The 60894-nt window shown below is 39.8% G+C and overlaps 3 protein-coding genes across 3 annotated transcripts; all 3 read right to left on the minus strand.

Annotated features, from left to right (window-relative positions):
• Positions 1–2930: 2930 nt before the first annotated feature.
• On the minus strand, positions 2931–4489 carry LOC143879661 (zinc finger protein CONSTANS-LIKE 3-like). The gene is made up of 2 exons (XM_077382156.1): positions 3658–4489; positions 2931–3556 (listed from the first exon to the last, which is right to left on the minus strand). Exons 1-2 carry the CDS (start codon positions 4426–4428, stop codon positions 3170–3172), a joined length of 1158 nt encoding a protein of 385 aa, XP_077238271.1. The 5' UTR covers positions 4429–4489; the 3' UTR covers positions 2931–3169.
• Positions 4490–7478: 2989 nt separating this feature from the next.
• On the minus strand, positions 7479–38290 carry LOC143879662 (ADP-ribosylation factor 1). Its single transcript, XM_077382157.1, has 8 exons — positions 37896–38290; positions 37763–37801; positions 37591–37653; positions 28182–28200; positions 24842–24953; positions 22914–22961; positions 22082–22212; positions 7479–7849 (listed from the first exon to the last, which is right to left on the minus strand). Exons 1-8 carry the CDS (start codon positions 37996–37998, stop codon positions 7819–7821), a joined length of 546 nt encoding a protein of 181 aa, XP_077238272.1. The 5' UTR covers positions 37999–38290; the 3' UTR covers positions 7479–7818.
• A 1771-nt stretch (positions 38291–40061) lies between these two features.
• Positions 40062–57209, minus strand: LOC143879663 (D-3-phosphoglycerate dehydrogenase 1, chloroplastic-like). The gene is made up of 5 exons (XM_077382158.1): positions 56297–57209; positions 49287–49663; positions 41431–41541; positions 41206–41301; positions 40062–41129 (listed from the first exon to the last, which is right to left on the minus strand). Exons 1-5 carry the CDS (start codon positions 56910–56912, stop codon positions 40458–40460), a joined length of 1872 nt encoding a protein of 623 aa, XP_077238273.1. The 5' UTR covers positions 56913–57209; the 3' UTR covers positions 40062–40457.
• Positions 57210–60894: the final 3685 nt, after the last annotated feature.

The raw sequence follows: 60894 nt of genomic DNA on the forward strand, positions 1-60894 counted from the left end.
GAGATCTTAACCCCATCCAATCGTTGGATCCCACATATTCTAACAAATGTCGTCTTCAGGAAAGTGACTACAATATCACGCCTTGAAGCATTTTTTCTCTTTATTTCTCACAAAATATTCCCTGTCCCTTACTCTCTTTTGGTCAACTGCTTTTAGAAGATAAAATGATTATTCTAAAAAGCAAGAGTGCCATTATTTTCTTAAATGACACACATAATAATAATAATAATAATAGGGGTGTCATTGAACCCGAAGAGTCCAATGGATCCAAAAGTTCCGAATATACCTAGTACTTGGGCATAGCGGTCGGACATGATTCACATCAATGTCTTGAAATTGTTCTAAATCAAGAATATGCCGAAGAGTATTTGATCCAACTAATAGAGTTTTGAGTCTCTCTCTCTCCCCTAATCCTAAGCACTAACCAATGAAGCCTTAAACTAACTATATGCTTGTATGAAGTTTAGATTCATTTCATTGTTTATGTTACTTATATTCAAAAGTTTATATCAGTCACTGATAATGAATATTCGGCTGAACTTAGGCTACTTTTGGGCTAATAATCGGTCGGGGCCGCCATCAATTGTCACAATCAGACAGCACCTTGGAATACAAATACTAAGACATAGCATTTTAAAAGTTTTTTCAAAATTCTTACTGTGTAAAAAGTAGGTAACTAAGACAGGACACTAATAGACCTCTAATTCGAAATGGGTTGCAACGCAATCCAAATAGGATTCAGCGGACCCTGACTCAGCCATAGCTGGATCCGGTTTGAATAAAATCTGTCGACATCCATAGACATAGCGAATCAAAAGCCTCGTGAGTAGTGGTCATGCCTTGTCCGCTTGCAAGTCCATGCTGAGTAGGGAAAAATAATAGTTCAATGGCTATGATTGCGAGATGGGATGAGATATCTGCGGCATGTTCCACACCACATGATGAATGGTCATGATTTCCTAAGAAATTTGGTGGGTGGAAATGCCTAAATTTATGGATTGCTGTTTCAGACATGACCTTTTACTGGTGATGAAAGTTGAAAGCACGGGCAGGGATGAATAAGATAATCTCGTTGATTGTACATGATCGAAAATAGTACCGATTATCTGCTGGGCACAGGTTCATGAAAAGAGAATCGAAGCTATAGTCCAAAAACCAGATTTTGGTGTTCTTCACTTTTTCCTATATAAAATCTTCCCTTTCCATATAGACATTATACATTTAGGCCCTTCTGGTTTTGGATTTTGAGGTCCAATAATCACTTTTTAACTCAAAAGCTATTATCAAATTAAAAAATAAACGGGGCCTTAATTGAGTTAACCTGTCTTAATTTTTTATTGTGTTTCAGATTCATACATTTCAATTTTTAATCCAATCCACCCTCCTTACAGTAGAAAAGATTTTTTTATTTTTATTTTTTTCCAAAAGAAGGGTGTATTGGTCAAAGAAACATGAGGAAGAAGTTTTTAAATAAACTATAGAGGGCTGTCCCAAATAGAAAAAAGGGGTGAATATAGCAGAGCCCTTTTTGTAATCATTCATCTTTACAAATGGGTCGCTTGTTCTTGGTAGGACCAAGGGTCCAAGACCATGTGGGTGGTCTCATGATATTCTACAAGATAAGCCTTTTTTATTTCAGATACTACCTCTATGTCCCCACTATGTCCTCATTAGATCCCAAAAAATAGCCTTCCACCTTTGATGGTAAAAGTGACTTTATGGTTTTCACTTACTATTGACCCCTTTTTAATTAAAAGCCCCAAACTTCCAAGAATCAATGGACGGGTGTGCCAGTAATGTCTATGAAAACTAGAAGTATTTTTATAAAATTACTCTACCTATAGTTCATGTTGGAAAAGGTGCCTTGTTTCCCAGAGTGGGTGAAAACTAAAATAGAAACAACTTCTTTGTAGGTTTTGGGAAACCTACTATGTAAAAGGCCTCTTTGCCCAACCAAGATAATGGCAGCAAGAGAGAGAGAGAGAGGAGGAGGGTGTCTCTTCAATGGGCTTCTCTCTTGGGTTTTCTTGGGTACGGTCTTGGTTGAGAGAACGGGGAAAGTGTTGCCGAGTTGCGAGTTTTGTGTGTGTGTGTGTGAGAGAGAGAGTAAACCCATTGTAATCCTTGTATTTTGATTTCTCACAAGTGAAGATCGTGTTCTCACCTGTGGATGTAGGCATCTTGGCCGAACCACGTAAATCTCGGTGTTCATCTTGTGGCTTGTATTTACTTTTGCTTCTCAGTTTACTCGTGCGCGGTTCAGATTTGAGCTACGGATTTTCTCAACAGATCAAAAATGGCTGAAATCTTTCAATCATAGAGGCGTAAAAGGATCTAATCTATGTTTGGGTCACAATCCATTTAGATCCCTCATCAGTCAGATTCTATCCCGAGTGTTCTTTGAATCCGACTCATGATTCATTTCAGACCAGACCAGCCATCAGAGTGTCCTATGTCCTCAAACATACGCACATTGTAAACAGATTCCTCTTTTAAAAGAAAATAGATTTGCTTTGTTCACTATTAGTGTTTAACCACGTAATTTATTCAGTAAAAGAAATACCCTACTGTGTTTAATCAATCATGCTTGCAAACTGAAGTGCATTGGACCATCTAGTATCTAAGGTAAGGTTAATATTTACTCTGTTACTGCCTATGGTAGAAGAGCCAAAAGGGAGTAGAAAAAAGCGAGAGAGAACTTGAGGGGATTTGTCTTCAGCTCAACGCAAGGGAAAAGGATTTTATTAAGAATTTTATATGAGGAAAGAATCTTATCTTTTAAAATAGTAAAATACTCTTTCATTATGTTTACTATTTGACTCCAATCGGATCTAGCACAGATACTATTTTTAATCTCTAATAAGAAATAAACTAAAAGCAGGATCCCAGCAATGGCGGAAAAGAAGCCAATCACGCTTTAGAAACAGATCTCCTTAAAAATAAAAGATCTCTTCCATAAAGATAGAAAAAATAGAAAGAGAAGAAAAAAAGTAGCATGCAGAGGCCTTTTAAAACACATCAAACTATTCCTCCAAATTCACGGTTAGTGGAAGACAACATTATAAACAACACTAATAACATCAACAAGAAAAAACAAATACAGCATCAACAACAAACAAAGAAAAAGAAAAGCCTTTTAAAACTCCTAATCGGATCCTTACAGGGTCCGTCAAAAGGAAGGAACGATCCCATACCCTGTCTCGGCCATCAAGGCCGATGATGCCGAGGAGTACATCCGATCCACCTCCGATTCGATATCAGTCCTCTTCGCGAACCTTCCTTTGATCCTCGGCCGAGTTTCGGCATAAGCTTTTCTCGAAGCGTATCGGATCGTCTTCTCAAACTTACGATTCTTCCTCTTCTCTCTATATCTCAGCACTCGAGCTTCCCGATCTAGTCCCGATAGCTGAGTCGAACCTGGATTTACAGTTCCCGTACCGGTACCGGAGAGATCGATCTCCGATTTCATGTTCAGAACGAACTGATTTGAGATCTCAGCCGTGGCGTTACTGCTTCCGTCTGGAACGACTCCGACATCCAACGAAGAAGAAGAAACCTGTAATAAAAAAGAGATAATTAGGAAAAAAAATACCAAAAAAAAAAAAAAAAACATTTCATTTTTTTTTTTTCTAGTTTCATCTTCGGATCTGGAATTACGCTATGGCTATAGCTGTAAGAAGGCTTCGGACAGGAGAAATCCATGTCGAGATAGTTCTGATCTGAGGAAGAACTGAGAAGAGGAGGAGGATAGGGTTTGTTCTGTACTGGAACAACACTATCAGAACCAGATCCGTTCTGCTGCTGAAATCTCACATCCATGGATGAAGCATAGTCCAGATCTAGATAAGGATCTACATCAGAGAAGATATAATCTCCTGATTTGAGCTCAGGAGCCTCCATCAACTTAGGGTTAGGGTTAGAAAGTAACCAAGACTCAGCCTCAGCTTCTTCACAGCAAGTATCATCACCATCTTCTAAATCATCGTTATTTTTGTAATCATCATCGGCGAGATCTTCACCGTCCGATGGTTTTAAAAATCCGTCCGGGACGAGGAGGCTAACGGTGTTAGATTTAACGGCGGAGGAAGCCGGTTCGTAGAAAGGGACGACGGGGAAACGCTCGTGGCGGCGAGCGAGTGGGTTGGCTGAGTGGATATCGGCGTCGCAAGTGACGCAGAGAGCCGCGGCATCGGCTTTGCACGTGACGCTGGCTGGAGCGTGCTCGCAGACCTCACACATCCAGACTCGCTCGTGTCGAGACGCGAGCTTATTGGCGCCATGGACTTTGGTGTCGCAACCCATGCAGAGGAAGGCTGAGTCGGCTCGGCAGAAGAGCAGAGCCGAAGCCGATTTACACGAGTCGCATGGCTTCGCCGATAGGCTCCATCCCCGTAAGAAAACTTTCCCTACTTCCTCATCTCTCGCCATTTTAATCTCTCGCGATGTCTCTCTCTCTCTCACTATTTCTCTCTTTCTTTCTGATCTGGAATAGTTTTTTGCCCGGCCTATCTTCTGAAACGCAATCGGGTTGTTGACGAGTCATAATGCGACACGTGTACCCTCCTTAGCCACTTATAATTTTTTAAGCATAAATGAGATCTACGACGCGTAGCTGTCATCCTTGTGCGGATGCGGGACCCACATGATGGGTATTTTAACAAGGGAAGTGATCTATTTGCTCCCTTTTCTTACCCGGTCACCCCTTCCGTGTATTTATTAGTTATGAGCCTATGACTGCTCTTTTTAGTTTTTCCTAGGGCTGCAGCACGGGTCGGGCGGGTCGGGTTTAGATTCATATCCTAATCCCACCCAAGATAGTTTGTCGGGTCGATCAGTTCAGGTCAGGTTTTTATTGTCTAGAGTAGGATAGTGAGTAATTTCAAAGATTATAGAAGATGACGGATTTTCACATCAAAATTTTCTAAATTTATATTATCAAGTGCTTAAATTTAAGAAGAAAACTGGTTTTTAAGATCACAAACATTAAATTTAAGAAGAAAACTGGTTTTTAAGATCACAAACATGAACAACCTAATGAAAACAATTAGGGCCCGTTTGGATACCTCAGATTTTGTATTTGGATTTGGAATTGAGTTTTCAGTATAAAATGAATAGATCTTGCAGCTCATGTTGAGGGAGACAAAGAGGGAAGGGGGTAATTCCTACTGCAGGGGAGAGGCTGAAGAGCAAAAATGGTGAAGGAAACTTCCAGATCTATGAATTTCCAATTTCTTATTTCCACAGCTTATTAGGAAATCTGATTTTTTTCACTGTCAGTTGCTGAATTGAAAATTCAAGGATTTGATCGGGATCCAAATGTCAATGCAAAAAGGGCTTCAAATGTGAGAATTCCAAATCAAAAGCTTCTCGGCATCCAAACGGTCCCTTACATTAATGTGTCAGAAAATAATTTACCATGTTAATCAAGAGATATTTAAGAAAGTTACCTATAAGAGTCGAGGGTTTTCTTTCTTTAAACCCGACCAGAGCCATGATTGAGTTGGGTTTTCAAACTAAAACCCTACTCAACCCAAGACCCATGATTTCTAAACCCGTCCCAGGTTATTTTTATCTCGGGTGGATGCGGGTCGGACCCAAGTTGCAACCCTAGTTTTTACACTTAGAAGGGGTGGCCCAGGTAAGAATCTGGGGCGAATATATAATTGACCTTCTAATAATACAAGTAGTTGGTGGGTCCGAGTCGGTCCTGATGCTTGAGGAATCTCTCTCCTCCATGTAGATAGATACAAAGAAGACGGGATCCAACAATTTAACGTTGAGAATAGTTTCCTTTTGTGTACGGAAACTTTTTTTCCTTTTCTTAGTAGGTTAGCAGGTAAGCAAGCTGGGATTGAAACCTACGACCTTAAAGTAGAAATACAAAAAGTCTCTTCCTAATGACCAAATGGCCCAACTACTAATTTATTGAAAGAAGGAAAGTAAATCGAAAAAGCGAGATTTTGGGAACTACGCGTTTGATGTGTAATGACTAAAATACCCTACTATGATTGGCCCAGGTAAAAAAAAAAAGATGTGGTAAACTTTCTCTTATTTTTCTGTAAATCATATCTTTTCACATAGATTCCATTATTCCAGCAATGGGACAGGCAGAGGAGGTACGAGCTTCTGGTAACTTTACGGATACGATGGGCATTTTGGTAACTTTGATGAAAAGCGGCAAACTTGGTGAGTACGAAAGATTTACCGCTTCTGGTAACTTTACGGATACGATGGGCATTTTGGTAACTTCGATGAAAAGCGGCAAACTTGGGTGTCTTTACCAATAAACCAAGTGAATGATTGGACCTTTTCGAAAGCGCTGCTTCATTAACTTCCAGTCTGACGTAGATAGTTGTAGTCCGCGTGTTTGAATGCATGGAAAATTATTTTTCCAGCGCTTGGTAAACTCATTTTCCATGGAAAATTATATTACGATTGTATAACGAGGGATTCTAAACTCACCGGCGCCCTTGCAAATTTGAGCTCAAATTTACTGCTCTTTTACTTTTACCTGCCATTAATGCATGCACAGTGAGTTTAGAATCCCTCAAATTTGTTTTTAAGGCATTATTGTAATTATGTTATGATACACCTTTTCAAGAGAGGAGATGATTTTTTCACCCCCGTAGGATTATGCCCCCCCCCCCGATACACCTTTTCAAGAAGAGAAGATGATTTTTTCACCCCTGTAGGATTATGCCCCCCTGCATTACGTGCACACCCCACTTATAACCTGATTTGACGTGAAAAGTGGGCAACTTTATGTCAAATCACATTATAAGGGAGTGTGCAAGTACTGCAGGGGGTGAAAATATCATCACCCAATTTATTTTATGTCTATTTGCGGAAATTTTTTTCTGGGAAAATTTTCATTGCAATAATTTAGAGGAAGTGATATGGTCATGACTTCTTTAGAGAGATATCATTAAAAATTGAAGGTCGGGGTAAATAAATCTCGAACTACAATAATTAAGTCACTTTTGCCATGTAATCAAACAATGGAACAATAGTAAATTCTGAATAACCTTCTCTTAAACTTTTTCATAAAAATCCTGCAATCCAATCAGGGCCTAAGAGTATTTTGAGACTTCTTGGGCCCTGTATAGCAACCATTAAATATTTGTTTTTATCGAACATTAGCTTACCAAATGCTGAGAGAAGGATTGGGAGTGGGAGTGGGAGTGGGAGTGGGAGATGGAGAGAATTGAGGTGGGGGGGGGAAGGAGTGATGAGATGATGTGGACTTTTTCTTTTCCCTGTTTTCCAGACACTTCTCACCCTCTCGCCCACACTCATGCCGTCTCTCCCTCTCCCACCACTTGATAAACTAATATTCCATGGGAGAAAAAAATTAGAAACGAGTATCACATATAAAAGTCATCTACTACTGAGTCACAAAAAAAGGACTGAAGTCACCAACCCACACGATTTGCTAGAGGTATTGGCCACCAAGACCGCAATTTCACCACACACTGTGATAGTGAGAAGCCACAATCCTTGATTTTATGATCAAAATTTTCTTTTCGACCATGAAAAAAAAAAGTAATCTTCCACAGTGACTCAGTGAGTTTGATTTTTTGGGTAGCCCAAATGGACGGTTGACGGTTCCACAATAACAAATGTTACATGTAAATGAGTATATGAGAGATACATTCAACATTTTCACTCAAAAAACCATTAAAAGGTCCTCTGTGTGATTTACCCCCAACCCAATAAAATGTCCCTCTGCTGCAACCATAACAAAACCAATTATCCTGTCTGCTGGTAGGGTTAGGGTCGGAAAGCAGTATGTGGCTTTTTTATTCTTTCTCCAAAATGTTAGCCACCAGATTTGAGAGTGTTACTCAGCCTGCATCAATAGTCTTATATTAAGTTTCTGCAATCTGTTATTCAGCACTAAAATGAAATGCATGTGTCTGCAGATTTACAGATTAATTATATTGATTACAGTTGATGGGAAGGAAATGAAACTTAAAAGAGAAATTCAGAATTGCTGAATCCAACCCATATGAATGATGATCAGAGTCGAGAACGATCAGAACCCAACTACCATATCAAAAGAGAGAATTAACAAGCACCAACCAGTAACATACAAATGTGACAAACATGTTAAGCATTATTAAAGGAAAAAGGGTGTTTCGCTACAACTAAGTTTTCATGGCACCAGTTGCGTTCGTGTTTTCTCCGAAGTGTTGTTCTAGACTTCTAGTCATATAGAGGATTCACAAGGAAGCACCCACAAGTCATATACAATTACAACGGACACGTTAAGTGTCAAATATCAAAGGGAAAAAAGAGGGTTCAACGGTATTGCTAGCGCCAGGAGGGGCGGGGTGTAATAGGATCCTGTCTCTGCCGGCGGATGGGAATCTCATTGATGATAAAGCCTCGATCTTGATCTTGATGGTGGTTGTGTCCTTTTATGAACATTTGTTTCATTGGCTCGGCTTCAGTGAGGAGGAAGTGAAAAAAGCTCTATTTTCCCTTTTATGAACATTGTTATTCATAGGCTCGCCTTCAGTGAAGAGGAAGTGAAAAAAGCTCTATTTTCCTTGGAAGGAGATAGAGCCCCTGGGTCTGATGGTTTTTGTGTGGTGTTCTTCCACAAGTTTTAGGAAATCATCCCATAGCAGTTTTCAATGACTTTTTCAATGGTTTGAATCTGGATAAAGGGACAAGAGCAACCTTCATTTCTCTCATTCCTAATATGGATGGAGCAGAGTGTTTGATTGGCAATACGCCTATCAGTTTAGTAGGAAGTGTTACAGAATTTTGGACAGGGTTCTTGGAGAAAGAATAAGGAGTGTGATGGGGGCATCATATCCATATCCCAAAGTGCATTCATTAAGGGTAAACAAATTATGGATAATCTGATGGCCAATAAATAATTAATGTGTGGATTTCTATCATCACAGCAAGTGTGGATTTATCTATAAACTTGACATAGGAAAAGCTAATGAGAGAGTTGAATAGATTTGTATTTGACTATTTGATGGGAATTAGGGTGAGGTGAAGATCTTGGATTACGAATTGTGTTACCTTGACTTGGCGCTTAATTTTGATCAATGATTCCCCACGCGGTTTATTTTTCGAAACGTCTATAGGTCTTCGTCAAGGTGACCCCCTATTTCCTTTTCTTTTTGCTATTATGACTAAAGCCAGAGTAGAATGAATGATAAGGCTCGTTCCTATCATTTGATTGAAGGTTTTAAGATTGGCCAGTCTAAAGTGAAAATTACTCATCAATACACAGATGACACTCTAATTTTTAGTTGTGATGATGAGTGATTAATTAGGAACTTGAAAGTTGAGTTGAGAAAGTTGTCTAGTGCTGCTAAGAGGCAATTTCAGGCCAAAATACCAACTTTGCTAAATCTACAGTGATGGGTGTTGGTTTGAAAGAGGGGGAGAGGATGCGAGGTTTTCCAGGATTCTTGCATGCTGAAACAATAACTTTCCTACTTATTTGGGATTTTCGTTGTGCGTGGGAGGACCCTGCAAAGGGCTTTGAAGCCCAATCATTGAGAGTGAAGAGGGAATTTTCTATTTGGAAAAAGGGCTTGCTTTCTTTTAGGGGTAGAATTAAGCTTGTGAAATCTTTCATATCCAATCACTCACTTTATTACGGATCATGTTTTCGTTGCTCGTGCAGTGTGAGCGACCACATTGAACAGCTTCAAAGAAATCTTCTTTAGAAAGATAAGGAAGATTGTGCAAAATATCATCTTGTAAGTTAGGATGAAGATTGTTCCAAAGAGGAAGGTGGTCTTGGTAACAAGAGATTGAGGACGATGAATAAAGGGGTCCTTTGGCACAGTATCATTTTTCAAGAAGTATGGGGCTAGTTTCGAGGGTTGGTATGCTGGGATATGTACAGATTTCAATGCACTAATATTTGGAACGATATTGTTCGGTTGGAGGGCTGGTTTCGGGTCAACTGCCAGTTCAGACTTGCTAATGGCGAGTCAGATTTTGGGAGTGACATTTGGTGCGGGCATATTTCCTAATGTGATGATTTTCCTTTGCTCTTTCGAATTGCTTCAGATAAAGAGATTTGTATGAGGGCTTCTTTGAGCTGCCAGAAGAGGCAAGTTGATTAGATGGTGCATTTTAGAATGTCTTTCTTCAATTGGGAAATTACTATGGGTGCCTCTTTCATGGCTATACTAGATTCTATGTACATCAGAAAGGAAGATGAGGATAGATAGGTTTGGATCAGAAAGATGAAGGTTTTCAGTGAAATCGTTCCATTGCCACCTCACCACTAGGTTTTACATCTCTCCTGACAGGAGGGTTTGGAGGGTGCCTGCTCCGCAAAGGGTGATTACTTTCTGCAGAACTGTGTGTTTGAAGAAGATCCTTACAATTGACCATCTTTGTAATCATGGTAGGATTATTTTTAACCACTGCATCATGTGCCTCGGAGCGGAGGAAGCGGTTGATCATTTATTTATTGGAAGGTGCCTGCTCCGCAAAGGGTGATTACTTTCTGATGAACTGTGTGTTTGAAGAAGATCCTTACAATTGACCATCTTTGTAATCGTGGTAGGATTATTTTTAACCACTGCATCATGTGTCTTGGAGCGGAGAAAGCGGTTGATCATTTATTTATTCATTATAGGATTGCTCGTGAGATATGGAGTTCCATTTTCTGCTTGTTTGGGGTGAGTCAGACTCTTTCCGGTCACATAGCTTAGTTGTTTAACACTTGGGTTAGTGCCGGTAGGCTGCTAGGCGTCACACTCTTTGGGCCTTGTTTATCTTTGTTTGAAGGCGCTTCAGAAGGTGTTAGTTTCATTCAATAGCAGATCTTTATGGAAGTTGAGCAGTGGGTGGTCGGTCTTCCCATGTTCAATGTCGTTTTTTAGCCCACCTTCTGTCATTCTTTGGGGGATATTATACTGAGCCAAATTCGGGTGGGGTGCCCTTCTCCCAGACGTGTCCCTCTACCACCACCACCACACCACCACCACCACCAACCCCATATTAGATTGAGCTAAATTCAGGCGCCACACCCTTCTCCCAGATGCCCCCTCCCAGAAGGTGGGAGGTCTCTAAAATGAATTTTGATGGTTCGAGTTTACGGAATATGTCCCCAACCAGTATCGGTGCCCTAATTGATAATTTGAAAGTCGTGACTACTTTGGCTTTGTTAGGGTTGATTGGTGTTTGCGACTCTAATGAGGCAGAGATCCAGGCTCTGCTTAGAGGGATCAAAATTGTGGACCAGGATTTGCTTAACTCGCACATCATTGAAGAGGGACTCTCATAATCACTTGCGATTGGCTCCTTTTGAGGCTTTGGTCTACCTGGACTACTTTAAGGTGTCTACCTCAGTAGCTGGGCGGGTGACCTAGGAAAGACGGATAAACCTGACCCTGAGAGATTCACACCCAATACTCGCGATTGACAAAGACCAAGAGAGGGAAGAGACTCGCTACCTTCGAATGTGATTCAAAGGATTAGCAATGGTGTTCCTTATCTGTGGAGATATTGGTATCATTGAAGAAATCCCGGACAACGTCAAGATGCACAACTCGACTTTTCACCATATGTATCGCTTTGCTAATAGTGAGGCAGATCATCTGGACAGATTTGAACTGAGATTGAATCTTTACAGATGTTTAATCACTTGCCTCGATATTTTTGGTGTTCTTTGTTCTTCTTTCGTCTCTTTTCTTTTTTGTTTTGTAGTTTGACCATCTCGGTCATGGAGGCTTTCTTCTTTTTTTATAAATTCTTCATAAAAAAAACTACAAAAAAGTTTTTATATCATTGTGCTTTCTCCAAACTCATTGAACCATCTTTCACTTTTATCTCATGGAAATCAGTCCAAGCTATGAAGAGAAACTATATCATCACCTGACTATCTAGATGAAATTTCTAACCACGTCCGTGGAAGGCAGCAACTTGTCCCACTCCAACCTAGTGGAAATACAAAATACAAGGCAATGAGTTTCACTCAAGGCGTACTAGAATTGTACATTCATTTAGCGCAAAGAGAGACCAAAGTCACCAGAGATCAAAAAATACATTTCCCGTAGCTTGTAAAATGCATCTCACTGGAAATTCAGCCCTGGCATGGACACATTGACTCAACCAGGTTGCAGACCCAAAGATAGAAACTCTATAGTTCATAGAGATTATTTTAATATACTATATACAATCCAATTACCTACTTCATTTTTTTGTAGTTTATTCTACTGTCTGTATAATCACTTCTAGTTATATTAGGTATGATGATTTTATTTTTTATTTTTGAAAAAGGTGACAAATTTACTAAGAATTTTGTCCCAAACTAGTTGGGGTCGGCTAATGAATCCTATAGAATTTTTTCATGGAGAATGTGAAAGGATCTACCCGGCTCAAGTTGACTAAAAGTCTAATCCAGACACTAGTTGGATTTCTCTACATGGATCATTTTCTTCCTTTAGAAATTTTACAGCAGCATATTAATGAGCAGGTTGCTCAAGAAATCATTTTGATATAGAAACCCGACTCTTTGTGAGTCTATCAGACAGTTCATCAGCACTTTTAGACATGTGCCTAAAAGAAATGTCACTATCCCTACATTAATCAACAATTTCAAATCTCCAAGGAACATGGCTGTCCTTTTAGCCCACACAATGACATTCGCCGAGATCCCCTCAACCATGAGCTAATCTTCTAGTGTGTCTTGGAAAGAGCACATACTCTAATTCATTTGAATTAAGTCCTCCTAATTGGCCATGAAAACAAAGGATTATTTCATCGTTTGTATCTCTAAGGGCACTGCAAATGTGTGCTGGAACTGGGTGAAATAGCAACCCTAAATTTAGCCACACCATCCCATGGCTTTCGTCTACTTTAGCTAGACTGGATGGGTGGAATCAGTTGCCGCCAAATTTAACCACTCCACCAATGTCTCACCACTCCTATCTCCTAGTCTCCTACAACCAAGCAACCTCCACTTACTCCTCGTCACCCCTTATGCCCCTTCTACCTCCACCCTTCAATCCTCCTCAAATTACAGCCTGCCATCATCATCACCCCCATACCACCTACCTACCTCTTATTTCGCTGCCCACTGCTTCTCTGCCTTCATGTGTCAACTATTGCACCGCCGCCATCAAAGTCACCAAGCTCTCAACCTTCAACAGTCAGCCACTACTTGCACTTAGGTTCTTGTAATAATGAAAACTCTGTTGGCCATGAGCAGACTGTTGCTCACATATGCAGTACCTACAAATGAGGGTGTATTTTGGACCCTTTTGCATAACAAGTGCTTGCCTCAATATCCACGGAATGCCAGCAATTAGGAGACCATGGTTTCAATGAGAGCAAGGGCACAAGTGAGAGGTAGGTTTCCCATCACAGGGTGGAATTATCCACCGAGAAAGAATATCAAGAAGGCTAGGACAAGGTTTTGTTGTCGGTGGTGGAACATGGATATGAAGCATTTCGGAAGGGTGAGTGTTTCAATGCAGAGGTACAGTAAGTTCGGGATTGGCTGTATGTATTTTTTTGCATTGTGGGGGACACCTAGTCCCCTGCTTTTGTAAGTTTTTGCTGGTTCTTAATAAAATTTACTGGTTACCTTCTAAAAAAAAATGGAGAGGTACAGTAGGGTTTGAGGAATTCAGCCTTGCAATTGACAATGTAGCAGTGGGTGATGGAGGGAGATGGGTTAGGATTGACAGTGAAGAGAACAAGACAAAGGAAAAAGGAATTTAGGGAATAATAACATTCTTGAGTTGGTAAGATTGTTTGTGATGAACAGGGGTTTTCCATCCCTTCTCTAGTTTTCTGCCTTTTTGAGCTCAGTAATGCAATAGGGGCTTTTGATGAGGATGGAGGTCTACAGGGAAGGCAATCAAAATTTCGATTGCAGGAGATGAGTCGGTCAAATTTTTTATAGAGTTGGATTGATGGCAATTGATTTGTTGTCTACCATAGGTAGGGAGCTCTTCATTACCGGGAGGAAATCGAAACCCCCATGAAAAAAGGTAACCTGATCATATTAAGAAGATGAAAAACCCTAAAAAGAAGATGAAACCCTAAAACCCCTACAAATAAACCCAATAAACCCTCGGAATAAACAGATTTCACATTTTACATGAAACCCTTGAAAAAAGGTAACATGATCATATTAAGAAGATGAAAAACACTAAAAATGAACCCTAAAAAGAAGCTGAAACCCTAAAACCCCTACAAATAAACCCAATAAACCCTCTGAATAAACAGATTTCACTTTTTATTTGCAAACCGCTGAAGAAACAGATTTGACAGAGGAAGAGAGAGAGAGAGAGAGAGAGAGAAAATCGAGTATAAAAAGAGACGAAAAACGAAAGCCCTATGAAACCCTCCCAAAACCTATGGCATTCATGGCATTCATGATTTGGTGGAAAAAAGAGAAAAAGATAGTAAAGTAAGGAAGAAAAACTAACCTTAGGGGCAGATCGTCGGATTAGCGAGATGAGGGAGACAGCGAGCGTTGATTTTCCGAGCAGCGAGCGGTCGGAGGTTTTCTTGCTAGTTTCAGAGAGAGAGAGAGAGGAACGAGATAAGGTTTCTAGGGTTTCATACGTACGCCTGTAAGCGATAAGATGTTTTCACTCCTTTTTTTTCTCGCCAGGGCCCACTTTCTAAGCCAATGAGAGCAACTCTCTCTCTTCAAGCGCATCTACTCAAGTAACGCTTAAGCGCACACTCTCTCTCTCTCTCTCTCTCTCTCTCTATATATATATATATATATATATATATATATATATATATATATATATATATATATATATATATATGAGGAAAGGGTTCCTGTACTCGAGTGCAAAAACAGACGTGGGCCACATTGCGGGGGGGAGGGATCCAAAGCATTCATTTGAAAGGCCCCATCATGGATGGGGAGTGTACCAAAAATCAGCTTCATTGGATCATCATAGGGTGCCCATTTGTGGGGGTGAAAATGGATAGATATTGTTTGTCCACTAATCTGCCCATTTTTTCACGCCACAAATGCACCCTAAGATGATCCCATGGAGCTGATTTTTGGTGGACACCCTATCCATGAAAGGGCCTTCCAAATGAATGGTTTGGATCCCAAACAATGTGGCCCCACCCCTGTTTTTGCACTCGAGCGCAGAAACCCTTTACTCTCTCTCTCTCTCTCTCTCTCTCTCTCTATATATATATATATATATATATATATATATATATATATATATATATATATAGTAGAAGAGAAAATAAGAGAATTTTTTGTAGAATTACACATCACTCTTTTTGACTTTTTTTAACAAAGGCACCCATTCAACACACATATTTTCAATCATACCCCCTCCTTTATGCTTTTTAAGAAAGGCACCCATTAAAGCCAAATAATTTCAATCCTACCCCCCTCCTTTATGCTTTTTTAATAAAAAATCTATAGGGTGATCTTAACCATCCGATTTATGAGGAACAACATATTATGGAAACCTCTATAGATTGGAGGGCTAGGATCAGCCTATGGAAATGATTTTTAGGGCACAACCTATTTATGTTGTGTTCCATCACATGGACGGTTTGGATCAACCCCTGATGTGGTCCGTACAGTTCTTTGTCGGCCCGTGCATCGCACGGGGTTTTTTACTAGTGTATATATATATATATATATATATATATATATATATATATATATGAGAAAAGGGGTCCTGCACACGAGTGCAGAAACAGGGTGGGGGCCACATTTTGTGGGGATCAAAACCATTCACTTGCAAGGCCCTTCCATGGATAAGGTGTGGCCCAAAAAATCAGCCCCATTGGATCGTCCTAACCCAATCAAAGGTGGGGGGGAAATGGACAGACACTGTGTGTCCATGTTTCTGCCCATATTTCCCCTCCACAAATGGCAGGGTTAGGATGATCCAATGGGGCTGATTTTTGGGCCACACCCTATCCATGGAAGGGCCTTCCAAGTGAATGCTTTGGACCCCCAAAAAATGTGGGCCCCCACCCTGTTTTTGCACTCGTGTGCAAGAACCCTGATATATATATATATATATATATATATATATATATATATATATATATATATATATATATATATATAGAGAGAGAGAGAGAGAGAGAGAGAGAGAGAGAGTAAATAGTTCCTGACCTCGAGTGCAGGAAACAAAGGTGGGCTCACATTTTTTGGGTGATCCTAAGCATTCATTTGAAAGGCCCCATCATGGATGGGGTGTGTACCAAAACTCCGCTCCATTGGATCATCTTAGGGTGTCCATTTGTAAGAGAAAATGGACAGATACTGTTTGTCCACAAATCTGTCCATTTTTTAACCCCACAAATGGAAGGGTTAGGTTGATCCAATGGAGCTGATTTTTGGTACGCACCCCATACATGATGGGGCCTTTCAAATGAATGCTTAGGATCACCCAAAAAATGAGGGCCAACCATGTTTCCTGAACTCGAGCGCAGATATGCTTATCTGCGCTCGAGCACAGGAACTGTTTCCTCATATATATATCAGGAAAAGGATTGTACGCTCGAGCGTACCAAGCTTATGGTACGCTCGAGTGCCCAATCACATGGGTCCCACATTTTTTGTGGTGATCCAAAGCATTCATTTGCAAGGCCCTATCATAGATAGGGTGTGTACCAAAAATTAGCTCCATTGAATCATCCTAACCCCTCAAATGGATGGGTTAGGATGATCCTATGGAGCTTATTTTTGGTACACACCCCATCTATGTAAGGGCCTTTCAAATGAATGCTTTGGATCATCCTAAAAAAGTGGGCCCACATGTGATTGGGCACTCGAGCGTACCATAAGCTCGAGCGTACCATAAGCTTGGTACGCTCAAGCGTACAATCCTTTTCCTCTCTCTCTCTCTCTCTCTCTATATATATATATATATATATATATATATATATATATATATATTATATATATATATATGAGGAAAGTGTTTCTGCTAACGTTAGCAGCTAAGCTTAGCTGCTAGGGCCCACATTGTTGGGGGGATCCAAAGCATTCATTTGGAAGGCCCTTTCAAGGATAGGGTGTCCATAAAAAATCAGCTCCATTGGATCATCTTAGGGTGTCCATTTGTGGGCTGAAAAAATGGGCAGATTAGTGGACAAACAGTATCTGTCCATTTTCGCCCTCACAAATGGACATCCTATGATGATCCAATGAAGCTGATTTTTGGTACACACCCCATCCATGATGGGGCCTTTCATATGAATGCTTAGGATCACCCCAACAATGTGGCCCCACCCTTGTTTTATGCTAACGTTAGCAGCTAAGCAGAAACACTTTCCTCATATATATATAGCAGAAGAGAAAAGACCCGAATTTTTTGATTTATCTGTAAAATCTGTGAATTAAGCACGTCAAAGTCGATGATATTTACTCTTTAGTGTTCTCGACAGATATTTATCCATAGCCATAGGCGAGGCTAAAATCACACTTTCATAGTGGTAGTTTTAACTTTTAAGTAACACGTCAGTCTCTCTCTCTCCGTTTCACTTCCCTCTTTCCACGCGTCTGCAATGCAAACCGACAAAACTCTCTCTCTCTCTCTCTCTCTCTACGCAAAGGGAAAGGGGTTTTGAGTTTCCATTACAGCCATTGCGATCTCTCTCTCTCGCTCCTCTCCTTCCTTCCTCTTCCGAAAACCCCTTCATTTTTCCGTCTACCTTCCGCCTCTGCTTCAAGGTGAGGTTTTCATAGGCTTTATTGGAGCGTGAAATTAGCGTTCTTTCACCAAAACTTGAGAAATTTCTTGCTTTCATGGAGGGGTTTCTTCACAATATAGCATTTTCATGTAAATATCTTACTTATTTTTTGGGTTTTTCCTGGATTGGGAAGTGCTTGCATCAGATTTGGGTTTGAGGTTAGAGTTCTTGCATCATAATTGTGAAATTTCTTGCCGTCTTAGATGTGGATACCCGTATAGATCTTAGGTTTTAGGAATCGATGCTTTTATTGTTTTTTTCCTTGGATATATTTCTTTTTGCTGAATGGGTTTCGGAAAATCGTGAAATGAGGAGCCAATAAAGTAGGCATTTTTTCTTTTGAAGCTTTTTATTCCTTGGTGAGTCTCTTTAATTTTATAGCAACAAGGAAGTTAGATTTTTGGTTTCTTTACTTTTTTTATTTTTTTGTATTTGCTCCTTTTCAGCGAAAACATAATGAAGTAAGAAATTGTTGACCCTATCTCTTCTATTCTATATGTTTTATTTTTCCCTTTTGATCCACTTTAATATCCATTTCTCTGTCATTTTCCCCTTCTGGATTTCTAATGATCATTCTTTTTAGCTGTTTTTCTGTTCTTTTTGTTTCATTCTCCCCGTTTGATCCATTTTATTCTCTTTTTCTCTATCACTTTCCTTGGCATTTAAATCATTTTTCTTGCTATTTAAATCTCTCCTTGGTCCAAACTTAAGATACTTTTCCCATTCTTTAAAGATTGTCATAAATTTTCATCACGGGAAGATGCCGGAATTTGAATGGAATTGTTGATGGAAACAGTTAACTCCAACAGCTTGCGCCTTGCGATGGGTTGTGTGCATTAGGTTCCTTCATTCTTTATTTGGAAACCTTTTCTTGAAAGGATGCAATTCTTATTAGTTACTAAAAAATTTCGTGTCTTTAATAGATAGGTCTGAGATCCTTACAATTGGGAGAAAATTTTGACGAAGGTGTGCCTGTGTTATGAAATATTCTGTTTTATGAAATATTCATGTTGGATTCTGTGAATGATTGGATTTTTTTTCAAATGGTTCATTGGGTTCTGATACTGTGCCGTGGTAGGAAGTTTTTTACTTGGCCTCAGGCTCTTTGAGATGAATTAAATTGTTCTACCTTTTAATGGCAAATATCATCAATATATGTCATTGTTATAATTACAATTAGCAACACTATATATTTATAGATATGGAGACACATGTACTTTGTTTGTTCGATTAAGCATTTACTGTTTTGTGGTGCTATAAATCTACATATTAACTGTTTGTGGCGTTCCAAGTCTTCATAAAAGATGAGTAAGTCTACATTGACATGTTTTTTTGATGTGCTATTTGTATGTACGTTTTGATTCAGACCTATGAAGTGTCTCCACGTTTTCAGATGTATTTGTATGAATTTTGAGAAACTTTTAATTGTTATGACCAAAATGGCTCCTTATTATCCGTTCATTTAGGATTTAGGATTTAGGATTTCTGGACCGTAGTAGGTTTTTCCTACTTCCTAGCAACTCTTTTGTTAGTGGAATTCCTAATTCGATGAGACTCTAAGTTGATGTCTGGATCTAAGAAGACAACAATTTGATTTGTGATCAGATTTTATTCTTTGGTCTAACCGCTCATATGTGCCATGATTGAACTCATTTCCCCTTTTCCTTGATTTCTTCTTTGTCTCACACGGAAAGGCTCTCAGTACAATGAATGCTTTGGTTCTTTTTATTTCTATTAAGAGACTTACACCTGTTAGTCCCATTTTCTAATCCTTTGAATGATACAAGGAATTGCTAGGGTCCATCACGAAAGGCATTTAGCGGCTGGTCTGTCGCATGTCAGACCAGCCACCTCAATGATAACAATACATGATTTGGATTAAAATGTGTGGCCTGTTTTTTTACGAGGTTTCCAACATGACATCCATTATGCATCTACCACTCATTTATGACATCTCTGCATTTCTTTATTTCATTGCCTATCATTTTACACTACCAACAATGCTCATTGACCAATTTTACCTTCTTTTTTTAAATTTCTGTACCTACAAGAAAGTGGTAGCAGGACAGCTCTCTTATCTGTATGTGTATTCCCTTTTCCTTTCTTGTTTTTGTTCTCATTAGTAAGTCAGGTCTCTTAATTCTTATCCAGTCTCTTATCTCTGTGTTTTCCCTTCTCCGTTTTGTTTCTATTCCTCATTAGCAATTTAATTTTTGCTATTCGTAACTTGATTTAGTCACGAATGATTGAGAAATATGATTTCAATCATTTTTTCATCTTTTAAGTAATAAGCTGCATATTCAATTTACAATTTTTTTATGAATATATCCTTTTCTTTAAAAAAAAATTTAAATCATACTTCTTTTTTGTCGTCCCATGCATCGCACGGTTGTATATATATTATATATACAACCGTTTCTACATACAAGTGTAGATAAGTTATCTACACACTAGCTTAAAATACAGTGGAGGGTATATTGTTTGGGTGATCCAAACCATTCATTTGATTGGTCCTCACATAGATAGGGTGTCCACAAAAAATCAGCTCCATAGGATCATCCCAACCCTACGATTTGTGGAGGTAAAATGGACGTGTATAAACCTTCACAAATCTGTCCATTTTTTGCCTCCACGGTTCGAAGGGTTAGGATGATCCTATGAAGCTGATTTTTTGGGCACACCCTATCTATGTGAGGGCCCATCAAATGAATGCTTTGGATCACCCAAACAATGTGGGCCCCCACTGTATTTTAAGCTAGTGTGTAGATAACTTATCTACACTTGTGTGTAGAAACCTCTCTCTCTCTCTCTCTCTCTCTCTCTCTCTCTCTCTCTCTCTGTGTGTGTGTGTGTTATACACATGGGTTTAAATTTCGGCAGAAAGGTTTCGTTTCGGCCAAAATATTTCGGTTTCGGCAGAAAATGAAATGCACATAGTTTCGGAAAAGTACAAAATTTCGGTCGGTGAAATTTCAGTGAAGAACAAAATTTCACCCGAAATTTCAGAAATTTCGGTGAACCGTTTCGGAAATTTAGGTGAAATTTTTACAAGAATTCGTCCGAAATTTCATAAGTTTCACTGATGACCGAAACCGAGATTTAAAACCTTATATATATATATATATATATATATATATATATATATATATATATGAGGAAAAGGATTGTGAGCTTGAAGCTCATATAGCTTATATGAGCTTGAGGGCCCAAACACATGTGGGCCCACATTGTTAGGATGATCCAAAGCATTCATTTGAAAGGCCCTTACAAAGATAGGGTGTGTACAAAAAATCAGCTCCATAGGATCCTCCTAACCCATCCAAAAGTAGAGGGCAAAATGGACAGACACCGTTTGCCACAAATCTGCCCATTTTTGCCCTCCGCTTTTGGAGGGGTTAGGATGATCCAATGGAGTTGATTTTTGGTACACACCCTATCTATGCTGGGGCCTTGCAAATGAATGGTTTGGATCACCACAAAAAATGTGGGACCCATGTGTTTGGGCCCTCAAGCTCATATAAGCTATATGAATGCTTTGTAAGGGCCTTTCAAATGAATGCTTTGGATCATCCTAACAATGTGGGCCCACATGTGTTTGGGCCCTCAAGCTCATATAAGCTATATGAGCTTCAAGCTCACAATCCTTTTCCTCTATATATATATATATATATATATATATATATATATATATAGAGAGAGAGAGAGAGAGAGAGGGGGGGGGGAGGGATGCATTGTACTCTCTTGGGAAAAATAACATCTATACAGGCTGAGAGATGCAATAACCACTCTAACCAGTCTTGAATAAAATACAAATTCCATCATTCAAAAAAAAAAAAAAAAAAAGTAGGATGGGTGGAATTGCTTGTCTGGTGGTGAAAATATGAGGCCCATCATATGATAATCCAATTTATGAAATATTGCATATATTATATACCTTGCACATACCATATTAAATTTATCTATAATATATTTAAAAACAGTCAGAGATTCAATCAAGTCATGTTAATTTTGATGCATGATGGAGTTCTGTTCTCAGATCCAAATCAAAGCAAAACCTTGCCAAATAAACTTCAGACTGGAGTTGATCTTTTTTTAAACACAGTACTTCATTATTTTTAATTTATAATAACAGCTGTATGTTTGAAGCAATAATTGTAAAACATGTAAATGAAACCTATCATTTTAACGGGTTCGTGACTTCTTTTTTCAATTTATTCCTCCATTTCATGCATTCAAACGAAAAACGGTAGGATGTGTTAACGGACTTCGTTTGCTATCAACCATTTGTACAACACAGAAGAATTTAGGAAATCATTTGGACTTACTTTAAATTAAATAATGACTGGCATTAAAATCTACAACTGCAAGTGGTAGCTGAGCTTACCAGTCCAAGCCCTCAAAGAGGCCTTCACCTTTGATGGCTGAAGTTTTAAAAATCGCCCATTGGCGGCTTCTGATCTTGTGCAATTCTAAGGCCTCTGTTACAGCAGCATCGTCAAGTGCACCAGGGAGATCCTGCATAAAAGTACAGACAAAAAAACATTTGTTTAAAGAAATACAAAGGTAAAAATTCAGAGCAAATATGTCAGTAAGCAACCAAGAGGAAACAGATGAAGATCATTCTGTCAAGTTACGGAAGAAAAAAACCAATGTTCTCCTGAAGTTGAATAAAAGGTGGTAAAGTTAACTTGTGAAATAGAGCACAACAAATAATATACCGAGTGGAACTGAATAAAGGAGCAATGCCATTCAAAAATATAAATATAAACAAATAAAAGAGCACTACAGTGCTAAACAGTACAACAGTAAATGAAATATCATATCCAATTAGAGAGGATAAGTACAGACCTGATGAGATTAATTAACTATTCTTAAATGTTACAGATAATTGTCATGAAAACTATGCTACTGGTTTGCCTCAACCAGTATCCTGACAGTCATATTACTCTGTTCTGTGCTGAACAATGCATACACAACATGTCAATTGAGTACCAAATAGTGACTTAACCAAAAGAAAAAAGTTGTTTTAGCTTTTTATGCAACTCAATTGCTAAGAGGTTGCTCTCCATGGCAATTAACTTTAAACCTTAACAGGTTTTCCATCATTGCAAACAAAAGAAGAAACACAAATTGGTAAAGTGACAAGCATCAAGTTCCACTAGAAGAAAGCTTTCTCAGAAATGGCATTGAGAAGAGAAAAGAACAATGTTAGTAACCTGCTTGTTTGCATAAATGAGGACCACTGCACCTTTTAGCTCTTCTTCCTGCCAAACGATAAATGGAATTAGCATCCTATATCCCCAGTGGAACCTCAAAACAGTCAACAGAATTCAGAGTTTTGCTAACCCTAAACAGGAGTTAAAGAGTTTAGCTAAGTTCTAAAAGGTTAATCACTAATAACAAGACAATTGTTCAGGACATGTAAGCAGGAATTCTTTGCCAAAAAAATAGAAGGGAAATACAGATTTATCAGCCAGCAAAGCCACTTATCTTGTCCTACTACAACTGTTTGGCCTCTTAAGCCATCATGATAATCTCGAATCAAACCGTATAAAAGAAAGGAAAAGAAGTACCAATTTCCTGTGTTTTTATTTTAGTTGCAGTAACTTGTTTGTTACTTTGTTTTGCAGATATACTTACTGCACCCTTCTAAATAAGATACCCTACAATTGGCAATTGTTCAGGACATGTAAGCAGGAATTCTTTACCAAAAAAAATAGAAGGGAAATACATATTTATCAGCCATCAAAGCCACTTATCCTGTCCTACTACAACTGTTTGGCATTTTAAGCCATCATGATAATCTCGAATCAAACCATATAAAAGAAAGGAAAAGAAGTACCAATTTCCTGTGTTTTTTACCCATCAAAAAAAAAAATTCCTGTGTTTTTATTTTAGTTGCAGTAACTTGTTTGTTACTTTGTTTTGCACATATACTTACTGCACCTTTCTAAATAAGATACCCTACAATTGGCACTCACATGCCAAGCCAGTCTTCTGCCCTATTATGTTAGTTTGTTGTGTATATCAATTTTTCAAAACTCGAATGGGATGAGACCTCGGTCAAGGTAAAAGGGATTTGGGGATAGTCAATGATCGGGGCAGTTAATTTTTAATTAAATCAGGCAAGTTAAAGGAGTTTTGATTGACCTGGTAGGGGAAAAATCAGACTCAGACAAGGTAAAAGGGAGTCAACTTGGGAAAGTCGACAATTGACTTGGAGAGTTTTTAAACAGTGGTGAATATACACTTATTCAGACCTACACATGATATCCTACAATTGCAACTCAAAGGTGCCCATTTCCCATCCCCCATCCCCAATCCCTCTTCTCCACCACAACATTTTGACTCAGCAAAAAAACCCCGACCATCAACCTCGCTAATCTTCTCCTAATACAAGTATTTGTCATTTAGGGCTATCATGAATTCATGATAAAGCACTAATCTTCTCCTAATACAAGTATTTGTCATTTAGGGCTATCATGAATTCATGATAAAGCACGGACAATAAGTTCTGATTTCCAATAGGGAAGTGATATATCCACCCCTTTTTTACTCGGGACAGCCACCTCTTGTATACCTATGACTGCAGAGGGGCTGATTTACTTCACATGGGACAGACACTAATAACCCTTGTAAACCTTATATCCTTGGATACAGAAAAAGAGCAATATAGAATAGCGGTCTATAAAGAATTAAAATGATAAGAAAGTACATATTACCTCATAGTCTATTAGATTCCAATAAGTGGGTTGGCTTATACCGTAATTTTTATCAAATGGAAATAGAAAGCCATTCTACTTGAAAAATGACCAAACAAATTAAATGCATTTCATGACTCATGTTCCATAATTTCGCTCTTTTGGAAATGTAATTAATAATTTGCTTGCAGGAATAAGGATAAAAATATTGAGCATAAATGTAAAACTAATACCATTTCATGACTCATGTTCCGCAATTAAACTAAAACCTAAAATCCATAATTGGAAATAGTGTAATAAGAATAACCTTCCTAACTGGTGCATATTAAGTCATCATAATATGTAACATGCCATTGAGAAACAAAATAATTCTTATACATGCCAATAATATTTAAAAAGTTGTACATGAAAATCCTTCATAGATAGAAATCAACAATGTATACCTCCAGGATAGCATGAAATTCATCTTTGGCTATTACTAGTCTATCAGTGTCACTTGAATCAACAACATATATGATAGCTTGAGTGTTTGGGAAATAACATCTCCAGTATGGCCTGCAGACACAAAATAAAATAGGTGATGAGAACACAAATTCATGCAAGGGATTTTCTAATGACCATCGCAAAAGGCATTTCACAGATGGTATGTCCTTAGAAGCAGGAATCTTCCCTCAGGGTGCCGCTCCCACCTCAGAACCTCGATTCGGCGCTCCTTAGGAAGGAGCTTCCAGGGAGCGCGACCCCAAAGAGATGGGAACCTCTCTCATGACGCTCCAAGCCTGCTTTCGCTCCCAGCCTGCCTCTATTACTCCATAAGCCCTACCATCATCAACTTTCTTGCATCAAATTCCTTCAACTAGGCTTGTGGATCTTCAAAAGGCACGAGGAACGAGCGAACGAAAATGAAGATGGTTAGAAATTACTGCTTTTAAATGTACTTAAAGTTTGAAAGATACATATGAAAATGGTTAGAAACTATTATCTTTTGATATACTTGAATTTTGAAAGATATATAACGAAAATACTTCATACACGCTCCCACGGTGCTCCCAAACTTAGACTCTTCTAGACCCTCACGCTTCCTCGCCCCCGCTCCCACCTCCGCCCTCGCCCCCGCACCCGCTTCGTGCTTCTTAGGGTCTGTCGCATGTCAGACCAGCCACATTGTGAATGATGACAAAATCTGCTGAAAAGTGAGACTCTGTGGCTGGTCTGACATTCAACAGATCATCTGCGAAATGCCTTTGCGATGGATGCTAGCAGATCCCCATTTTGCAAGCAATCAAACCCGAAGTAAATAAAAAGTCTAGAAGCGACGAGAAAAAAGTCAGTATAAGGAATGACTTAGAATAACAACACAAAGTGCAAAGGATAATAGATATTAAAATGTTGAGAGGCACAACGTAAAGGCAAAAACCAAAAAGGGATAATGACAGACATTTCTTCAACATAACCAAGATTACGAGCATAGGAAAAAATTTTGATTAGCAAGTAATCTTTATTATATTGTTTATGTGATCACAAGAAGTTCCATACCTAACTCCATAAAAGGAAAAAACCATGAAAAAACTATATAGACTTGTGACAAGAATTATGTACTAGTGCCCAAATTAGTTGTTGAGTACACCGTTTCAAAAGGTGAGACTTTTCTGAAAATGGTAACAAGTTACTGGACTTTTCTGAAAATGGTAACAAGTTACTGGAGCCATAATTTAAGAAGTTGGTGGTGTAGGGACTCAGAATGCATGGCAAGCTACAACAGAAGCTTGCTAAGCAATATTTGCCTTAAAATTTTCCCTAAGCAAATCATATTTTTGCTACCAAACGGGGTGCACACTTCAAATGTTAGCATACAACTTTCTTATTTGTGGAACTATGAACACACTATAATATTATGTGGATAGTATAAAACCAAAGAAATATTGCAGTAGTAAGACATATTGTAAGAGTAAGAAAAGGGAAGAAGAAAAAATAGGTCCTAAAAGCAAACATACTGGTGATGTCTGCAGGTGGGGGGCCATATGGTCAAAACAATACAAAGCTTCCAAAACCTTTTCGTTTTTCTATGCCACAATTGATTTGATTTTTCCAGAAGTTCTGGAATCAAATGGACTGGTTTTAAAGTCTTTTATTGAATGAGTGTACAGCCTGCAAACCCAGCAGTTGAAAGAAGACATACAATTATCCTCAATATAAAGTGCTTTGTGGGGAATAGATCTTTCATGGATAGTTGTGCAACAAACAATGGATAACTCCTATACTGGACTAGATCCTATCCGGAACAATTTATCCAGCACTCTAACAGGCAGGAGTTGTAAAGGGGTTGTTTGACTACAGGACAGGTTTTCAAGAATTAGATTTTACTTTGGCCTGGCTGCCTTGTATTCCAAAATAGGTTTTTTCTAAGAGAGGTTCCAGCTCATATGATTACTATAGGAAGAACATATATTTAAAAAGAGAGGTTAAGTGGAGGTCCAACCTTTGGCTGAAATTGCACTATCTTCCTCTTCAAAAGATAAAGTGTATTTCTGAGATAGGTCTTATCCTGGATAGTTGGGTGGCAAGCAATGGATAAATTGCATCTTGGACTATTTCTTATCCACGATAATTTATCCCCCAAACAGACTCCAAAACAAAATTTCCATGTAAGAATTCTGGGTTTCAAATCTATCAAATAAAATTGGGGCTTTTGCAAATGAAGTCTTCTACTTTGCTTTGACTTCATTTGCAAAGAGAGTCTTTTAGTTCCACAATTTGCAAATAGAGTCATCACTTTTGGGTTGATTTTGCAAATCAGGTCATACCATCAATTTATGACCAAAATACCCAATTGTAGATTTTTTTTACCCTTAAGAAGCCCAAAATGTCGTTGCATCTGAAAAGATGAAATTTATCTTTTAAAAAGACCAAAATACCCATGATGCTCACAGATATGCTTTGATAAGGCAGGTCACACCGAGTCAACTCAAACCCATGCATCTGGTCGGGCCCACCAATTTGCCTTATGTTTTTATGGGGTGGAGCCCATGTATAGGCAGGTCACACCAAGTCAACTCAAACCCATGCATCTGGTCGGGCCCACCAATTTGCCTTATGTTTTTATGGGGTGGAGCCCATGTATAGGGTAGGGTTCATAATTTTACAGCATATGTTGTGATAGGTTGGGCTCATTTTTTATGCATAGGCCAAGAATGATATGATTGGGTAGGTCCCACGATCTCCACCCGAGCCCATGTATAGAGTAGGGCCGGTAATTTTTGTCTTTTCATGTATAAGAATGCTAGTATATATAGAAGGAATTTTGGTCTTTTTATAAGGTAGTTTGTCTTTTTAAATACAAGGACATTTTGGTCTTTTATGAGTAAAGAAATCTACCATGGGCATTTTGGTCACAAACAAATGACATGACCTAATTTGCAAAATTCATTCAAACGTTACGACTCTATTTGCAAATTGTCGAACAAGAAGACTCTTTTTGCAAATAAAACAAAGTAGAAGACTTCTTTTGCAAAAACCCCAATAAAATTTTGTATGCATACTCATTATGAGTCACATGCATAGTTCAAGAACGGAAGAGCAAATAGCAAAAGTACGGACGAGCCATTAGCAAATTAAGTATGAGAAAGACCACATGAGCTGATTTATACATGAGCCCACGCAAACAATTTTCCATCAAGAGGTTTGGTCCAAAACCCGGGCTATCGGAATGAAATAGATTATGCAGGTTACAATAAGGCTTAGCAATGATAACATACAAAATATAGGTAAAGAAAGTAATATTACCTGATGCTTGTCTGCCCACCTGTTCCATCCAACGAAATTGACTGTCAGAACTAGACTTTGGCACACATACAAATGAAATGGAAAAACAAAAGAATATTTCTACCATTCAAAAAAGAGAATATTTCTTTATTTCTGACGGAAGTTAATCAATTAATGATAACTATATTAAACAAGGGATGCATTCATATTTACATCTGCTCATGTGAAAGAATTACCTAAAATGCAAAACGAAAGTGATGAAGGAATATTTCTTTTTTTCTGACGGAAGATAATCAATTAATGATAACTAAATTAAACAAGGGATGCATTCATATTTACATCTGCTCATGTGAAAGAATTACCTAAAATGCAAAACGAAAGTGATGAAGGAGCAGTTCTCTCACCCACAAAAATCAATAGCCATTTTCTCCATTTTCCATTCATTGAGGAAGGGGTGTTTTTATTTAATTTCATGGGATTTGGGAAGCCTTTTTATATTCTTTGGTTTTTTGGGTTTCTTTCATGGGATGAGTTTTTCTTTTGTAAATAGGATTTAATGACTTACAATGGTGGGGACCATCCACTTAAGTCATGACTTAGTATCTTAAGTTAGCGTTAATAAGTTAGTGGTGGGGTCTATCATCCAAGCTGGTTTCTTATGTTAGTCACTTAAGAGGAGGTTTTAGGGCTAAGATTAGAGTAGTTTAGAGGGCTGAGAATATTGCTACGGTTTGTGGACCCCGATCCGAGGACGGTGCCGAGGTACGCGAGATCCCTCCCTGCAATCCTCTAAGATCTCCACAACGTGAAGGAGAGCTCTGCCAAGGAACTCTCGAAACTGTTGCCACCCTCACAGCATAGCATGAGTGGCGATATAAAAAGAAAGAGATATATCCTGATCCGGAGCCAAGGCTCGAAACCAAGATATATCTGAAAATAACTCAGAGTCGCCATCCATGGACACGCCATGGAACCAAAAACAAATGCTCTGTTTGCAATGGATAACCAGAGATACAAAAGGTCCGTGCCTGATGACGAATGGAGAAGGTCCGAAGAGCGCCCCAAATTCGCCCGAGTGCGAACACTTGGTCTCTTATGCCATTTATTATTAACCTTGAAGAGTTTTTAGGCGAAAATCATGTGAAATGGGAACAATCCTCAGGAGTCGTCTACCTAAGTATGCATTTCCTGAGAATACAAATAATAAGAATACACAAAATAAAATAAAAGATGTGCCACCTAAAGATAACTAGGTTATGAGTGACATGCCTAACTGGTGTCTAAGTTCTGGTGGACAAACACATGCATGCTACGGCTACAGGTATAAGGTCTGCACAAGAAAGTAAGAAAACACATCAAATCATACAATAATAACACAACAAATCCTAAGACTCTAAATGATTAGCCCGAGTCCTCGGATGGTCTGATGTTCATCCAAAGAAGCCTACGTATCCCCGCCTCCACGAGAATCAAGGCAACGTAGTTCTTCGCACCTATTCTAAACTAGGATGCCTAAGACACCTAGACCTCTATCTTAGACTCGATCTAAAAGACCGGACTAATTATTAAAGCTTCTTGAACGATTATTTAAATTCCAGTGAATTGTAGATTTTAGGACACCCTATATGCCCTAACTAAATGCAGGTTAGCCCTAAGCTAATGCAGGTGGTTCCTACAACCTATGTGTAACTAGGCTGTATTTCCTAAGGAAAACAATGGGATCACTAGCGCATTCTAGACCTAGTCATCAGTCGGCGATGTGAATCGCCAACTGACCGGACGGAGGCGCTCCTATAACTCTAGGACAAACCCCTAACTCTAAAACAAGCACACAATAACCACAACAAATCAAAGACAAACTCCCTAACTCTAAAACTCTCTATCTAGGACAAACTCCTAACTCTAGAGGAAGATCTTGTTGAAAACAAGGCTTTGAAGAAAAAGGGTTAAAACATTTATTTACAAAGTTTGGCTGGACTTGGGATAAAGATCCCAAGCTGCACTACGTACCTCGTGGAAGAGGATCAAGCCAACGTAGTTCGAAAATCGAACTCCCTAGATGATTTTGGATTTTTCTGGTTTTCAAATGTTTTTGAAATGCTTTTATATTTTTGACGATTTAAAAGAAGTGTTAACACCCTTTTAGCTAAAGGGGATCCGATAGAAGAGCCTCATTACCCACCATATCGCGGTAGAGTAATTTAGAGGGAAACGGGATCCCTAAAGCCTGGGGGAAAAGAAAACAAGCGAGGGAACTAAAATTCCGATACGAGACAAAAGATCTCAAAGAGATGACCAAAAGCTGACGAGGCTTAGCCAGAATCCAAAAGAGAGGAGCTCTAACCTGCGAGGGAAAACCCTAAATAAACGAGAGATGAAAAATCTTCTAACCCTAAGGGCAGACTTCTAAACAAAAGGGACAAACAAGAACCCTATAGGAAGAACTACGGAACAATCAGCCACTAAGGAAAGGTCCTAACTAGTTAAACGCTCTGAGAGAAGGAAATCCCTTAACCTGCGAGAACTCTAAGGAAGGAAGGGAATAGATTGGCTCAAGAAACGTTCCATCATCGCCAAAACCCAAGAGATATTTCCAAAAATCAATGAAACTCCGAGAACCGATGAAAGTTTCGAAAAAGCAAGGTAAATCCCAAAATCGAAGGAGGTCCTAAAAAGGAAATGAAAAGGAATATGATCCTAGGATAAGAATAAGATGCCCATTCACCACGTAGAGATATATGGAAGTAAAATTAGAACATAAGAGACTCGAGAGTGACTACTCCAACATGCTAATCAAATTTTGCTTGGAAACAAATGGAGAATGCACCTTGAAGGAAATGAGAGTTAGAATCAAGGATTTCAGCAATTATCAATAGCAACAACAAAACTGTTTGTTGGGACCAATGGCTTCCATGAATTGGTCACTAATGCATATGCGAATTCCTAGCAGCTCGCTGTACATACGATATCCCTACGACCTTACTTCCAATATTACAAGGAACCTAATTCACCACCGAACACAACCATTGAAATTTGCCAAAATACAGTACGGTCAGGTTAAAAAGTCAAAATGAGTTAAGCTGCCTATAAAACACCAAGCTCTTGTCCTAACCTAATCATTTACCAACCTGAGCTTGCAACCATATAAATGATCCTCACAAATCATTTGCAATTCAGCAATCCCTTCTAGCATGGCCACAATTTAGACATGAACTATGCTCTCTGTACATGTACAGGACATGAATACAAAGCCCATAATGTCATTCATACATCCAATCTAACATGATGCCCACACAAATGCTGCAATATAATGCTCCAAGAACAGCACAAGGCTATCTCTTCTATCAGGCAAGCATTAAGTTTAAAGCCGCCCTCAAGAATTTAATAGAGGAAACATAGAAAGAAATTCTAAATCCGAGGCAATTAAGAAATTTACTATGAGCTTGAATATGAAATTGACCTTTTATATATGCATGCGGACTAAAAGAAGGTAAGTAAATTACCTGGACCCCTAAATGACAGCAAATGATAAACCAGAAATATGAAACAATGCCGAGTGTGATTGCAGCGATGACAAATCCATAGCGAGAGGAATATGATGACAGAATTAGCTTCTCCTTTCCTCAAGGATCCATGAACACATAGCTTTGAAATCTCCCTTGCGCTTTTTTTTTTTTTCTAAATGAAATGGAATATACTCTGATCTAGAAACCTAATTTTCGAACAAAGAAGGATGATTCTCAGATCTTAAGGTTTGAGGAGTGAGTTTGGGGGAAAATGGCATGGGTTTGGTGGAATGGTTTTGAACTGGGGATAGGAGATGGATGGCGGAGCTCGGTTGGGTTGGGGTTAAGAAAAATGGGTTTGAGGTGGGTTTTAGAGAAGAAGAGAAAAATGACGAAGAAGATGGTGGCGCAGATTTGGTTGGAGCTCCGATGGGGTTGCCGGAGATGAAGGTTATGGTCGGTGTAGGTGTGAAGGTGGTGTGGCTTTGCCGGATTCCGGCCGGAATCGGTGAGGATGACCGGATTTAATGGCGTAAACAAATGTAGAAGATGTTGATGGAGGGTTTGCTGGGTAACAGAGATGGGTTTGAGGTGGTTTTAATGGTCAGAGAAATGGGATGGAGTGGTGGCTGGAGGTGGCGATGGGATTCGGCTGTGGGTTACAGAGGATGAGGATGGTGGCGGTTGGTGGTCGGATTGTGGGTTTTGAGGAGTGGAGGTGGGAGATTGCAGAGGGAGATGGAGATGAGGGTTTTAATTGCTGGGTAAATATAGGGTTCGGATTGGGGTAAAAGAAGATGGAAGATGATGGTGGCTTTGATTGGTGGTGGTGGTGGAGGGAAATGGTGGCGGTATTGGAGGTTTTCGATGGGGGAAATTAAGTGGGTTTTGTTGGTGGTAGAAGGAGGTCTTGGGGTCTGATTTGCAGGGCAAAGAGGTTAGGGCTTTATGGCTATTGGGTTTTAAAGAAGGGGTTCGAGGAGGGTTGATAACTGGCCGGTTGAATAGAGGTAGGGTAGGGTCGGATTTTGGGAAGGAAATGAAGTGGGTTTGATTGTGGGGTGGTGGCTGCCACGGTGTTGGATGGATCGGTTGATGGTGGGAAGGGAAAGAAGATGGGTTTTTAAGGAAGAGGTGGTGGGGAGTGAAAATAGAAGATGATAATGGTGGTGGTGGGTCGGAGGCTAGCAAGGTCTTGCCAGAATCTATGGAGGCTTACCGGAGAAAATGGGTTTTGAAGAAGATGGGGTAGGGGCTGTAAATAGGGGGTTTTGGTGGAGGTGGAGATGGGGTTAATGGCGGTCGGAGGAGGTGGATGGAGGAAAAATTGTCGGATTTGAAGAGAGGAGGTAGATGGGTTTGTGAAGGGTGGTGGTGGTTGGGATCTCCGATTGGAGGTGGTGGCTGTGAAGAAGCAGAAGGTGGCGGTTGGAGAAGGTACGGCCGGATTCCGGTGAGGAACCCACCGGAGAGGATGGGTTTAAAGGTTTTGGATTTTGCAGAAGAAAAGAAAAATGGAGGTGATGGTGGTGGTGTTGGTGGTCGGAGGACCGGAGAAGATGGCGTGGGGCCGGAGAGAATGGGTTTGGCCCGATTCCCGCAAGGATGGCCGGACGGTTGGGGAAGATGATGATGGGGCGAGCTCCTTCTCCACCTCCCTCTCCTTCTCACTTGCGGCTGCAGATGGGGCTCCCCCTTTTTCTCCAAAACCCTAACTCGATGGGTTTTAAAGAAGAAGGGAAAATGGTAAATTCGCCTCTCCCCTCTTTCCTAATGGACAACCCACTCTAGTGTATTTGACTATTCTTTTAATCTCAGAGGGGGGTGCCTGGGTAGAACAGACCCCTGAGAGAAATGATATATTTGACCCCATTTATTCCTTGGACAACCTTCTCTAATGTATCATCTCTTCTTTAATTCACTTACAGGGCACTCCCTCTTGGATGAGTTAACCCCCTATCTGAATTTGCACCGCGACACTATCGAGGCTTGCTCACTAGGCGAATTAGCTCAGATCTTGACGAAATTTCACAGGGACCTTAGTGGGACCCTAAGCTAGCCTAAGGTGCAATTTGGGGTCCTAACGCACTGATTTGAAAAAGTTATGCATAAAACATGGAGGTGCATGGCACGGTCAAAATGGGGTGTCTACACGGTTGCTTGAGAATGTAAGGGAGGTTTATTGTGTAAAGTCTTTTTTTTTACATTATTGGATTTTTTTAAGGAAGTTTCTCACCCCAAGAACCTGTACAAACATCAGCACCATCTTGGTGTTTCCCCTTCATTTCTACTCAATTTTCTCTCATATTCCGACTATTTCTCCTTGCACATCAGATTTGTCCAGATCTGTACTTGTCCTTGCGTTGTTTCAAATTGGTATCAGAGCCAAGTTGAATCCATGGATCCACATGGTAGAGGTCGTGGTGCCCGTGTAAACTAATGCAACAAGAGGAAATGTTAGAATTGAAGAGAATGGCAGAGTGTTTGACACGTGATTTGCAAAGCTTGCAGCGTGTATATATATACAGAGAGAGAGAGAGAGAGAGAAGAGTTTCTACACACTAGTGTAGATAAGATACCTACACACTAGCTTAAAATACAGTGGGGGCCACATCGTTTGGGTGATCCAAACCATTCATTTGATTGGCCCTCACATAGATAGGGTGTGACCAAAAAATCAGCTCCATAGGATCATCCCAACCCTACGATTTGTGGAGGTAAAATGGATGTGTATAGACCTTCACAAATTTGTCCATTTTTTGCCTCCACTGTTCAAATGGTTAGAATGATCCTATGGAGCTGATTTTTTGGGCACACCCTATCTATGTCCCTATCTATGTGAGGGCCCATCAAATGAATGGTTTGGATCACCCAAACAATCTGGACCCCACTGTATTTTAAGTAAGTGTGTAGGTAACTTATCTACACTAGTGTGTAGAAACTCTTCTCACATATATATATATATATATATATATATATATATATATATATATATATGAGAAAACGGTTCCTACACATATTTGTAGATAAGTTATCTACACACTAGCTTAAAATACAGTGGGGGCCACATTATTTGGGTGATCCAAACCATTCATTTTTAAGGCCCTCACATAGATAGGGTGTCCACAAAAAATCAGATCCATAGGATCATCCTAACCATTCGAACTGTGGAGGCAACAAATGGACTAATTTGTGAAGGTTTAAAGACATCCATTTTACCTTCACAAATCGTAGGGTTGGGATGATCCTATGGATCTGATTTTTTGTAGACACCCTATCTATGTGAGGGCCTTTAAAATGGATGGCTTGGATCACCCAAACAATGTGGGCCCCCACTGTATTTTAAGCTAGTGTGTAGAGAACTCTCTACACATATGTGTAGGAACCGTTCTCTCTCTCTCTCTCTCTCTCTCTCTCTCTCTCTCTCTCTCTCTCTCTCTCTCTCTCTCTCTATATATATATATATATATATATATATATATATATATATATATATATATATATATATATATATATATATATAGATATAGAGAGAGAGAGAGAGCAAAATCCCAAATGGAGGAACTAGAAGGCAACCGCAGTGAAAAAGAACTCGTTGATCATCTGAAAGGGAGCATCAGGGAAGAAAGTAGCGACAAGATGAAAACCCTTTTCATGAGTCCAGGTACCGTGCACTACACGAATGTGAGGGCCTTGAAGAAAGGTTGGCTAGGGCATTGGAATTAAATTCGGGTAGAGTGCGAATCAAAGTACCTAATTTTAATGAAAGGCTATGCACAGAGGAGTTTCTTTATTGGGAAGTGAGCTTGGAGAATCATTTTGAATGGAAGTTGATGGCGAAAGAGAGGAAAGTGTTTTTCGTGAAGATGGAGTTGAAAGGGATCACTCTCCAATAGTGGAAAAGGCAACGATCTAGACAAGGGAAGCTGAAGATCTACACATTGGAGCATATGAAGCAGAAATTATGCAAAACATTTTCTGCTGGCAGAGTAGCATTCAGACCGAATGACTATGAAATTAAAGGTAGAAGAGCGTGCAAGATTACAAACCTAAGTTCAACAATTTGTCCATCTGTGTAGGGTTGAACGAGGCGGATGAACAACTGGGTGTGCATTAACTTCTAAAAATAACAAATAAACAGCAACCTAGCTAATGAGGCCATTCCAATCACTTAAAACAAGTAGTTGACAATGTGGGCCCCTTACTAACACTCATCCCACTAATAGCTTCTAAAAATAACAAATAAAAGATAAAGAAAATACACAGAGACCTAGCTAATGCCAGGTGGGACAGGATTTTTTGATACTATGTAATGCCAGGTGGGACTCCTGGTCCCCAACGTAATTATTATAGTATCAATGAAAATATGTCAATTTTCAAAAAAAAAGTGTACAGATTATTTAAATTCCAAATGGCAACCACTACATGAATTAACTCATAGTATGTTCACTTGACAGGATTCATATTGTTCATATGGTGAAAATTTGAAATTCATTAAATTGTAAATTTAAAACTTGGTGTGGAACATTTAATTAACATTTTGGTTGGACTTCAAGCTTTGTCTAGCTTAGGAAGTTTTAGTTCTTCCATCAAACTACAGCCACATATTTTAGGCTATGATATCATTATAACATGTTTGAGAAGACAAACTAGTAAATACCAATTGTAATTAGCATTGCCTACTTGTGTGGACTGATTAAAGATCATATGATCATTACCATCATACGTTTCAGAAAAGGCAATGGTATCATAAGGGGACCAAAAAACATTTCGCTTTGACTAGCAGCTTTGAAGTTCTGATCCAATGGGGTTTGTGCAGTAGTTTCACAATCTTTCAACAACCAAAAATGTCATGCAAATGAAATTATGTGGTGTGTTCATAATGGGATTTTAGCTCTGTTTTTACTTCTTGTTTCTATACTTTTGGATACTTTAGGATGCATGGCTTAATTCCATGTACACGCTGCATAATGCACAGGTTAGCTAAAATGTTGGGAAGGGGCATGTTTCTTCTGGTCAGAGCTTAGAGTAGATAGGGTTGCAGTAGAACCAGCTTGATAGATCCAACCTTCGATACATAAGTTTCCAATGTGGATACAATCGGGACTCGGGAGAAAATGTCCGCTTGAAATTTGATCAAGTTTGACCTTTACAAACCAATCTGTACAGTTTCTTTGGGTTTGATTTGCTGAAAATTTGCTTTCGACATAGAAAATGGCGCATAAATTGTTCTTCAAATTAATTTCTGTTCTTTTTACTGGTAATATGAAAACAACAACCCCTCAAAATTAGGCTGCAGAGATACATCTGCTAACAAAAACACTATGAAGTTCATCAGGCAAAAGGTCCATCAACTCTCCAGAGGGAGAGGAAGTTCTGCTGGGAAACTTCGTGAAATCCATACACCACACCAGTGTCATATCTCAGCATTTTTTAGATAACCGCATTTGAATTGGAGGGGGTTGGCAAGGAATCTGTCAGATACTTTGTCCATTTACAACTTGGAGACCATTTGTTCAGTAGCACTTGAATTTTGAATTCCCGTAAAGACAAATCTAATCTCGTGATCTGTCTCAATGGTAATGCAATCAAGAAAGAATAAAGCAATGATTACTCTTACTATGTATAAGCCACAACTGTCACAACTTCCAATCCCTCTAGAATCTAAAGACATTAAAGTTTAATATAATAAAGAATGAAAAGCAAATAACCACTACTGATACATCTGTTATAATGGTCAGTTTGGTGGTGTTTTCTCTATTTTGTACATAATTACACTACTGTCAATGAATTCTTATCTAAGTTTGCTAAAATTTCAACAGTGTGTGCTAGTATAGGCAGAAATGTGAAGAATAATAAAATAGCAAGAGAAAGAGATCATGATAAAAATATATATATATATATAAAGGCACAGATCAACGTACCCAGATCCCAGACTTGAAATTTGATATTGTTATACTGCACGGTTTCCACATTAAACCCAATTGCTACAATCATAAAAAAAAAAAGAATTATCAAATCACTAGAAAGAATTGGACAAATGATAAACCTAATAAGATCAAAAACTCAAAATCAAGAAAAAGCTAAAATACGCACTAGGAATTGTGGAAACTACTTCTCCCATCTGAAGCCGATCTGAAGGAGATGAAATTAAAAACCAACAAATCCCAAATTGAAAACCCTAGAAAACAATTACAGTGAAGAAAAGAGAATGGGGGAAAAAGGATACAGAGAATTGTCGTCTTCCCAGCATTATCGAGACCGAGAACAAGGATTCGCGCTTCTCTATTCCCGAATAGCGATGAAAACAGTCGGGTGAAGAGGATACCCATTGCTCCAGTGCAAAAGCAATGGTGGAAGATCCGACGGTTGATATTCCTTCTTCGAATGAATTCAGAAATCCGAAGGAACGAATCCCTGTAAATGAGAACAAGGCGAGGAAGAAAAGGTAGAGAGATCTGAAGATATTAAAAAAGAATAGGGTTAGCTTGCTGCCTTGCTGTTCTTGAGGTGGGCTAAATAGGAAAAACAATAAATTGGAGAAGAGAAGGGAGGGTGGCTTGAATTGGAAGCGAGAGATATCACCGGTTTGGAAAACTGACGTTCCGAGCATCTGCTGTGCTGTCTGACCCACGGAGACAAAATGACTAAATTAACCCCGATACAAGACTCATGTAAGTCGTGAATTTGTTAGGAACTTAGAAAAGGCTAAAATGGAAGTCACTTTGGATCCGTAGATCCGATTAGCAACCACTAGGTCCGCCCAAATGCTGTTAAGAACACCATGATCGGATGATCTTGGCCATTGATCCAACATGCCTTGATAAACCCTCGTTTAGGGCTCCCCAAAGAAAAGTTAAACTGTTTATCTTTGTAGACCTGTCTATGCGTAGTGTGTGTGTTCGGGATAGGGCTGCAACTCGGGTCGGGTTCGGGTTGACTTTTTCCAACCTGGGTCGGGTTCGGATTGAGGGTTTGGCAACCCAACCCGAGTGAAACCCGATATTTTTTATAATTTTTTAATTTTCTAAGCTTAAAAACTTGGGTTGGGCTAGTAAGTCGGGTTCGGGTTGGGAAAATGGGTTCCTCAAGTCGGGTCGGGTTGAACCTCGTCGGGTTGGATATCAGGTCGGGTCGGGTTTGCGTTGGATAAATGGGTTCCTCAGGTTGCATCCCTACTTCGGGAAGCCATATTGGTTCCCTCCGGGACCCCTCGTATTGTTCTATGAAGTCAATGGTCTTGATCTCACATCATACTCCAATGCCCCTTGCAGACCAAAATATTACTTTCCACTCTCTGCCCAGTTTTTTTTTTTTTTGTTTCTTCCGTTGGTAAGCTCGGATTGATCGTCGAGGGTTGAAGAACATAGTCTTTACTCTTACTAGAGGTTGAACCCAATACTATCTTCGTAGTCATGTATAATAAAGAAGGGGTGTATTTCTTACTTAAAAATAAGGATACTTTTGCCCATAAAAAATTGCTCATAAATATTTTAGTACATGGCTCACATGCAATCCTCACTCTTAATCAACCCATGATCGCGATTAAATAACCATTTTGTCCTTCAAATTAGCTATACATCTGATATTTTAGTACATGGCTTGCGTGGACACCTACTAATTTTCCAACGTTGCCCTAATTTTTCATTTCTAGGGTTTTTTTTTTATCAATGCTAATAATTTTAATTTAAGCATAAAAATCCGTATTTGGGACCAATTCTAAGTTAAGAGTGTTGCCCTCCAATTGTTCATCCCAGGTCTATAAATATAAAGGAAGGCTAGACTAAAGGAGTGCCCTTGCAAAGAGGAGGTGAAACGTAAAAATCAATGATGAACATGATACGTATGACATTGAAGTCTCCCAACACTCCTCAGTTGGCAAGGAAAAATCTCCCAACTCCGCCCAAATATTGGGCAAACGCTGCACATAATACACATGCCGATTGAAGTCTCCCAACACTCCTCACTTGGTTAAGAGAAGTCTTCCAATTGAACAAAGAAAACCTCGTAATTAATAGAAATTATGTGTTACCAAGTAACGAATCAAAGGAAAGGTGGTTTCTAGTTACCAAGTCACCTACTCAAGTTTCCACCCGTTATAGTTTTCTTCTTCTTTTTTCTTATTTTATATTTTTTGAATATTTAAAATAAATTTGTTAATGGAATTCACAATTCAACGTAGGTTGAAACTTTGATCAGACCACGGAAGCAAGACCTTTTCGGGCTCGATCACTGGTCCAGATTTTAAGAATTTGAAAATGATATGTTGCCACATCACATGAAAGAGTGGAATTTGGAAATCCAGCAATTGAAAATACTGTTGCAGGGTTTTCAACATCTATTTACTTGGATGACAATACTCTAAAGAGAGTTCTGCTAAGAAGACATTTGACTATACTTCTCAAAACGCCCACAAACAGTTTATTGCAATTTTGCAACTCTATTTATACAAGTGTTCGTTCTCGTACAAATTTGTAACACTTGTATCACATTTATCTCATTTCTTACTGTTTCAGAAGCTAAGAATATGCAATCCAGGAAACATGATAGCTCATGCATTCGACTCTAAATTCACTTTGTGACAAAAATAAAGCACAGGCGTTGATATTCGTAACTACACCCCTTTATTTAAATCCTCTCACTAAGCAATATAAGACAAAACTCAAACAACAAGAACAAGAAAACAGAGGACAGCTTCCTAACATCATTTATTTAGACACGCCCACTACAAAAAACTGGGTTACTGAAAGAATAAAAGAGGGGAATCCTCACCTGATAGATTCTCGCAACTCTATAGCTTGAGGAACACAAACTCTTCAACAGCAGGTACGTCACCAATCTTCTTAAGGGTCTCCTTATCTGGCTCCTCATCCACACCAATCGCCATAATTGCCTGCTTCCTCGGGGCTGTCCTCCCCACACTCATGAAGCTTACATTCACATTCTGCTCACCGAGAATATTTCCCACGCGCCCAATCATACCAGGTTGATCTACCTGCCTGCAGAGTATTAGGTTCCCCTCGAGACTCACATCCACGCTGAAAGACCCCACGCATATCAAATGTGGGATCCCGTCCTTCACCCTGCCCTCCACTCTTATTTCACCCGACTCCGACAAGGCACTGGCAAACCTTGACTCTACATTGGACAGGTGAACTTCGATTGACTCGAGTGGGTACTCCGGTGACCCATCGACATTAATCCTCTCCTCGCTAACCCGGAGACCTCTTTGTTTGGCGGTAAAGTCGGCATTGACTAGGTTGACAAATACGCTGGATATTGGCTCTATGATGCCTTTGGTGATCATGGCTCTGAGAAGCCTTGTGTCCAGATCATCGGGGTCTCGAGATGATGTGTAGACAACCTTGACACCCTTAATACCACTCCCTCCTGCCACCAATTGCACTGCGAGTCTCCCCAGCTTCTCTGCCAGTACAACATAGGGTGCCAGCTCGGATAGAACCTGACATAAAATAGATTTAAGTACATAACCAGCAATTACATATGTTGGGTCCTAGAGAAGGGTAATAAGTTTCTACCTCGGCGGGAACCATGGGGGCATTCACAGCAGTAGCAGCAAGTTCTCCTTTCAATGCTCCTACGACAGCCTCTGCTATTTCAATGGCTACACCTTCCTGGAAGTTTTTATGGTATTGTTTCGAGAGAGAAGGCGGTATACTTTAGAGCAACAAAATAGTGATTAAAGAGAGAAAGAGGAGGGAGGGATCAGATTCTCTAGGAAAGATGTGACGAAAAATACAGACCTGGGCTTCCATTGTGCTAGCTCCAAGATGAGGTGTAACGGTGACGTTTTCATGCTGCACTAACTTGCTGTCTTTGGGTGGAGGCTCTTCTGTGAATACATCAAGTCCAGCCTGTTCCAACCCATAAAACCATTCAGCACAATGCGTACTACATCTTTTTGTATATTAAGAAAGGTAAATAAATAAAAAAGGAAAAAGAAATACTATACATAAAATGCATAATGCACTCAGAGCTAATTTTCACAAAATTAAATGAGTCTGGTAAATGATTAAAAATGCCCTTAAACATCATCAATGTTAACGCCAAACCTTCTTGTCCTGGGTAATTTAGTGTTGTGATTCGTGCTATTCTTTTTTCTTGCAATCGAACGTCATAGAATCATAATCTATTTGGAGGAAACACAGTTGAAACGCAATTTTGAGACCAACAATCAGTTTTGGACTCGAAATCAATTCTCAAAGGGGGCATCTCTCTCCTGAGGGGACTCATTCAAGGTTGGACGAAAAGAGGACAGTCTTTTCCTTCTGATCTACTCTAGGAATGTCAAAGATCTATTCCGTACTGGCCAGGTTTTGAAATATCTGGTTTTTACTAGTCAGACCAGCGGATCAGACATCTGTCATGAAAGATTCTCGATTCGCGGACAATTCCAATGACCGGTAAGCTGACTTGACCTAGAATCATAATCTATTTGGAGGAAACACAGTTAAAACTAAAACACAATTTTGAGACCAATAATCAGTTTTGGACACGAAATCAATTCTCAAATTCCAAAACGAACAGAGCCTTAGCATCATTTTGTGGACCCCGATCCGAGAACGAGTGAGGGAACGAGTCCCTACTTCCTCTAGATCTCCACAACGTGAAGGAGAGCTCTACCAAGGAACTCTCGAAACTGTTGCCACCCTCACAACATACCATGAGTGGCGATATAAAAGGAAAGAGATACATCATGATCCGGAGCCAGGACTCGAAACCAAGATATATCTAGAAATAACTCAGAGTCGCCATCCATGGATGCGCCATGGAACAAAAATAAATGTTCTGTTTGCAATGGATAACCAGAGATACAAAAGGTCCGTGCCTGATGACGAATGAAGAAGGTCCGAAGAGCGCCCCCAATTCGCCCGAGTGCGAACACTTGGTCTCTTATGCCATTTATTATTAACCTCGAAGAGTTTTGGGCAAAAATCATGTGAAATGGGAACAATCCTCAGGAGTCGTCTATCTAAGCATGCATTTCCTAAGAATAGAAATAATAAACACACAAAAAAATAAATGGAAGAGGTGCCACCTAAATTTTGCTAGGTTATGAGTGACATACCTAACTGGTGTCTAAGTTCTGGTGGACATACACATGCAAGCTACAGCTAAAGGTATAGGATCAATACAAGAAAGTAAGAAAACACATCATACAATAACAAATCCTAAGACTCTAAACGATTTAGCCCGAGTCCTCGGATGGTCTCATATTCATCCAAAGAAGCCTACGTATCCCCGCCTCCACGAGAATCAAGGCAACGTACTTCTTCGCACCTATTCTAAGCTATGATGCCTAAGACACCTAGACCTCTATCTTAGACTCGATCTAAAAGACCGGACTAGTTATTAAAGTTTCTTGTACGATTATTTAAATTCCAGTGAATTGTGAATTTTAGGACCACCTATATGCCCTAACTAAATGCAGGTTAGCCCTAAGCTAATGCAGGTGGTTCCTACAACCTACGTGTAACTAGGCTGTATGCCCTAAGGAAAACAATAGGATTGCTAACACATCCTAGACCTAGTCATCAGTCGGCGATGTGAATCGCCAACTGACCGGACGGAGGCGTAACAGACTCCTAACTCTAACACAAACCACACACAACAAATCAAACAACACATCAAGGAGAAACTCTTAACTCTAAAATAAACGTAAACAAGCACATAACAAATCAAAGACTAAAACCAAAGACAAACCCCTAACTCTAAAACTCTCTTTCTAGGACAAAGCCCTAACTCTAGAGGAAGATTTTTCGAAAACAGGTTTATGAAATATTTTTGTACTTTTTTTAAAAAAGTTTGAATGATTTATTTACAAAGGTTTGGCTGGACCTGGGATAAGAATCTCAAGCTGCACTACGTACCTCGTGAAAGAGGATCAAGTCAACGTAGTTCGAAACGAACTCTCCTAATACGCTACAAAACTCAACACTTTAGCTGATTTAAGGTTTTTTTAATGTTTTCAAATGTTTTTGATTTTTTTGGTGTTTTAAAAGTGTGTTAACACCCTTTCAGCTAAACGGGATCCGAGAGAAGAGCCTCCTTACCCACCATATCGCGGTAGAGTAATTTAGAGGGAAACGGGATCCCTAAAGCCTAAGGGAAAAGAAATCAAAATAGAGGGGACTAAAATCCCAAAGAAAAAGAACAATCCCGAAGAGACGAAAACAAAACTAACGAGCCATAATCAATCTCCAAAGAAGACGATATCTATCCCGCGAGGGAAATCCTAAACAAACGAGAGATGAAAAGCTTCTAACCCTTTAAATCGTCTCGAGGCTTGCGTCAAGGGGACCCTCTCTCGCCTTTTCTCTTTGTTATTATAGCGGAAGCTCTTAGTGTGCTGTTGAAGAAAGGTCAAGCGGAGGGGCTGATTTCAGGGGTCTCCTGCCGTGCTTCTGGGTTGAAGGTTTCCCATTTGCAATTTGCGGACGATACCCTCCTATTTAGCTCTTCCTTGGCCTCAGAGATTCTTAATCTGAAGGCCATTTTAAGGTGCTATGAACTGGTCACAGGTCTTCGCTCCAATTTCTCTAAATCCCGAATCTATGCTCTGAATCTAAGCTAGGCAGAAGCTTCTACCTTAGCCAATATTATGGGTTGCTCTCTAGAGTCCTTGCCGGCGTCCTACCTGGGATTGCCCCTGGGAGTAGGGCGCCCACGTAAAAGTGCATGGGATCCCATTGTGGCAAGAATAGAGAAAAGGCTTGATACATGGAAGCGGAATTTGTTATCTAAAGGTGGTCGGTTAACCTTGATTAAAGCGGCCTTGGCTAATATTCCAATATATCAACTATCTTTATTCAAATGCCCGGAGTCTGTTGTGAATCGTATAGAACAGCTTCAGCGAAGATTTCTGTGGGGTGGTTCAGATCAACATCGGGTCATGGCACTAGTCAGCTGGAAAGAGGTTTGCATGCCAATTCAAGGAGGTGGTCTAGGCATTCGAAGGATCAGGCAGTTAAACCAAGCGTTGATGGGTAAATGGTTATGGAGGTTCGGCGAAGACAACGCAAGATTATGGACCAGAGTAATCTCCGATAAATATGGTGTTGCACCAGGTGAGTGGACTTCCCTAAATAATTTTCTTAATCCTGGGGTGACGATATGGCGGGATATCCTCCGCCTATCCCCGCCCTTTCAACGTGGAATTCGATTTCGGGTGTACTCCGGTGCACGGATTTCTTTTTGGTCAATGTGGTGGTGTTCGTCTGCTCCGCTTCAAATTCTTTTCCCGGATCTGTTTTTAGTAGCAGCAGATAAGTTTGTTTATGTCCAAGACTGTTTCGAGTGCTATGAGGGTAAAGTCATATGGCAGCCTCTTTTTCGTCGGAACTTTTTTGACCGTGAGCTGCCATCGGTGAACAACTTATTACAGATTCTTGCTGAGACTTATGTCAGTGGCTCGGGAGATGACAGAAGGTTGTGGGTAAACTCTTCTTCAGGCAGATTCTCGGTAAAGTCATTTTACAACAGTATGGTGTCTGTTGAGGGCAGTGTTTTGGCAGCAAAGGTGTGGAAATCTGCAGCGCCCCCTCGAGTTTGCTTCTTCGGATGGTCCGCCATAAGAAATAGGATCCAAACAGTGGATTTCTTGCGAAAGAGGCATATGCTGATTATAGATCACTGTTCTATGTGCCTTGAATCTGGGGAGACGGTGGATCATCTTTTCATTCATTGTCGAGTAGCTAGGGAGGTCTGGGGGAGGATTCTAGTAAGATTCGGCATCAATTGGGTGTTCCCCTCCTGCTTGCAAGATTTGATTGACGGATGGAAATGTATACCATGGAGCAGAAAAGGCAAGAGTTTGTGGTGGCTGACACTCATGGCATTCTTATGGGTCATCTGGAAAGAAAGGAACTCCCGAGTTTTTGTAGGGAAAGCTAAATCTCATCATTTACTATTTATTCAGGTCATTACTCTGATTATATCTTGGGCAAGGGCACTCCCGTTATTCAGATTTGTGTCGGCTTTCGACCTGTGGGAAGGGTGGAGAGTGGTCTGTGAGAGTCAGGATATCAGGCCTGTTTTAACCCCCAAATGGAGCCCCCCTTCTGCCGGAATCGTCAAATTCAACTTCGATGGCTCCAGTATGGGGAACCCTGGACCAGCTGGGATTGGGGGTGTTTTAAGAGATAGTAACGGTGTGGTCCTACAGGCTTTTTCGGGGCCCATCGGTAGGGCGGATTCGAATGAGGCAGAGGTCAGGGCAGTGCATCAAGGCTTTTTAAGTTTGTTAAGGGGGCGCTCAGGTAGATGTGTGGTGGAGGGGGACTCGTTGAATGTTATAAGATGGCTCAGGGGCTCTTGGGAACCCCCGTGGCGTTTTCTTCAGTATTTTGATGAGATTAAGGACCTCATCAAAGAATTGTCGCTAACCTTTCAGCACGTGAGAAGATCGGCTAATGAGGTGGCTGACAAGTTAGCAAGAGATGGAGTGTCAAATCAAGTTCTCACTCTTTATGATTTTCTCCCTCCTTAATTTCATCTCCTAGTTTTTGTTGTTTTTATTTCTCTTATAGTTCTGTAAGGGGGACTCCCTCAGTCTTCTTTAATATCATATTATCATATTACCATTCAAAAAAAGAAAAGCTTCTAACCCTAAGGATAGACTTCTAAACAAAAGGAGAAGACAAAACCCTATAAAAAGAACTACTAAATCGATAGAATCCCGAAACTCGAAAATGATCCCGAGGAACGTGCAAAGAATAGTCCCGGAAAGAAAGGAAACCCCTCAAACCCTGTGAACACCCTAAGATGGGGAAAATGATAAGAAGGGCAAGGGGTTGGCTCAAGAAATATTCCGTCATCGCCTGACCCGACAAAGCTGTGCTCCCAAAATCGATGGGATCCCTAAATGCAGAAAGTACCCCAAGGAACGTGAAGAGAGTAGTCCCGAAAGAAGACAAGATAGAACCCCTGAACCCTATAAGAATCTTACAGAAAGAAAAAAAAATGACAAGAATTGTAAGAGGTAAGAATGGTAAGAGGTGGCTCTCGAAACACCAATGACAATCCCGAAACAAAGCGCTGTGAATGTGAGTTGCCTAAGTTGAAATGGCATCATCACTGCTTTGTTCCCATAATTGCACTATCCTGCCCTGTCTTTTAACAATAGAAGAATTTCCAAATGCCCCAGTAATCACTTAAGAAGAAGCTCCCATGGACAGCTCAGGAAGAATTACAAGGCAAGCTAACTTCAATCAAATATTAGAAAATGGGAACATACGTGCCTGTCCACAAAATGAGACGCTAGGGAGATGATGCTGCTGCACTCATGATCAAATATTTGTACAAGCTCACCCTTGCGATACGGTTAAAATTGCCAAAAGAGTTTCATAAACTGAAAGATAGAGGCAAGATGGGGTCATGCGATTATTGAAATCTGAGTGTACTAATGCCATTTCCCATAAGAAATAGAAGAGAGCTCTCTTTCAGGCTAAATGATATTGCTACAGCCATGCTTCTAGGTCACAACATTATAAGCCTTTGAATGGTAACAAGGCCATGCAGCAAATCCAAATGAAAATCCAGTTCTTCGATTTACCTCCTTGAAAGAAGAGCTGCTTAAAAGGACAAAGACCTCGCACCAACACTTCATATGTGTATAGCACAGATCAAAATGAAGCCAAGGAAAAGCATGTACGCGACTGTCAATCCGATAGAATCACACATGTAAACTGATACAGGCTAATTTAAATCAAGAATAAAACATGTGCATAGCACCCGAGCTTGATGAATTGGATAGCCAACATATAACATGAGAGAAATCTTGTTAAATAGAGACTGTATCGAGGCAGCAAACCACACAACACTAGCACGTATTCACATCCATAAACTAATCAATAGAGAAGAACAGAGGAACAGGGCTTTAGATGGAAAACACACAACCAAGCAAGACAATCAGCAACCACATAGAATGAATAGAAGGGAGATATGTTACCTGGTCGTAGGGATCAAGAGCCGAGCGGGGGTCGCTTTTGCACCTCCCGAGATCCGCGAAAACGCCACGAAATTTCGCCCAAAATCTGCGGCGCTTGCAAATGGGGGTCGGAAATATTGGGAATGGGTTTTGGAGAGTGGCAGTGGACGAAAATGGAGGAAAGGGGTTAATGGCCGGAGCTCCGACGAGCTAGCCAGAGAAGACGAAGGAGTGGTGGTGATTTGAAAATGGATTTTGGTCAAAAAAAATAAAAATGAAATGGGTTTCTATGGAGGAGGGTTCGAGCGAAATTACAGAGGTGGATGGCTTGGTGGTGGAGATGGAAGATGAGAAGAAGTGGGTTTGGGTAGATCCGACTGGTGTGGGGGCTCCGATCGGAGAAGAGGAGATGGGGGAGGATTTGATGCAGAGATGGCTGTGAAATGGAGGGTAGAGATGGGAAAAGGGTTGGATGGGATAAAGAGGTGGAAATGGGGTGAGGGTTGCAGAGAAATGGAGGAAGTGGCTGTGGAAAAGGAGGTGGAAAATAACCGGAGCCTGGCCGGATTCCGACCGGAATCTCGTCGGAGAAGACAAAGATGGGTTAGGGAGAAGAGAAGGGGGTTCAATGGAATAGGTTTCTGGTTCGGAGTGGGTTTGATGGTCGGATAGATGGAAATGGTGGAGGTAGAGGAGGATGGTCAAAAAAATGGCCGGATCTCGGCCGGAGCTCCGGCAGGAATGAAGTCGGAGGTGGGGAAGAAGAAGAAGAAGAAAAGATTGCCGGCCAAAGATGATGGTCGGTGATGGCTTCTCCTCCCCCTCTATATATTCTCCGAAAATGAAGAGGGAGCCCCTCTCCCTGCAACTCTCTCTCTCGTTCTCTTATCCCTTGCGGCGGCAGAAAAAAAACCTCCCTTGAAACCCTAGTCGATGGGTTTTAAAGAAAAAGGGAATGATAGATTTGCCCCCCCCCATTCTCCCCAGTACAGCCCTCTCAAGTGTATTATGATTACTCTCTTTGCACTATATGGGGGGATCTTGGGTAGAAAGAGGGGTGATAAAAAAAACAATGATAATACCTGCTCCCTGTTTTTCCTATGGACAACCCTCTTAAAATAATCCACCCTCCTTCTATGGGTTGATATAGGCATAAACTTGGCTTGCCATTTCGTCCATTTTCTATCCAATTGCCACGAAATCTTGTTGGGGTATCCTTGGGGCCATTGATAATCTCTCGGGAATTTTGCGCCCGCAAATGCGCACAATAGGGTAGTAGAAGCTCAGGTTCTCTCCTCATTTGGACCGACTCTCTCGAGATTTTATTCAACTTCAAGAGTTTTATTCGATTGGGCCCGGTCAAAATGGGGTGTCTACACATTTGTATTGCCAGAAAAAAAAATCAAGATTCTTCAACTTCACCCCCAAGAAAAAAGTGATAAACCAGTACATAGTTGTGTAGGTTAGACGTTATTGAGAAGGTGTAAATGCATCAATAACACAAAGCATGCAAAATTATGGTACTCCCGTATGGGCCTTTGCCCTGGATTTAAATACAGGCACAAGAAGGTGGCTGAGCAAGTTACAGTGCAGATAACACAATCTTGCACGTGTATCCAATATACAACATAAAACTAACCAATGTGTCAGAGTAAAAATACAAAAGAATACCTGAGCAACTGTTCCATTATCAAGTGCTCTCACCAAAGCATCTTCATCAATAACTCCACCCCTGGCAACATTAATAATACGTACTCCCTTCTTCATCTTTGCAAAAGATTCATCATTGAGCATCTTTGAAGTAGACGGAGTGAGTGGCATATGGAGCGAAATGAAATCTGCAGTTGATATGGCCTCATCGAAAGATACTAGATCCACGCCAATAGCACGGGCTCTGTCAGCTGGGGCATATGGGTCGTGTGAAATAACATGCATCCCCAGCCCTTTTGCACGTCTTGCAACTTCAGATCCAACTTTTCCAAACCCCATAACAGCCAGTGTCTTTCCAACTAGAGACACACCAACATACTTATTTCGTTGCCATTTTCCTGCAAAACACGCAACAGTTAGTAAGAGCAGAACCATGTTCCATCATAAACAATCTGAGACTAGTACATAAAGAAACACCATTTATCTCTAGTGCAGCTAAAAAGAAATTTCATAAGAAAGAGGGATGTGTTTCGTACAAAACCAATAATATCCAGAAAAGACCCAAAAGAGTCGTTCGGGACATGTCAGAGCAGTGACATCAATCAAACTATAGTAGTGATAGAGCCTCGATAGGGTAATGGAAATTTCCAGCAAAACAACTAAACAAAGTAAAGAGGATTGATAGGAAAAGTTCCGAACGCAGTTTTTCTAAAGAAAATAGAGATAAAACAACAGAGAAACGGAAGCCAAACCTCAAGTTGGATCGGGTGATTGTGGAGGGGGACTCTCTCAATGTCATCCGTAGGCAACGAGGCTCTCTTGTCCCTCCTTGGAAATTTGCGCAGTTTTTTTTATGGGATTCAAGATATCGTGGGAGGATCTTCCATCGCATTCACTCATATCAGGGGGTCTGCCAATCCCATGGCAGACAAATTAGCGAGGGAGGGAGTCCTCAAGTCAAACCTCGAGATGTTTGACTATCTTCCCCCTTGAGTTTTTTTTTTTTTTTTTTTTTGCCTATTTTTATTCTTTTTGTATGGTTGCTTCTGTATCTCTTTTGGTTTGACTACCTCGGTCTCTGATTAATGAAATTTTGGCACCATTCAGAAAAAAAGGTGTAAAATAAACCGGAATGAAACAATAAAAAATAAAATAGAAGAGAACAGGAACTGTTCCACTGTTTATGCAGCTCCGGTAGAATATGAAGCTAGAAACAAAAACTAGCACCAAAATTCCATAAAATATGTACAATTTGTTCTCTGCAGTCCATACCAAACCCACATCAACAGAAAATAAACTCCACATCTAAACCAATTCACTCTTAATTGCTAATCACTCTGAAATCCCTGTGAAGACCAAATTTGAACGTAAACTCCTAACAGCCTAACCCTTTTCTCAAAAGAACACCTACATAAAATCACACTTGGGACTCATCTAAACTTCCTCAAATTGATGATAAATCTCGACACATAAATCCAGCAGAACTTTTAAAAATTCTAGGAAGATGGAACCCTGTCAGACCCACACCTAACGCCAGTACGACCTGCAAAGGCCCCCCTTGTGGGCCTACCGGAATTACATCAAGTAGCCACATTTGGACAGTAACATCTTGCATTATGGGTGTCTACGCCATCATTTCCATCACTTGATATGCACGGATCTGATTCAAACACGCCAACCTAATACATTATGAAGTTCTGTTAGGGAAAAGGTAGAACAAAAACCTTTTTCCTTGACTAAATTGAGACACTTGAAACAATATTGGCTAGATGGCAGATTGGATGGGCTCTTACTGTCCCAAATTGGAAGAACAAGGACTCTTAGACTAAGAAAACAAGAGTTAGGTGGCAAAACTTATTGGTTCTGTCAATTGGATCTGTAAGAGAATGGAGACACAATATTTTAGAGCATGGGCTACATAGTTGTAGACACCCCATTTTGACCGAACCCTAATAGCGTCGTTAGGATAGAAACCCTATCAAACTAGTATTTTAGCGTCTCCAATTTGTTCCTAGAGTAGGTTAGGGTCTCATTTAGCTCCCCATAAAATTTCATCCGAATCCGTCGTGATTTGCCTGGTAAATGGATGAAGTTTGTAGTGTAGTGTAGTGTAGGAATAAGGGTGGCGATTTAGCCAGAAGTGCGCTTGAACCTGAAAAGCCAGTTCAAATTTACTGCAATAGGCTGTCCGGGAGAATATGTGGGTGTGCAGATTAATGTGTAGCATAATTAGGGGGTGCATTATCCGGGAGCTGGGCAGTTTGGTAATTAGGGAAGATTCTTTTCTTCCTTTTCAAGTCACAATTACACCTAATCATGAGTTAATAAGGTTTAAGGCTAGGATTAGTTGGGAAGAAATATTAGGAAGCTTCCTTGGACAACCACCTCTAGTGTATTGCAAATACCTTTTTAACACACAGGGGGGGTCAGGTAAGACAGGGTGAGCAAAAATAATGATATATTCCTCTCCTTTTTTCCTTCTTCGGACAGCCCCCTGTAGTATAATTGTGACTACTCTTTATACCAGCCGCGGGAGGGGGCTAAGTAATAGCAAAAGGGAAAATTTTGTGAAAATTTTCTTCCCCTCCTTTGATCTTAACTCTTCAAATCACCTTTTTGTTCAAGGGTTAAGATCAAAGAAATCTTAACCACTTAGAAAGCTTCCTAATATTCCTTCCCAATTAATCCTAGCCTTAAACCTTATTAACTCATGATTAGGCCTAATTATGACTTGAAAAGGAAGAAATGAATCTTCCCTAATTACCAAACTGTCTTACTCTCGGATAATGCACCCCGTAATTATGCTACACATTAATCTGCACACCTGCATATCCTCCCGGACAGCCCATTGCAGTAAATTTGAACTGGCTTTTCAGGTTCAACCGCACCCCCTTTTCTGGCTAAATCGTCACCCTTATTCCTACACTACACTACAAACTGCATCCGTTTACCAGGCAAATCACAACGGATTCGGATGAAATTTTATGGAGACCTAAATGAGACTCTAACCTACTCTAGGAACAAATTAGGGACGCTAAAACACTAGTTTGATAGGGTTTCTATCCTAACGACGCTATTAGGGTTCGGTCAAAATAAGGTGTCTACAATAGTCCTCATTGACACAGAGGGTATTGAATACTTATTGGTTCTGTCAATTGGATCTGTAAGTTAGAGAATAGAGACACAATACTTAGAGCATGGTCTACATAGTCCTCATAGAGACAGAATATCGAAGAAATTTTGATTCATGAAGATTTGTCTGTGGTTCTGTGAGAGAAGTCCAGAAGGAAAGGGAGGCTTCAATGGTCTTGATCATGGAAGAAGCATTGCTCCCTCTTATTTCCATCCAAGTGAGAGCTTGGCTATGGGTATTGTATACACTCAGCGATTTATTTCCTCGTGCTGAATACGATTTATTTCCATCCAAATTTCTGAGAGTCGTATTGTATACGACTCTCAGAAATTTGTTGATCTTATTTTTATTTTCTTCTGAAAATTCTATCATAACTGGCTGCAACTTTTCTCGATACTCCCTAATCGAGAACACAACATATTTCCATGCCAGAAAATGAGTCATATGCTCTGAATCATAAACAACGCTACACGTTTCCTGCCATAACTTGCCAGGATGTCAGCAAGGATAAAGATGAATAATTCCATCACCTATCAACAAAGATTAAAAGAGGACAATTGGAAATGGTTGGGTTCCCACAAATATTCAGCACTGAGAAGCTTAATTATGAATATAAGTATTTAATCTTGCCCATAATGAGTCATACGCTCTGAATCATAAGCAAGGCCATATGTCTGTCCCTTCCATGACTTGCCAGGATGTCAGCAATGATACAAATGAATAAATTAATCATCTATAAAAAAAAAATTAGAAGAAAGGAATTGGAAATGGTTGGGTTCCCACAAATATTCAGCACTGAGAAGCTCAATTATGAATATAAGTATTTAATCTTGCCCACAATGAGTCATATGCTCTGAATCATAAGCAAGGCCATATGTCTGTCCCTGCCATGACATGCCAGGATGTCAGCAAGGATACAGATGAACAAGTTCATCACCTATAAAAAGAAGAAGATAAGACTCCTGATTGTCAAGCAAGCCTACTGATTCTTGCGTCCAAAGGGGGCCTAGGAGTTATCCACATTAACTGATACAAGTATCATCTTTCAGTTGCAAAAGTGTGATCCATAAAGCTTTCTCCACATTCATTTACCAAATTTAGCTACGAATCAGGAGATTGTAAGCTATGCAAACTAGTAAGACCTGTCACTTTTGGGATGAGAATGGAAATGAACTCTGATCTTACACAAATGATCAGCCAGGGACAAAATCAGTATTCCTAGTGGATGGGATGAAGAGGGAACAAATGGCACAAAGCAGCTTTCATAGGAAACAAATTATGAGTGAAAAGAGGCTATAGAGTGATGGGGGACCATCCAAGATGCCATGAAGAATCAAGGAGTTAAGAAGATGATGCCAATCATTAATGTTAAAAGTTTTCTATTTAGATTTTTGTTTTTACTGTTGCTTATGTCTTTTTAAGTCATGAGCATGGTTTTAAATTTCGGCCGAGACTGAAACCAAAATTTGCCAAAATTCCGAATTTCAGCCTTTACCAAATTTCGGCCGAAATTTCGAAAAATTGTAATTTTAAAAAAAAAAATATATATATATATATGTTACAAAGTTTCGGCCGAAAATGAATTAAATATTCTTTTTTAATTATTACCAAATTTCGACCAAAATTTCGGTTTTTGAAAGGTCCGAAACCAGTACCGAAACCGGAATTTTAAACCATGGTCATAAGGGGGTAGTAGAGTCTTTTTCCATCAAAATCACTTAGACCACGTTAGGATACCCAGAAGATTTAGATTTGGATTTCTCACATTTGCAGTTGAGATTTGGAACTGGATCAAATCCTTAGATTTCTAAATCAGCTGCAACAGTGAAAAAAAATTGATTTTCAAATCTGTTCTACAAGACCTTATTTGGAAATCAATATTTGTGGCAATTACCTTCACCCTCGCTGCTCCTCGACCTTGCTGCAGCAGCAGCGAGATGTCCTCTCTCTCTCTCTCTCTCTCTCTCTCTCTCTCTCTCTCTCTCTCTCTCTCTCTCTCTCTCATGAGCATGAGGATGATTGATGATTTTGTACCCAAAAATCAAATCTAAATCCAAATACAAAAACATAAGGTATCCAAACATGGCCTTAAGTTAAAACTCAAACCAAATTGAAATACAAAAACATAAGGTATCCAAACGTGACCTTAAGTTTTTTGAGTTATGAGTGGTAAGCAAAGGAAACAACATGTGACTGTTGGGCAAAAGACTTTGATGTAGACATATAGTCAGTCCAAAGGCAAATCATATCACTAAAATACCAATACAACCATGAAACTCTAGCATAGACAGCTTTTCTACTCAAGGCAACAATCTAAGATATAATATGATGAATGAGATTCCAAATATCCATGATGATCATAGCTACATCGGCGTAGATCAGATGAATCCCTCGTTCTTTAAGATTCATAATGGGTTTAGGACCACAAGGACGCAGGAAATGGTTTTGCTATATCACATTTTAGCTTACCATTTTCCATCCCTTCATTAATTTATACTAGTGGTTAGCCTGTCCCAACTCCCAACCTTCCACACCAAGAAAATAAATAAAAAGGTACATAAAAAGATATTACAAATGGTCTAAGGCAAACAACACTGTGATGCACCATGCATCACATTCAGTTACAAGAGGAAGATGAACAAACAATCAAACCATCATTTACATCCACTGCCATTCAAGCCTATTTCAACCATTTAATCTTGTAAAGACTCTTTTGAGAACCAGTAACTCGTACTAAGGTTGGGAAAGTCAGTATTTGGAGTCAACTCGGCTAAGGGCCTAAATTTTGGCTCAGAAGAATCAAGATTTCTATAATTAGCATCCAATAAATATGAAAGATTAAGTTAAAATAAGGAAATTTCAGCAAAAAAGAAGAAAATGTATAAATTTATAATTAGTAAAGGAATGAAAATTTGTTTCTTTGTTACAAATCATTCAGTCATTCAATAACAGCAAATTTCAAAACACATTTGGTTAATTACCGCTATAAAGGAGAAGTCCTAAGAATTGGGAGCTTTATTCACTTATGAGACACTTTATGGATTTAACTACCCCAGAGTTTGGGCATAGGATGGATACGGACCCAACTTACAAAACAAGATCATATCTTGTATAATTACTACAGATCCAGGCCCAAATACTGCTCTGACCTCAAACCTCACTTATAGGTGTAAAAGTGTCAAATTTTACATAATGCAAGGTGTCTAGGCCAATGGCAACTTTTCTTTCCTTTGATAGATCCAAGCGTTACCGGATCAAACTCATGCTTACAAATCCAAAAGAGTTTATAAATGCACTCTAACAGATCTGCTAATTCTAAAACAGAAAACACATAGATCAAGCTAGGATCAAACAAAAACGTTCAAACAGCTTCTTTCCACAAAAATAAATAATAGCAAAGATGAAAAAAGAACAGATCTGCTACTTCTGGAACAGAAAACACAGAGATCAAGCTAGCAATCAAACAAAATTGTTCAAACAGTTTCTTTACATATAAATAAATAATAGCAAAGACGAAAAAAGATAGCATTCTAACAGATCTGCTAATTCTGGAACAGAAAACACAGAGATCAAGCTAGCAACCAAACAAAAACGTCCAAACAGCTTCTTTCCACATAAAAATAATAATAATAATAGCATAGATGAAAAAATATAATAAAAAATAAAATAAGTGAACGAAGATGAAAAACATTCATAAAAGATATGATGCTAATGCAGAATTCTCAACATAACATGTTCTAAGAACGCAATTTCGAGCTCTCTGTCAACAAATCTACGAATTTGTTCACGCTTCAAGGTAAAGAAACAATAAAAAGAAAAAAAACGATCAGTCATCTTTCACTTCTTACAACCAAAACAAGAAAAAAAAAACAGAGAAAGAAAACCTAAAGATGCTCACCAGCTTTCATCGATGCATCGGCCTGAGCAACATTGCGAGCCATAGCAGCGAGCAGAGCAATCCCGTGCTCAGCAGCAGCAATAGTATTTGCCGTAGGAGCATTCACAACAAGGCAACCAAATTCCGTAGCAGCCTGTAGATCCACGTTATCGATCCCGACTCCAGCCCTTCCTACAACCTTCAATCGACCTTTAGCCGCCTCGAACACCTCTCGAGTGACCTTAGTCCCGCTCCTAACGATCAAAGCATCACAAAGCGAGATCTTCGAGCACAGATCTTCCTGAGTCAGATTGTAAGAGCAATCGATGTTCGCAAAGCTCCGCAACACCTCTAATCCCGCTTCTCCGAGCTTCTCCGAGACGAGAACCGTAGGTTTTGAATCCAGTGCCCGGATTTCTAGATCTCGGCGACCGGAGACGTTTTCTTTGGGAGAATCTAGGGTTTTGAGAGCCTGGCCTACGAAGAGAGACGGAGAACGAGAGCGAGAGAGTTTTAGGAAGATCGAAGAAGAGGAAGATCTGAAAAGAGGAAGGATGTAGGGGCGATTTGAGGAAGATGAAGATGAAGGAGCGGGAAGAGGAGGCGAGAGAATAGCCTTTGACGAGGCAGACGCCATGGTTTTCTCTTCTTCTTCCTCTGGTTCTGAATCTTCTGACTGAGGGAGGGATTTTTGAAGTGGAAATGAGCTTCTCCACCAGCTTTATAAAAGCAGGGTGATCTTTATAGTGGCATTAAATTCGAGTTTTTGGGGAATTAAAGAAAAGGGCGATGATATTTTCACCCCTCTGCAGTACGCATTCGCCCGCTGTTGACGTGAACAGGGGGGTGAAAATATCGTCTCCCGAAAAACAATGCTAAATAAAGGGAGAGAGAGATTTCTATCTCTGGGTTCTCTGGTTCGTTGTATTTGTTTTCTCCGTGTTTGCAGGATGGTTCACGCAAGCAAACGAAATAATCGCTGAATGTTGTGGGCCCTCGAGCATTTGGTGAGATCTGGACCGTTTACCTAACGTATCTCGTTGGTCTTCGTAAATCTCACCTATCCAGTGATGTCATATTTCAAATGTGGCCCAGAGCGGACAGGTAAAAGATAAAATCAGGAACTGTCCGTATTTTGTGGAAGATGAAGAGGGTGATTCAATGAATGTCATATTGATGACGTAAGACAACTCGGTAAAGATGAAAAGAAAATTATTTAGAGGGTCAATAGTCAATACATGAGTAAGCCCCCAACCGATTATTGGAACCATAATTACATTAATTTTGAGTCAAACAATAGGTTGGGGCATACAATCAGTTGTCATAATCTCGAACGGCCTAAATAACACCGACTCACAGCTTAAGCTTTTGGAGTAATTGATTGTTTCACATGATTTTCCAGAGTTTTTGCCTCCTTCATATTAAAAATCCACTTGTACGGCCAACCCAAAAATAGAGGGGTTAGACTTGAGGGGGAAAGTTGTATAACTGATTAAATAACACCGACAGGTTAAGCTTGTTTTGCAAACGGCAAATAGCCATGAAAATTCATTCCAAAGAATAGTCATGAGCCCAATTAGTATTTGGGGGGGGGGGGGGGGGGGGGGGGGGAGAGACTTTTCATGGATCACGATCCCTCACACCCACCCTCTCAAGTGTCAAGAGTCAAGTCTCAGGTCTCTCCCTATTTAGTATTTGCCCATCAAAAAGGTCTCTCCCTATTATTCAAAACGCTGAAAATAACCACTTGAATTGGGTTATTTTTCACCTCACACCAACCCTATCATTATCAAAATATCAAGTCTCTTACTCAGCTTTCCAATCAAAAAAGAAAAGAAAAAAGTCTCTTACTACCTGCCTATCTCTCACAACTGGCCCCACAAATATTCCATGGAGGTTTTTTCATGATTACCAAACATCCCCTAAAATCATTCCAAAAAAAAAAAAAAACAAAACAAACAAACATGCCCTAAAGTAAGATTTCTATCAAAAAGTTACGGAAATACCGCATGGATATTCAGAAATGACTAATATACCCGTCACTCTTTATAACTACTACATTTGTTCTTTCTAAATAGCCATCACTGTGGCATAGATATTTATGAATTGAAGTGGATTATTTTTGTATGTTATTGTTAGTATAATTAGAATCATCTTATTTTTATGAGGCATGATAGTCTAATATACCACAATAATGGGGCCACTTGTAACTGGTTTTTGCAAAGGGCGTCCTTCAGTCTATTATTATTATGAGAAAAGACATGCGCATTAGTGGCTTAGAAAGCCACTGATTGGTGATTGGTTGCTTTTTTAAGCCACTAATGCGCAGGTAACTCCCCGCGCAGCTACGCAGGAACACTTTTCTCTATTATTGTTGTTATTAGGCATTTTGAAAACAAGCCCACCAGGTGGACAATCAAAACTAGTGATGCAATTCGTATTTATACAAAAAAGGTGAAAAACAATGTTTTTTTTATGAAATTGCCTCTTAAAATTTGGAACACACTTCACATGTTTCATTGATTTAGACTGCTAATCCAATGGGCCCCAACATGAATGGACCATACCTAGAGATAATTAAACTGATTGGAAGTTCTAACCATTGGATACCAATCTTCAATTATTTACTTAAAGGGTCATTTGTTAGTGTGTTAGTCTTCCATTGGGATCATCCTTAAGCTTTACTGTGGCCCAAATCAATTCAATGAATGGTCGGATCACATACATCTGTGTTGAATTAGTTTAAGAAGAAATGTTTGAAAAAAATGATGGGTAAATGTTTAATAACTTGGCGGAACCCAAAGGAGTTTTCCTTTAGGCTCTGTTCACTTGTTTTCCCGGGAAAGGAAAAAAAAAGGTTTCTCGGGAATCTGACGTGGTATTAGGAAAAGAAATCCAGAGAAACTGTGTAGGAAAAGGTTTCCCGCGCCTGTTCGCGTGCGCAGAAACTAGGCAGGAAAAGGTTTCCCGAGAAACTGCTTGCCCACCTTTTTTCACTAGTTTTCCCGGGAAAGCAAATCCGGCCAAAATAGCGGCATTTGGTTTCCCACACTTGTGAGAAAAGAGACATTTCCACATCATTTTGACAATTTCCATGTCATTATTTGACATTTTCCACCTAGGCTTGTTACTTTCTCAAGTAAGGGTGTTAATTTTGGCTTGGGCTTGGAAGCTCGCTCGAGCTCGGCTCGAATCCTTAACGAGCCGATCCCGATCTAGGCCAGGCTCGGCTCGGCTCGTTAAGAATTTAATATATTTAAATATATATATATATTATATATTAATATATACACTAAAAGGGTTGTCCAGGGAGTGAAAGGGGGAGGCAGAATATGTCACTTCATTTTTGGAACCCCATTTGTTACTTGGACTAACCCCCCATAGTGTAAAAAAAGTAGTCAAATTACACTAGATAGGGTTGTCCAGGGAAGATGAGCAGTGTGAACTTAATATAACCCGAGCTTAGTAAGGCTCGAGAGCCTGGCCCGAGCCGAGCTATTGAGCTTAAAGAGCCGAGCCGAGCCTGGCCAACCTATGGCCTTATTCTCAAGAAAGCAAGTGAACACCAGAATTCTGTCTTGCCAAGGTCTTGTCAAGGAAAGGGTTTCTGTTTTAAAAAATACATGGAAAATGAGCTTACCAAGCACTGGAATATTAATTTCCCGTGAAAAGAATTTCCCTCCAATCAACTTAAAAAAGTTTGACAGGTATAATTTCGTCGTCATACTCAAAGCTCGTGGGGGGAAAAAAAGACCAACTCGAACTCTCCAACATTATTATAAAACAGAAAGAGAGATGGGGATTGGTGGCCTATTTGACACGCACTTTGACGAGTGGCTGCAAAGATTTTGTGGCTAGCCATTGGGTGTTTGCAGAATAGCCTCCAAGATTTTTGCAGTCTTTATTGACTTGATAATGTTCTCTGTGGACACGTGGCAGTATGCGAATGGACCGATCAGATCAGATCATATCTGCAATTAAAACTAGGGTCCGTTGGGGAAATTAGTTCCGTTTTGTACGAGCGTGTCGTTTTGCGATTTTTAAATTCCTCTGTCAATAAGACAAGGATTAAGTTTTAACAACTAAAGATTCCAAACAGGATAAATTACCATATTTATAGAATAATAATAATAATAGGGTGATGAGATTTTCACCCCTCTTGCACTACTTGCACGCTCCTGATGTCAAATCACGTTTTAAGGGGAGCGTGCACGTAATGCAGGGGGAGTGAAAATATCATCTCCCTAATAATAGGAATACTAAACTAAGGGAAGCCCTTCCGAAAACCATCTAGAGGGGCGCCCCATTGGACCATTTAGTCAAAGTCCATTTATTAGTAATCCTTTAAATTTATTTTTTCCGTGGCATTACCATTGCACTCTGACTAAATAGGCCAATGGGGGTGTCCCTCTAGATGGTTTTTGCAAGGGCACCCTTCATTTTAGTATCCCTCTAATAATAACATTGGTAAAATAGGATTTGATTTCGGATTCAGTTTCTCAGCCGACTTTAAAAATGACGTGGATCTATTCAAGGGCCCTTCTCCGCCCCTTGCATCTATCATTCCTCTTAAATTTATATGTTTTGTAGTTACTTTGTTTTCATTATACTTGATCAAT

This window comes from Tasmannia lanceolata, unplaced genomic scaffold, assembly GCF_043159265.1.
Source record: "Tasmannia lanceolata isolate RefF3 unplaced genomic scaffold, GAP_Taslan_0.1 ptg000006l, whole genome shotgun sequence".
NCBI classification, from domain to species: domain Eukaryota; kingdom Viridiplantae; phylum Streptophyta; class Magnoliopsida; order Canellales; family Winteraceae; genus Tasmannia; species Tasmannia lanceolata.

What these genes read in the sequence shown, in the direction of transcription:
- LOC143879661 (XM_077382156.1), bottom strand. Translation starts at nt 4,428, where the DNA reads ATGGCGAGAGATGAGGAAGTAGGGAAAGTTTTCTTACGGGGATGGAGC. An exon ending in CTTACAGCTATAGCCATAGC is followed by an intron (nt 3,557 to 3,657) that starts GTAATTCCAGAT and finishes TTTTTATTACAG; the next exon opens with GTTTCTTCTTCTTCGTTGGA.
- LOC143879662 (XM_077382157.1), bottom strand. Translation starts at nt 37,998, where the DNA reads ATGGGTATCCTCTTCACCCGACTGTTTTCATCGCTATTCGGGAATAGA. An exon ending in TGGGAAGACGACAATTCTCT is followed by an intron (nt 37,802 to 37,895) that starts GTATCCTTTTTC and finishes CATCTCCTTCAG; the next exon opens with ATCGGCTTCAGATGGGAGAA. An exon ending in AATTTCATGCTATCCTGGAG is followed by an intron (nt 22,962 to 24,841) that starts GTATACATTGTT and finishes ATCGTTTGGCAG; the next exon opens with GAAGAAGAGCTAAAAGGTGC.
- LOC143879663 (XM_077382158.1), bottom strand. Translation starts at nt 56,912, where the DNA reads ATGGCGTCTGCCTCGTCAAAGGCTATTCTCTCGCCTCCTCTTCCCGCT. An exon ending in CGATGCATCGATGAAAGCTG is followed by an intron (nt 49,664 to 56,296) that starts GTGAGCATCTTT and finishes CGTGTTTTGCAG; the next exon opens with GAAAATGGCAACGAAATAAG. An exon ending in CCCCCATGGTTCCCGCCGAG is followed by an intron (nt 41,130 to 41,205) that starts GTAGAAACTTAT and finishes ATTTTATGTCAG; the next exon opens with GTTCTATCCGAGCTGGCACC.